We start from the raw sequence: 72,089 nt of genomic DNA, 5'->3' as shown, positions 1-72,089 counted from the left end.
TGAGATGATGAAATCAGTTGATCTGCCTTATAGAGATAATTATGGAGAGATGGTGCATGATCCTGACCACCAGTCTTAAATAGTTCGGCTGGTAGCCCTGCTGCTTTATTATATATGTTTCAGCTGATTGATTGTTATTCTGACCTCATCTTGACTAGGTGGTACACTACCGTAATCTCTTATTGGTTCTTCACCGGCACTATTTGATACCAGAAGCTTTTCAAAATGCTCCTTTCAGATCCCAAACACGCTGCCTGTATGTGCCACCAGGTTCCCTTCTTCATCTTTACAAGAGGATGTGCTTGCACCAAAGTCTTCGGTTTGGTGTTTTACTCGATTTGATTTCTCATTGTTGGATAGGGTGAAATCCAGGTGGCTTTGTGTATTCCGAGATGCTTAAATCTGGTTGTTGATCCAAGAGAAATCACGGACAGCCATTTATATTTATTTATCAAACCGAGTGGCAGTCTCAACTTTTAATCGCTACCACTAACATTCCATTTACGGGTCACTAGGTCACCACTAGCAATATAGGTCTGTACTATCTTAGACATATAACGTAGTTCACAGATATTAATTGGCGGTATATACACGTAAGATCCTCCGGAAGATCTGCGTCGATGGTGAATATCGCCGTCGAATGAACCATAAGCTATACCATCGATTGTCGGACAACGTCATAGTCAGATGTATCGAGCTGCAGCGACTACATTGGCTAGGCCATGTTGTGAGAATGGATGCAGATGCCCCAGCTCAAATAGTACGTAATAGCGAGCCAAGTGATGGTTTACGCATAAGGGGAAGACCACGAATCCGATGGAAAGATCAAGTAGAAGACAAAATCTCGGAACATGGTATTTCAAATTGGTCGAGATGAGCACAAGACCGACGCTCCTGGAAATCTTTTTTAAGCTAGTTCTGTCATAACCAGCTATGTAATCAGTAATATACACGTTAGTACAATACAATTTTCGTTGAGCCTGGTTTTCTGAGCTTCGGCGACTAAGATGCTCTTCCGATTCGTGAAGTCCACTATCTCATCAAATTTTTCTTGAAGTCAATTTCAATTTAACTGTAGAAATAGAGGAGTCGGAACAGCAACGTTTGACATAATAAAGACCTCAACCTCGGCAATACCACAGTCATACTGCTACCCCATACATTCAATGTACCAGTCGCTAGAATCATGCTCAAGCCTCTATTAGGTAACCTCTAGCATCCACTTATGTTGAAGGCTACACTTTTCTTCCGATTCATGAAGTCCACCATCTCATCAATTTATCCTCGAAGTCCATTGCAATTAAATTGTAAAAATAAAGCAGTAGCACGAGGCAACTGAATCCCTTGTCCTGTAGTCTAGCGAGTGGGTTCAGCCCGCGACAATAAAATTTTGCTATGGCAAACCGAATTGAACCCAGGGTCCGAATCATGAAGTGCACCATCTCATCAATTTATGCTCGAAGTCCGTTGCAATTTAATTGTAAATATAAAGCAGCAACACGAGGCAACGGAATCCCTTACCCTTTAGTCTAGTGAATGGGTTCAGCCCGCGCCAATAAAATTTTGTTATGGTAACCCGAACCAAGGTCCAGGGTTTTCTTCGATCCAAACTATGACTAAATCCGTTCGGGATGGTAGACTCCGGCCAAAAAATAGTTTCAGATCAATTCGGAATTGTAGAACCCACAAACATTGATTATTTGTTAGTCCCAATGCTATTTTAAGGGAGATTATCAGGTCTCTCTCACCAGCATCCCACTGTCCACAACATAAAAAACATAAATATGTGGTGCAAGCATTTGTCTACCATTATTATCATTATCATTACAAAAAAAAAACAACAGAAACTGAAGAAACACATTAAATAATAATCGAACATATTTGTGTCTTAGAGGTATTGATTCCAGCACATTTGGCGATCATGCCTTACAAACACAATCAAGAGATATATACAGCCTCGTAGAGGGGCGGAGATACTCTTGCATTGCGATTTCGATCTTAATTCACAAATAGCAGGTCACAACTTTGCAGCTCGTTTGACGGGAAATGCCTGCAAACATGTTAATACATGCCACAACTCTGCGAAGAAGGTGAAACAAAAATAACAGCAGACGGACAGACAAAAAGACTGCAACAAGAGATGAATGTTTAAGCGTTTGTTCGATCATTCGTTCGGTATAACAATGTGGACAGACATTGTACAAGAGTCTTGTGTGATTATCTCTTTTACACTAAGAAAATAAAGAAGAAGAAAAAACCGGAGCAAAACAACCATAAAAAAGCTGCTGCAAATATGGTGCAACTAAGTTTAGCCAGCCATTATTACTGACCATCACACCATTACATATGTAGATATATAGGTATGTACGTACATAGTCTCACAAGTGGGAAGGACGTTTCGAATGCAAATACTCAACCATTCTGAGTTCTGGTAATCCATCTACCATTTCAAAAATGATGCTGTTGTGGCAGCGATACGAATGTAAACAGCTTTTCGGGACTTACCAGTCAGTTAGCCAGCCTTATTGCCTGCCTGCTTGCTATTCATCAGCATCAAAAGGGTGTAACCAACAAATGTAGCCTTAAAGGTTGATCGACAAGAGCACAACAACAACAAAATGGTAGGTGTTTGAAATATCTAAAGAATTTTGATAAATCGAAATCTGTTTCAAATTTGCGGGGAAAAAACAAAACTGAAATAAGTCCATCGACCTTTGCGAAAGTGATAAGCTGTAGTCGATGATTTGAAATATAAAATCGAAGTTATGATGAATTTTCGCAATGTGCAGATGTTTTCTCTAAATAAACCAAAAACTTAATTTCCTGATTTAATTACTTTAATTAACTGGCTCGAGACAGGACATTTGTTCTGTAAGCCGAGCTTAAAAAGGATTTTCAGGCGCGTCGGTCTTGTGTGCAGCTTTTCCAATTTGAAAGACCACGTTTCGATATGTCATCCTCCACTTGATCTTTCCATCGAATTAGTTGTCTTCTCCTTCTGCGTGAACCATCGTTTGGCTTGCTTTTATATGCCTTTTGAGCTGGGACATCCTCACGTCTAAGCATTTCGATGTCCGATATTCACCGTCGACGCAGGTCGACACGTAGATCTCTCTCAGAAATGTTCTCTCAAACACTCCAAGAGCAGCCCAAGTACCCATGCTTCAGATCCATACACCAGCACGGGTAGTATCAGCGTCTTGTGGAGTGTGAGTTGGGTCTGGCGAGAATGGCCTTAGCATTTTGTTTCTAGCCCTATTACTCGGTGATTCCACTCTTATCCTTTGCATGTTTCGTCTTTGTTGTCACTGTAGCGTATTTCGCATACACTCTGTTATACGAATTTCGGAATTCTGTCGTATTTGAGAGTGAAATGATGTATCTCTAGTTTGTTCTTCTGACGATAAGTTGGATCCCGCCGGCTATGAGTATGCTCCGCAGTATTTCTTTCTTGCTCCTCATCACGATACAATACATCCTGGCGTCTAATAGCGTGTTCGCCTGTATTTCTTTGTTGTTTCTCCGCGCGAAACAGTGGATCCTGGCGTCTATGAGCATGCTCTTCAGCATCCCTGTGTTGCTCCTCCTCGCGATACAGTGGGTCCTGGCGTATACGAGCATGCTCTGCAGTGTTCCTTGCGCGTTGATACCATCAGCTTAGTCTTCTCGATATTGACTGCCTGACCCACTTTGGCAGACTCCTCAATTTCTTCAAAAGTGGATTTTACATCTCGCAATGTTCGACCCATTATGTCGATGTCCTCGGCGTAACATGTGTTTCTGTTCACCTTTGCATCTCGTACGACCTTTTCCAGCAGGATATTAAAAAGGTCACACGACAAACTGCCAACTTGTCCGAATCCTCGTTCGGAGGTTCTTTCCGACTTTAACTGCTGATCGTATGCCAATTAGAATTATCGTGCATAGCTGTTTTATTTTTGCAGGATTGCGGAACGCAGACATGGCTTTAAACACCTCTGAACGGATAGGGCTTTCGAATGCGGCTTTATAGTCGACGAATAGGTGGAATGTGTCGATGTGTTTTTCGTGGGGTTTCTTCAGCATTTGGAGAATCTCGTCTATGGTGGATTTGCCATGTCTGAAGCCGCATTAGTATGGTTCAATAATATCATTGACCCTTGGCTTGAGTCGTTCACACAGCACACGGGATAGCACTTTATATGATATGAGAAGGAGAGTAATTCCTCTACAGTTAACACATATCGTCTTGTCTCATTTTTTTTTTTTGCACGGATGCAGAGGTTATAATCATTGGACATGCATTCCTTTAACCGAATTGTACTAATCATTTGGTGCATGCTTCGATTCCACGACAGAGCGGTTTACAATCAGAGTCTTACTCGGCCAACGTCTGTTACCTCAGACCATTGTGTAAAATCAATGGGGTTGCTACAACAACAAAGTGCAGAATCCCACTTTGGACTCTTCTATGAAAAAGAGAAACATGAGAAAAAGAACTCCTTGAACTTTTCTAAAAATAAGACTTACTTGAGGAAGACCTACTAGAAACCCATATACATTTATCTATTTTTTTTTTTTTTTTTTTTTTTGATATTTTGTACGCAGTATTTTTTTTAGATAACTATCCTAGTAAATATTTTCACAGTAAGCATGTGGAAGACAGAATAACAAACAAACATTTTCAGTATTCAAATTGTCTAAATGATCAGAATTGTATCAAGTTATCAATCGGATTAAAAACATATATCTTCCAAACGAATACAAATTTTAATTTTGAAGAATTTCGATGCAGAACATGGCTTCATGAGGAGTTACACTACTTTGGATATATACAAGAGTAACTTTTGTGACTATTATTGAAACCCATATACATTTATAAAACAAAACACATCCCATTTCGTGTTGATGTAGGGTCTTTGGTATACCATTTCATACACCATTCAAGCATATCAACAATTTTCCATTACTGCTTTTGGTTTGTTCTTGAGGCAATTAAATGAGAAAGGCAAAACTAAATGTTAAAAGTTTAAACAAAAACAAATATTAAAAATTTAAACGGTTATTTTTATATACGCCCCATATACATTTATAAAACAACAGTTACGACACCTGCATATCAACAATTTTCCATTACTGCTTTTGGTTTGTTCTTGAAATGAGAAAGGCATTTTGTTTAAACAAAAACAAATATTAACAATTTAAACGTAGCAAAGCGACATCTGCTAACTTGTGTTGATATTAAAATAGCACATTGTTGGCAACGCATAGTGAAGGGTTCACTAAACAAGATATTCAACATGAATAATTTCCAATTAGAATTTTTAAAACTATTTTAACTAGATAAAAAGGAAATTAATACTTCTCCAAGAAATTGTGTTCGGTTCTCGATGCATTTTCCATAAATTTATACAAATTAATCAAGAAATAGAATTGAAAAAAACCAGAGCACTTACCAAATGTAATATAATTTCAATAAATATTGAAAAACCTTCAATGTAGACAATACTCGAAAATTCAACTCTTATTTCAATTCGAAAATTAATTACGTAGAAATCGCGCACGAAATGTTTTAAAGACGAAAATCGAACACACTGTTAAACCGCGAGTATAAACTATAGTTTTAACACTAAATTCACCGTTTTCGATGTTGATTGATATTGTTTGAATTGATCACATAATGTAGTTTCAATGGTTGATTCAATGATTCATTTGGGAATGTTTGAATTTAATGTTTGAATTTATGTCGGGCATGTCCTGGAATTAAAACGTATAAATTAATTTTAAACACTTTTAAAATTAGATTATAAATAAAAAATGTACTTACGTTTAATGCATAGTCCACAACTTCGGTCAGGATTTTTCTATTAGATGAAATCGCGTACGGAATGTTTTAAAGATGAAAATCGAACACACTACTAAAACGCGAGAATAAGTATCTTGTTTTAACACTAAATTCACCGTTTTCGTTGTTGATTGATATTGTTTGAATTGATCACATAATGTAGTTTCAATGGTTGATTCAATGATTCATTTGGGAATGTTTGAATTTATCACTCCAGAATATATGTCGGGCATGTCCTGGAATTAAAATGTATACGTTAATATTAAACACTTTCAAAATTAGATTATAAATAAAAAATGTACTTACGTTTAATGCATAGTCCTCAGCTTCGTTCAAGATTTTTCACTTAAATGTCAGTAGACATATGATAGATCCAATACGTTTAAGAAATATCTCACTCTTAGAAGCATACTGTTTCGAGCAATTATTGATGTTTTTGTGGCATATTCAATAGTTCTTTCAAGTTGGACCTGCAACTTCTTTTGGAGTTCTCGTTACATTATTCAAATGTTTGCCCATTAACGAATCAAAGCTTCCATGTAGTTCTGTTAATTGTAAATACTCCTTCAAATACCCATTTTAGTTTATTTTTTAAATACTCCTTACTCCATTTTTCACATATTTCCATTTTAACCAAGACAACGTCACACCGAATTTTTTCCTCTTATTATTCGCCAAGTATTGTGGTTATATTTTGTAGCCTGACAAGACATGTCATTTTAATCAATATTCTTATGTTTTATATGATATGAGACTTAAAATGCCACAGGAGAATTTACCTAAGATATTAAAAAAAAATATTAATCAGATATTTAAATATACAATTGGAAGTAGCACTTACACTTACCATTTAGTATATCCCCAACACCAACTTGGTTAAACGAGGATCCATCGTTAGGTACATTAAAACGACCCGGACCCTTTGTGACTAACAGTTGTGACAGTTGTTGGCCGAGTAAGACTCAGGTCGTTTCGGGTCGTAGACCCCACTAATTTATTTTGGACTCAAACACCTATACACATCGTTTGTCTGTGGTACGGTGGCGTACAATGGAGGGTCTAACCGTGCTATTATTGGGTATTCCGATGGTTCGACATGTTATGTTGGCCTCTGCTCCAATTGTCCTTTTTGGGGTCTGTCATGGCTAGGAGGCCAAACTTTCTTGGTCATGCTGGTAAGCGTTGGCTGGCGCTACTACTCAGTAAGACAATTTATTTATTCCTGTTTCCATTGATTTGTTCATGCTTTTTTTGCTACCGCTCTGTCATTCCTTGCAGATATTCTCGTACAAGATCATTCGTTTTTTTTTAAATCCACATTTTTTGCGTATGAGTAATTTGTTGTTGTTGTTATTTGGCTATGGATACCAATATAATGAGCTTTTCAAGTGTTCGTTGCTCAGGAAGCCACTTCATTAGTATTTTGGCGCCAAAAAGACATAAATGCCATTTACTTGTCATTATGGAATGCCTTTGCTACTGCTGATCTTGCTTCATTTTGTTTTCACAGCACAGCCAATTTAAGTTGTAATTAAAACACATTTTAAACACTAATCTCACGAAATATTCCATTGCTGCGCACTTTATTTAACTTCAATTTTATTATTTCTTGATATTTTCACTATTTGTTTGCAAAGAAATCACAAATTTGCTGCCAATTTTCAATTAATCAACTGCTTTAACGGACGCTCAATGTGAACTAAACCCCAAAAACAGCTGTTTTCTCATTTGGCTCTCTTTGTTTTGATTAGGCGGTTATGCTAACATCTCAATGTGAATGACGTTATTAATGAGAAATGTAGTTCTATGAAGAAAAAAACATAACAGAAAACTCGGGGTTAACACAAACTTTTTTAAATTTAAAATTTTAGTTTTTGTTAATTTTATTATTTTAATGCAAATAAATCACAAATTTTCTGCCAATTTTTTTAATAATTCTCTTTAACGGACACTGTCAAAACAGCTGTCTCTCTTTGCTTTTGCTAGACAATAGGCTATCACCTCAGCTTGCATGCCGTACTAATAAGAAGTGCCTTTTTGTGGAGAAAATAACTATAAAACACCATCACAGGACTTTACACAAACATTTTTTTTAACAGAAACTTTATATTTTTAGTTAATACCATTAATTAATTGCAAATCAATTAAAATCTACTTTAATTTTTTAAAAATTTAACCTTTTTAACGGACACTGTCAAAAAGAAAACAGCTGTTGCTCTCTTTCCTTTTGTTAGACTCATCTCACTGTGCATGCCGTTACTAATAAGAAATGTCTTTCTTTGGGAGAAAATCACAACAAAACAAAAACATCACTCAGAAAAAAACTCATATAGAAATGTCAAAACAGAGAGAAATTAGCAAAAGGAAAAGAAAAACATTTGACATTTAGAGCAGAGAATTTTTTTACGGAGGAAAATAGCAAGAGCAGAATTGTAAAGCTCCTGAAAATATTAAAAATTTGCATATTTAAATAAAGTATTTATAAACAAAAAGTTGTAAAACTTAAAGCAAAACCATAGGACATTATGGAGATGTAGAAATTTCATGGATTATTGTGAAAATCTACATGCAAATTAAAGGAAAAATCACACAATAGATGAGGACCTGACACACACACACATCCTACATTTTATGTGAAAGACCAGCAAGTATATACTACAAAAGAAGAATTACGTGAGTGCGCACCACCAACCATCAAACAAAAAAATTCAGAGGCAACGAACGACGAACTGTTGTAATTTTGTTGGTTGGCCAGAGGAGGAAGGAAGGAAGAAGAAGAAAATAGAAATAAAACTATCGTATAAAACCTTACACACAATTGCTTGGCATCCAAAGAATCCCAAAGATTTTCCCAGACCCTTAAAGGCAGGTTGAATGGGAATTTTCACAGAAGCGAAGTGAAAAAATCGTTATATTTCCCCCGACCTGAATAGACCACAAAGAATCTCATTGTAACTAACTGTGGCAGCTGTAATTCGATTTTGGGGGAGTTGTGTGTCTGTGGTGTAATGTTGTTGTTGCTGCTGCTGTTTTAAGTGTATATGTATGTGATAGTGTTAATTTATCATCTTCCCCATCAATGCAAAAGGTTTTGCTTCCCTACACACTGTCCACTCATTACATATAGGCCGACCGACCGAATTGAGGGATTAAGTACTACGACCGACAAGTAGTAACATCACTAATCGCCGCCGCAAAAAAAGCTTACACTACGAAGTGAAGTCCAAGAAGAAAAAAAAACCGCACCCTTTGCACTTGCTACTGCCACCATCAACGTAGCAGTGCGCCTTCCGTGTCGTGTTGTGCAGGATAGACAGTTATGACTTCGCCTTTATATCAATTGGATATATTTGAATTACGGCCTCTGATAACAAATTTCAATTGTAAATTATCGACCATATCGGAATATGATTGCCACAAACAGATGCTGTGTCTTGTCTCCGAGGACAATGACATTGTGTTACGCTACACCAGTGAAGGTGGCCAGGAGGTATTGAAATTGGTTTCATGGTTTCGACGTACCAATCGTGTCATACATGATATTTGTTTTGATCCCTCAGGAACCTGGCTGCTGGTGTTATGTAAGTTGTACACAATTTGTTCCATACTTATCTAAGATAATAACGCTTTCCCTTTCTAGGTTTCGACAATACTCTACACATTGTGCCCGCCTTGGCTGTGGTTGATAAAGCCACCTTGGAGGCAAATGCCAAAAATTCAGTATACCCCTCCCTGTACAGTACCACACAAGTGACATCATACATAATACCATTTGTTGGACCACATGAGTGCCCCAACTCCAAGAAATGTCCCAATAAGTTAACATCAAAAAGAAATTCTGGCCTTGGTGGAGCCGCAGCCTCATCCTCTAAGAATGAAGAAAAACCAAATGAACCAGATAATGAGGAACAACAAAATAAAAATGTCAATCTCCTAGCAGATCAAGTTGAGGGTTTACAATTGGAAGACAACGCCCCAGAAGATGAGGGGTTGGTTGTGGTCCCAATGGATGCTGGTAATATTGATGTCTTCAGTCAAGATGTACCTGCCGAAATGTTGGCATCAACGGCTCCACAAAATCTCCATGTGGATGATAAAACCGGTAATAGCCAGCTGCCGGCAATGAATATGTCCTTCATGGCCTCAAACACCTGTCCATATCCTTTATCGGTGGTATGGTGGCGTACCTTGGAGGGTGTTAATCGTGCGGTTATTGGATATTCCGATGGTTCGATATGTTTTGTCGGCCTCAGCCCTAATTGTCCTTTTGTGGCCAGTACCTCGGTGGAAAGTGGTTCGGTGGTGAAGTTGCTGATATGTCGGGATAATACTTTTGATAGTGTCATGTTATTGGTGAGTAGGGTGTTTCCTTTTTTAAAACTTTAAAGGTGGAAATCGAATCGATTCGAACTTCATGCAGAGGAGGCGTGGGAAGGACGCTTCTACAGACATAGGAAATAATTCATCAGGTCACTGAGGAGTCCCTGAGGAGTCTTTCCTATAGGAAAAAAATCATCAGGACCCTGAGGAGTCTTTTTCCTATAGGAAAAAAATCATCAGGACAATGAGGAGTCTTTTTCCTATAGGAAAAAATTCATCAGGACCCTGAGGAGTCTTTTTCCTATAGGAAAAAATTCATCAGGACCCTGAGGAGTCTTTTTCCTATAGGAAAAAATTCATCAGGACCCTGAGGAGTCTTTTTCCTATAGGGAAAATGCGTCAGGACCATGAGGAGTCTTTTTCCTATAGGGAAAATGCGTCAGGACCATGAGGAGTCTTTTTCCTATAGGGAAAATGCGTCAGGACCATGAGGAGTCTTTTTCCTATAGGGAAAATGCGTCAGGACCATGAGGAGTCTGTTTCCTACAGGAAAAACATTCATCAGGTCTCTGAGTCTTTTTCCTATAGGAAAAGATGTCCCTTATGAGTTTTTTTTTTATAGAAAAAAAATCATCAGGTCTCTGATGAGTCTTTTTCATATAGAAAAAATCATTAGGTCCCTGAAGGGTATTTTTCTGTTGTCCATGGAAATTCTTTAGAAGATCTTATGGCTATAAAAAAGTAAATCTGAACCCATGTTTTCAACTTCTCCATTTGCTTTCCTCATTTCAAAGATATTCAACCATTCTACCTATTTCAAAGATATTCAACTTATAAAACAACGTCTTCTTCTTTCCCTTCCAGATAACCTCATCACTGAAACAACAATTCAAATTACTATTGGAACAAAAAGCCATCGAATATACCTATCCGGGAGAATTATCGCCCACAACTGGGGCAGGAACAACAAGCGGAGCGCAAACCAAAGATAAAGATGATTGGCAAATTGTTTTGCCATTGAAAAGTAATAATAGCAATTCCAGCAGTAAAGAATCCTCATGTGAACGCAGCAATCCATCCGATGACGATGTATTTATGAAAGAAGAACCATCCGGAGCTGGAGTAATTACGACAACAAAAGACATTAACCCGCCGCCTCAAATCCAACAACATATAGCACAAATTAATAACGCACGTCCTGGTGGAGAACCGCCACCACCTCCAACACAAATCCAACCAAAAGTAGCAACATCTTCCATTGAAACAAATGGTAATACAACCCAACAGCCACCACCGCCACCATATTCTGTGGCCATTACCCGTCATTTGGATAATAATGATGGTGGTATAACCACCACAGCTTCTATGACAAATAGTAGTGGGGTATCCACTACCAGCTCAAGTGAACGTAATAATCCACAGCAGCAACAACTCGATAATGATGCAGATAACATTAGAGGTGGTTATATTCCAGCAGCCAGAGCCCGTTTGGCATCGCTGAAGTCATTGGGTTCAAAGAAGCTGAATGCCATTAAAATGCGTCTTTCTGATAAACGACAAAAGATTGAAGAATGTAAGTAAATATATCCCTTACAAATATCAACCTTCTCAGGTCAATAACAGGATCAGATTTTAAAGGAATGTAAAAGGGGAGTTGAATTCCAAATTTCAATAGTTTATATTATAAAATAGTTACAATGGATTCAAGAGAAATCAGAATATTAGGAGCTTCATGAATAATCGATGTTCGCTGCTAAAACATTCGTGATAAAATTTTACTCGATTCATTTGTTTGGTGAAATCGGTTCAGATTTAAATATCGCTTCCATGTAGAAGAACATTTTAAACAGGAGAAATTAGTGTCTTATTCCCTGCGGCGATTGGCGGGAGTCAATTCCAAGGACGATGTCCACTTTGTATTCATTTATTTTTGCTTGTAGGGCTTCTTTTTCCAGATGCTCTTTCCTCTTCCTCTCAGTCAAAGATTTAGGAAAAAATCGTCAGGTCCCTGAGGAGATTTTTTCCTATAGGAAAAAATTCGTCCGGTCCCTGAGGAGATAGGAAAAAATTCGTCAGGTCCCTGAGGAGTCTTTTTCCTATAGGAAAACAAATCGTCAGGTCCATGAGGATGCTTTTTTCCTATAGGAAAAAAGTCATCATTTCAAACATTCCAATTGGAAATTGTAGATGGCGACATTCTCTCCTCCAACTACTTCTCCACCTCGCCCAATAATCTTCGATATTACAATATAAGTTAGGTTATTGGAATCACTTCCTGCAAAGTATTGGATTTAGGAAAGTGTACGGAAATTAGTAAGGTGGTCCATTATGATTTGAAAATAATTCATTAGATCAGAGTTCCATAAATCACAGTTGTCAATATTCAACAAAATAATCCAAATCATTTATTTGTCGATTTATAAAAAAAATGTTTGACAATTTGTTTTCTGTTTATTTCTGTTTCATTGCTCTATCCTTTTAAATTATGTTTATATCTCGCGAATGATTAGATCTACGATGTATTGTGATATTAATATACAGATTCAATAACAAGAGTGGTGAGTTTTCATTGCATTCATACTACACTTCGTTTGAGCATTGAAACCTTCCACAAAACCAAAAAAAAAAAACCGAAATCAATACCAAGCGCCACATCACAACATCGCTAAATTGCTTTACCCCAAAAGAAGCAATATAGACTCTTACATTAGTTTTGAGGAGATAAACCAGTTAAAACCAAACAAACAACCACCACACTCAAGCATAATTTTAGATAGCGAGGCTTTAATTTTTATTTTTTGGTTCGCATTCCGCTATTCGGAAGATATATTCAATTTTAATTAATTAATTTATTTGTTCTACTTTACAGATATGCCCGACAATTCCCTGGGATCCTCTTTCGCAATTGTCGACTCTCCCTCGTTGACACCTGAGCTATTGGCAAATTCAGCTGGTTCCTTTTATACCATCCAAAATTTACGCAGTACATATTTACTAAGTGCTTTGCATAGCCAGTCGAATAGCTTTACCGTACACAATATCGATATACATTTGAAGCCATTGTTTCTTTATAAAATACCCCGAGATTGTGTCGATATATTGATAAGTTCGAATATTTTATATACCATACAATATGTGGATTATTATGGTGGTGGTGAGATACCATCACCTTTGGCAGCATTAGTTGGTAAACCAGCAAAACAATCCGAGCAAAAAAATCAAAATACCGAAAAAGAAAATCGTGATATGGATGTTGAAAAACATGAAAAATATGCCGAAGAAATTGCTGCTGTTATGGAGGATCTTAATGATGGTGATGAAGCCTCTGGGCAACACGCTGCTGCCGTTAAACGGGATACCAGTCAAGAGGATAGTGCCGCAGATACAAGTGCTGCTTCATCGACATCGGAACATTATAGTCAAGATAGTCTAACACCAAGTAATTCCATAAATGCTGTGGGGGTTATAAGCAGTGCTATGGCATCGCTGCGCAAGGGTGATGAAGATGTAAGTTTTTCACGCATCTTATAAAATACATTTTTATATTTCTTATTCTTATCTTTCTTTTTCTAGAAATTCAACACATTTTCCCAACTGGGTCTATTTCGTTTTGAACACGAAACTGTTCTAAGCCTCTATCAAATGGCCACCTTCCGTCCATCTACAACAACTGAAACCATATCAAAAGATGAAAAGACCAAAGTATTTGAATGTAGCGATATCCGTTCACCCATGGACTATGTCAAGTTTTATGAAACCGCCGATGTCAAGGAGGAGTTGTCGCTGCGTCAAATGGAAATAATGCAAAATGAATTTCCAAAAATCAATTTCGATCCATGTTATGTTGTCACGAACAAAAATGTCTACTATATACAATTGAAGTAAGTAAAAACAAGTTATTTCAATCAAAATTTTGAAATCTATAAAAGAAGATCGGATAAGATATTCAGATCGTAATGGTATACTACTAACAAACAATGATGAACAAATTTAAAGATGGAGAGAACATTTCGAAGATATTTAACATTCAAAAAATATTCCTTAAGTACACATATTTTTAATATTAATATTTAATTATTTAAAAATATTCTATACATCGAAGTCGAATTTTTTATATGCAAAAAGTTCCGCAGATTTCGGAGAACAATTTTGCTCTGAGGAGTCTTTCTTATAGAAAAAAATCATGAGAACTCTTGGCAGCCTTTTTTCTGTACGAATACATTCACTACGTTCCTGAGAAGTATTTTTTCATATAGGAAAAAACTCGTGAGGTCACTGAGGAGGATTTTTTAAATAGGAAAAAACTCATAAGGTCCCTGAGGATTCTTTTTTCTATAGGAGAAAACCCCTGAGGATTATTTTTTATAGGAAAAAACTCATCAGGTCCCTGAGGAGTCTTTTAAGTATAGGAAAAAAATCATCAGGTCCCTGAGGAATCTTTTTCCTACAGGAAAAAAATCATCAGATCCCTAAGGAGTCTTTTTCCTATATGAAAAAAAATTATCTGGTCCTTGAGAAGTCTTTTTTTACAGGAAAAAATCCATCAGGTCCCTGAGGATTATTTTTTTTTCTATTGGAAAAAACTAATCAGTCCTGAGGAGTCTTTTTGCTATAGGCAAAAGACTCATCAGGCCCCTGAGGAATATTTGTTCTATACAAAAAGATTCTATATGATTCTTATAGGAAAAGATTTAGCAGGTCTTTTACCTACTGCGGAGTCTTTTTCTTAACTTTTTACTCTCAGTTACCTTTTTCTGTAGGTCTTCAGCTCATCAAGAAAGGCTGCCTGAACCTTCAGCGCACGTATGAAAATCTGCCTTAAACTTTAACTCCCTTATACAGACTCCGTAAAGCTTCGACTCGTATGAAACATACACCCTGAACCTTCTCTTCGCCTATAGAGGCTTCAGCATGTCCATGCGGAGTCTTATAGAAGTCTGCGGAGATTTTTCTTACTCTCAGTTACCTTTTTTCTGCCCACACAGACCTGCGAATGATTCGACATCCTGAACTTTTCCCTCGCCCATAGAGGCTTCAACAGGTCCCTGCGGAGTCTTTTTCCTACATGTAAAAATTATTATGGCCTGCGGAGTCTTTTTCGAACCTTACTCTCGGTTACCTTTTTCTATAGGTCTTTAGCTCATCGAGAAAGTCTGCCTGAAACTTCAGTGCACGTATGCAAATCTCTGAAACTTTAGCTCCCCTATACAGACTCCCTAAAGCTTCGCCTGCGCCCTGCGGAGTCTTATCCTTACTCTCAGTTACCTTTTTCTGTATGTCTTCAGCTCACCAAGAAGGGCTGCCAGAACTTTAAGCGCGCATACGAAGATCTATCTAAAACTTTAGCTCTCTTATACAGACTCCCTAAAACTTCGACTCGTAAGAATTTTCTGTTCGCCCATATGGACTTGCTGAAATGCCAGGAAGTTTTTAAAATGGTGCCAGAGATTTCAGTCCGTCTAAAAAACACACTGAGTCTACATCTCGCCTATAGTGACTCTCTGAGCCTAATATAAGCATTTTCTGAAGCCTCAGATAGTTTATAAATACTTTTGGTTAATCTAAAGAAACTGAATGAACTCTCAACAAAAATGTATAAAGAGTTGATGTAGCTTCTCTTAGCCTATAGAGGCTCCAGCAGGTCCCTCCCTAAAGTTTCGCCTCGTAAGAATTTTCTTTTCGCGCATAGGGGCTTGTTGAAATTTCAGCAAGTTTATAAAATTGTGCCAGAGTTTTCAGTCCTTCTACGAAAGACACTGAGCCTACATCTCGTCTATAGAGATTCCCTGAGCCATCTATAAGTATTTTCTGAAGCCTCAGATCGTTAATAAACACTTTTAGCTTATCTATTAAACCTCCCTTTACTCCAACAAAAACCTATAAAGTGTTGATGTAGCTTCAGATTATCTAAATTTTCAACAATCCTATAAGCGGCACGCTGAACCTTCCTTTTGTCTTTAAAAGCTGCCATTAAACCATTAAATTCTCTAAAATCAAAATCAAAAATAGAAATCCTTGAACCTTCAACGGGTCTAAGAATACTCCCTGACATTTCCTTGTCTATTCAAGTCCTCTGTGCAATTATCGACAGGATGACTTCTTATGACATTAATGTTCTATTTAATTGAGGAGCCTAAAACCTATAGCTATGACTTATTACCAGACATCGATTAGAAAAATACCTTGATAAGAAATCAAGCCAGGATACTACAAGATACCTTAATAAGTACTCAATAGAAATGAATTATACGTCTATATACCTTAATAAGTATTGAAATAAATATAATCATGATTCCACTAAGGAGGTGGCCTATTCTGCGAAATAGAGACCTGGATAAGTACTCGGACGAGTTTCTAAAAATTCGTTTTACCACAAGATTTAACTACTTGATTTGGCATTGATCATCTAACTTATAATACGAATTTATATTATTTTAAAATATTTTTATTATTAAATTACGTACCTCATCTTTTTCACTTTCAGAAAAGAACCCTTTGCCATCTTCTTGGAATGTGCTCTGGCCGGAGAATGGACGCAATGTCGTGATTTTTGCAACACATTCGATTTAACATATGAGGCTTGCATTGAATTTGCCGGTGACTATTTGTTGCGTCGTAAAAAAGTCACGCAAGCATTGCTCACCTATAATACGGCACGCATTAAGCCCATTCGCACTGCCCTCAAACTGGCAATGTTTGGACAAACGAATGCTCTAATGCATTTGTGTGCCATGGCACTGAAGCTGACACATGTGCTCAAATCGAAATATTTTTGTCATCCCATCATCAAGACACTTATGCCCGATATAACATACCGTCATTCGGAAAATGTACAACCCATATTACCGCCAACACCAACACAATATGCCGCTGAGGGTGTACAGGTTAATGAAGGTCTGGCATGCAGTGATTATATCTATGGCGTAGATGAGCCTATGAGTCAATTACAAATGTCAGCCTCATCCCAGTTTCATTTGGCTAATTTGTTGCTCATCACATTGGCGGAGAAGGCTGTCAACGATAAAAATTATGTACCGTTGTGGTAAGTGCAGAAGAAGGAGGAGAGAACACACATGACATTATTATTCTATTCTCATTTTGTTTATTCATAATTGTTGTGTGTCGTCCATCCTTTTTTGTGGTATAGGAATTTCCTGGTAACAAATGGCAAATATCACACAAACATGACAAGTATTGTTCTTTGCCAAAGTGGCCTATTTTCGGCAGCTCTGCTATTGGCCAAAGTTCGTGGTGTTTGTATTGATACATTTTTGGCTTTGAACAGTGTTGTGGGCCAGGAATTTGGTAAGTGTGATGGAGGATTTGTTTAATTTAATAAATAAAATGTTTTTTTTTTAATTTCTATTGCAGGCTGGTATTCGGAGGTCAATGTTTGCTTGTACAATTTAAGTGAGATCATGTTCACGGAAACCATTACCTATTTACCAAATGTGGCTATCGATTATTTTTCATTCATACAAGACAAGCTGCACAACATTAGACCAAGTGTTTTAAGGGTAAGTAAAGAACAATGATTTTGGAACTAAAGAAGTACAAAAGTGTTAAGTGAAAATGAAAATATTTTTAATCTCAATGCAATCAAAATATGGGAACATGGGACATTTATGGATTGCAAGAAACACTAGACTATGGTTATGTCAAATCCGCATCAGACTCAGGTCACCTTTAAACACCGCACTTTTCTTATTACAGAATTTTACTTCAAGATACCTTAATAAGTACCCAAACCAAGTTACGATATTCAAGAGATCTGAATAAGTAATTAAGCAAGAATACGAAAGGATTCTACGACATGGCACCTTAATAAGAATATATACAAAAGAATTCAACGGCTAAATATCTTAAATATTAGTCAAGCAAGGATACTACATTAGACATTAATAAGTACCCAATCTACAATACGAAAGGATTCTATTTCTCGTGATCATCACAATCAATGGTTATAATGAGTTGATGAGAGAAAAAACTGTTTATCGGTTGATTTTGAGCTTTGAAAAATGACGTCATTTTACTTTAATTGTTTCCAACAGCAGGCCGCCTGATTTCATAACATCTGAACACCGCACTTCCCTTAACCATAGGAAAGCCAATTGGCAGGATTTACCAACCATCGTTTCTGAGAACTTTCCACGGGTAACAAAAATAAAATTCCGGGACATCAATGCATCTGCAGCCGCTAGATTTATTCCTACTGGTCTAATACCTGACTAGGAAATGAGCGCGATAAGTTCCGTCGATCTAACCCAGCCGACCCCACGGACGTTAGAGTTCAGCAGAGATTTGTCGCGGAGCATAAGTTAGAGCATCTGAAGTTTTGCAACATTGTAACCGATGTGAGTAAACTGTGGGTAATGGTTAAGTTTTTCCCTGGTAAGAAAGAAGGACAGTATTACGACCGATAGATGCAATCGGTCGCCTGCTAATTGAATACTCGAGATGAGATCTAATTTCCCAGCAGAGGCAGTTGGACTAGCAAATGGGCGAGTTCCCTGACTCTTTGATCTAACCCAGCAGATCAAAGAGTCAGGGAACTAACAATTGAGGTCAGCAGATTAGTCGCGGAGCATAAGCGGAATAAATGGTTAAATCATCTGAAGTGTTGCAACCGGTGTGAGGAAATTGTGGACAACAGTTTAGTCGGAATCGAACCCTGGTAAAAAGTCATGTCACATTTAACGATGAAACTGTGACTGGTCCGAAGAGATGTGCAAGTTATTTTAACCGACAGTTTGTCGAACATTCGGAGACCGACAGGGCGAAGCGAAAATTACTATGTCGTATAAGATTTTTTGCCTTTGAAGAGGTACCACCACAGTTTAAAATGGGTGATATAGCATGTGTCATACATAGCGCTACCCATACACAAAGTTCCCGAAGTCTTGACAATGGACAGGCATTTCACGATCATGAGACGGGCCGTATCGTTGACGACATATGTATATTATTTAGCAGCCTTCTTGCACCCACAATTCCATTTAATGTGCTGTCGAGTGGCATACAATTCCGATCACCAACTACCCTAAAAATCTCGGGATGATATTCGATAGCATGTTTAAGTTATCCGCGCAAAATACGGCTATCTGCGATACGTCGAAAAATAGGAATAAAGTCGTCAAATCGCTTGTTGGCAGCACTTGGAGCGCAAATAAAAAACTTTGTTGACCTCGTTGTTCTTGGGCAGCTATGAGGTATCTGGTATGAATTGAAAAGTATTGTGACCTTTCAGAACGCCGTATTAGAACACCTATGGACCATCTTCAAGATTAGTCAAAGATCCTTCTCTTACGTCAATCTAGCAATAGGCCTGGGTGCTTCAGAGAGGATCCTAGCCATCTTATGGTTGCTATCAGTATGTATCACGAAGAACCTGGATAGAATTCAGACTAATGCAGGGATAGCCGAACTGCGTCTCTCTTTTAATGTGCAGGTCCGTTCTTTCAAACACGATAGCATATATAAGTCGTCCGCGCATGCAACAACAATTGCCCAAGTCTATAGCCGGCATTACATTCGTATCTGATGAGGAAACCTTTTTGACAGCCTATACACCGATCGGCCGGTGTGCGGTAAACCTGTGTGGTCTGATAACGTATGTTTGACGTAATGGAAAAATGTTCAGTTCTGCCAGACTTCTCATGACTTCAATAGAAAACTCACATGAGGCGACAATGATCCTTCTTGTGCGTAAACACAACAATATGTTTCTGCTAGAGTGTTACAAAACGAAAATCCGAACCCTAACTTTATGGATAAACATCTACCGCCCAGGAATGTCAGGGAGGATCTGGGGGTAGAAGAACAGAGGTACAAAATATAGCCTCTAAATCAGCATACATATCAAACAGGATTAAATTTTCTCTACACTAATGCAGACTTCTAAAATGTCTTCCGAAAAGGCCTTCGTCCATAACAAGATTTCTGAAAATGTTTATGAAATACCTATATAAGTGCTCCATGTATCAAAGATCTCCAATCTACATAAGGCTTCAAAATAGAAGATCTTTAAGGATATACTCTTTAGGCATTCTAAAAGGCATTTAATTTTTAATTTAATCTCTAAACGACTTCAATCTATAAAATGCATTTTCAAGGGCTATAAAAGAAAAATTTGGATTTAGTCCTAAGACACGAGGGATCTAAAAGCGATATTTCGATTCCGCACAGATTGGATCATATCAATTTTCCAATTCAATAAACCTATTTCTAAATTTCCTCCTTTTTCTTATCTTTTTTACAGCGCTTGGAACAACAACTCAATCCATTTTCACCAACACTACGACCCATTGTATCGCACACCTCATCCATTTCGAATTCTAACGACAATAATACATATTTACTGGAATTTTGTAAAAATCTCATCGAAACCTATTTAGCTGTACTCATTCATTTGGAATCTCAACGTTCGAAAACGGATCGGGTGTTGAATGCCCTAAATACCTTCCGTTTAACATACGAAGACAATCAATTTGCCATCGAAGCTACACGTTTTAAACCAATATCGGCGGGATGTGCTCATTGTGCCTGCGTGGTGGATGGGGTGGCGTATTTTTGGGGAACTAATGGTGTGCCTTGCAACTATAGTGTAAGCAAGCCATCGGGTAAGATATATATTTTTTAAATTATTTTTTTTAGTTTTTAATGTATTCTTGATATTTGTTTCAGACTCTCCTGAACCTCCTTATGCTGTGAAAAGTATGGAATTACTTTCCCAGTTAAATCTGCATGTGCATGCGGTGAAATGTGGTCGCCAACATACCTTGATATTGACCAATAATGGGGTGGGTTTCGGATGTACTGTTTTTTGTTTTGTTTTATTAATTTTGAATTTTATTTCCAGTTGTATTCCCTGGGCAACAACAATCTGTGCCAATTGGGTATTGGAAAACACATGCAAATGACTCTGCAACCCATGCTGGTTAAGGCTTTCGATGGTAAAAATATAACTATTTTAGAAGCAGGACAATATCATAATGCAGTGGTAGCTGATGGTATGCTATATACCTGGGGGTAGGTATTTCCTCTTCCATTATTGAAATTATAGATTAATTTGCTTCTTTTTTAAACTCAAAAAAAAGGTGGGGTGTCTATGGCCAGCTGGGTCATGGTGATACTGAAAATGCAGCTGAACCCAAATTGGTTTCATTTTTCAAATATAAGGTATTACGAATTCGAATAGAATATAGTCTTGGATAATTTCTAATATATATGTTTATTCCTTAAGAAAATCCTGCAAGTCTCTTTGGGACATGCTCACACATTGGTGCTATGTGAAGGTCCAAAAGATCGTAACACAACCGAACTTTATGTTTTTGGTTCGAATAATTTCGGTCAATTGGGTTTGGCCGGCAGTTTGAAGACAGTAAGCAGCGAACCAAACGCTGCGGCAGCTTCTTCCAGCGATGATGGCATTAATTATAGTGGTCAGGTGAAATATGTACTGCCTCAGCGACTGGAGATAACGGGAGCAGCAAGAATAAGACTGATACATACGAAATTTTTCACTAATGTGAGTAGATGATTCAAAATCTCCTTTCTTCTTTTGGAAATAAAAATGTTTCTTTATCTCCTTCTTCCAGTTGGTTGTTGATGAAAATGAGAAAATGTATACCTGGGGCTCCTCGCCTCAGGCCTTGCGTCTTGCCAATCAAATTAAACGTAGAGCAAATGCCAAACAGAAAAACGAAGAGGCCCAGAGGCGAGAGATGAGCAAAAGGTTTGAGGCCACTCTCAGTGAAAATGTTGAAGTGACAACCGTAGAAGCGGATATAAATGTAGTGCCCACCGTTGTTGATGCGCCCTTGGTGGCAGCTACAGCTACAACGCCAAGTGTTACCTTAACCTCGCCGATTTTGGAAAAACCCCTAACTTCGAGTAGTGATGCAGATATTAGCATAGTTAAAGATCCAATTGCACTAATCTCGGAGGAGATCACTGCCCCCGTTGTAGCAGCACCGGCAACAGCAACAGTTGTAGATGCTCCTGTTGCCGATTTAAATATACAATTGATAGAAGATGAAATTGTTGCCGATATACCAGTGGTGAAAACGACAGCGACGGCGACCTCGGCCTCCACCACAAGTAATGCTCAGGAAAAAATTGAAACGCAAAGTGAGACAACTGCCGTACCACCAACTGCAGCCATTATTGATGTGGATCCCTGTGAGCATATGACACCACATTTGGTGGATACCTCAGAGGTGGCAGGGCAGATATTACAGGTAATTTGTCTTTTCCGAAAATATTTGTTTAGAATTCTCTTAATTTTCAAAAATCTCTTCCAGGTTTCAAGTGGCCTTTTCCACTTTGCTTTGATCTCATCATCATGTACCCTCTACACCTGGGGTAAGAATTTGGAACATCAGCTGGGTACGGAGGATAAGGAGAGGCGTGCCGTCAGTAAACCCTCACCCATTGATAGTATTGATCGTCCCATGTATGTGGATTGTGGAGCTGATTTTACTCTAGTCATGACAACAGATTTTGTTGTCAAAGCTTTTGGTGGAAATTCGAATGGACAGGTGGGTAGATTTTTTTATAACAGATTATTTTCTAAACGACTAGGGGAGTTGTCAATCTCCTACTAGGCGCGTCTTTCCGGGTGACTAATGGGAAGGGGGTCTCCATGATGTGCAGGGTGAAACTGACCTAGGTCAACTAAGCCAGCTTTTCTCTGCACTTCGTAGAAACCATGGGGATCTACAAATCCCCCGTGGACCAAAATGGATCGGGGTAGTGCCCTTAAATTCGTGGGGCGAGATGCGAATTTGCTTTCGGAGAGGGAGGTTCACCTCATCAAGGGCAAGATGAGATTCGTAAGGAAGTTCGAAAGAATCTATCCGCACGCTCTCCATCGTGAGCTCCAAATGGAGGGGATCTCCCTCCAGAATCTAACTGGAATCGGCCCACTGTCTCTGACAAGGGTGCGAAACCGACTTCTGATTCGAAGCCTAATCCGAGTCAAAAGGCAAAGGAAAAGGAGGCTAGGATATCCCGACACAAAATGTCATCCTCGTGAAAACTGTTGACGGCTTTGGTGCACTCTGGGAAGAAGCAAACCTTGCTGTGGTCTCCCCATCTAAGATTCCAACCAGACGGGTCATCTCAGCAAAGATATTTTCGAAGTTACCTTAGAAGTACAAGGCGTGGTCTTTAAGAGTTTAAGGCGTGGATTTTTTTAAAGATATTATCGAAGGGACCTTAGGAGAACAAGGCGTGGAATATTATCAAAGGGTCTTTAAGAGATTAAGGCGTGTTTTTTTAAAGATATTTTCGAAGGGACCTTAGGAGAACAAGGCATGGAGTATTTGCAAAGGGTCTTTAAGAGTTTAAGGCGTGGATTTTTTAAAGATATTTTAGAAGGGACCTTAGGAGAACAAGGCGTGGAATTTTTTCAAAGGGTCTTTAAGAGTTTAAGGCGTGGATTTTTTAAAGATATTTTCGAAGGGACCTTAGGAGAACAAGGCGTGGAATATTTTCAAAGGGTCTTTAAGAGTTTAAGGCGTGGATTTTTTAAAGATATTTTCGAAGGGACCTTAGGAGAACAAGGCTTGGAATATTTCCAAAGGGTCTTTAAGCGTGGATTTTTTAAAGACCTTAGGAGAACAAGGCGAGGAATATTTTCAAAGGGTCTTTAAGCGTGAATTTTTTAAAAGACCTTAGGATAACAAGGCGTGGAATATTTTCAAAGGGTCTTGAAGAGTTCAAGGCGTGGATTTTTTAAAGATATTTTCGAAATGGATTTTTAGGAATATTTTCAAAAGGACTTTATGTTAATTTGTTTTTCTTCTTTTCCCTTTCCAGTGTGGTCGTGATCTGGGTGCCTGTATAGACAATAAAATGAAACAGCGAGTCGTTTGCTTGCCCACCACCAAACGTCTGATGCGTTTCGAAAGCCAGTGTGTTGAAGTTCCCGTCGAAATTAATTTACCACGTCCTCGCATACGTTTGGACTATGAGCCAGTTCGTTATCTCAAGACAATACCACGCTATAAATGTTATTTCCTACAGGAGGCGGAAATCGATTTTGAACAATGCTATGATATGGCTTCAAGAAGTTCGGCGAATCAAATAACCGGCCAGGAATCAGATGATATGATCTCATCATTGGAAAATATAAGTCAAAATGAAATCTCCTCACTGCAGGCATCACCAAATATGCCGCTGTTGGCCAACGATCACCTGCTCGATCCAAATCAATTGACGGCAAATAGTTCGTATGAATGTTCGCCGGATGAACAGAGCTACTGTCGGCTACCGAATGCCTGTAATATGTCAACAAGTATTACGGATAATGGCAACAGTATGGGTGGTCTGATGAATATGAAATCTCAAAACCCAGGAGACCATCCAACAATGAAAAATAACAATTCTGAGGATAGCGAAGAATTGCAACAGCTATGTAATTATATCCACTATTGTCTATATATTTTCCATGGCCTTTATAATCCTGAAAAAGTGCGAGAATTCTCCAAAGACCGTCTGGAATATCGCATACGCACCCTTATGTTAAATTTCAAATATGTTGATGCCTTTGAGCTATGTTTGCGTAGCGTACACAATGCCAGTTGTGCCCTTAAAATTTTCGAATATTTCTCCAAGGATACCGGTTATGTGCCACTACGTAGGGCGGATCTAAGATTTCTCATTTACTATCTGATGCAACATTTTATGGAACGCAATTACGATTTGTCGCTGTGTGAGAATTTCTTTTTGGCAGATTTGGATTATTATCTGCTCGAATTGGCCTATGTATTGTACTTCAATAATAACAATACCGAACTGGAACAGAATCTTAATGAGAAATTTAAAAATCTCATAGCACGCAGTGAGGATAGTAATCAACAGCTGAATATCAACTTTCAGCAGCAGCAAACACTCGGAGGCGGAGCGCCCGCCGAAGCCGATGTACATCTTGCCACACATAAACTTCAGGATACCGATGTGATATTTGAATTATTAAGTGTGAAATTTAAGACAATTATTTGCCAGCGCCTTTTAAAGTTTTGCAATACATAATCTAGCAGCAGGATCAGCATCAAATCTAAATCTAAGCAAGCCAGCGAAGACGGTGTTACACTTATTGTCATTATTATTCTATTCGTTTTAAGTTAAACCAAAACAAAAATTATTTATGTTGGCAACCACCCATGGGACAAAATTAATTTTCTCGTATTTGTGTTTTTTTAATTTATTTGAAGTTTTTATAAAAAAGTGTTTTATTTTAATGGAATTGATTATTTTATATTTGTAGTTTTTTTTTTGTTTATTCGTGTACGTTATTATCATTTGTAGTTTTAGATTATAATTTTTTTGTGTATTTATTTTGTAAATCATCTTCCTCCTTAACCGTCACCCCATTACTATTATATCCACAAATCCACCACCACCACCTACATCCTTACATAAATACTATTAATTTATTATTGTTATTTTGTTGTAGTTTTATAAAAATTTATGTATTTTTATCCAAAAACAATTATTTTTTTGTGTGTGAAATTAAGAGTGTTTAATTAATTTGAAATTCTAAAGTTATTTTTTTTTTTAATTTCTATTGCAGTAGAGAGGTTATGTACTTTTACAAAATTTGTTAAGTTTCATAGAAATTTTCAAAACAAATTATGAAAATTGACCGCCAATATATGGACCAGGGGTCAGGGTCGTTGGGGTCGTCACTAGAAGGACTTCGGGGTACAGAATTTAGACAGGCCTCAATTCGGGTCAAAATTTTTGCAAACTTCTCGAATGTGAAATTTATTTTGGCATACATTTGCACAAGTGAATTTTGAAAGATTTGACTCCGACCTCCCACCAACCGCAGATATAAGGAGCGCCAGGAGGAATAAACTTCCAATTGAGATTTTGGTGGCAATTGCTTGCAATCGTGTTGTTTTGTAAATTTTTCATAAAAGCCAGTCGATTCCGCTTTATTAGATCAACTGCTCCAACAAAATTGGTTCCATTGTCAGAGTAGTAGTAGTGGATGCCCGTCGACTACAAATCTGGAGAAAGCAGCAGAAATGCGTAGGATGATAAGTAGCTTGCTGTGGTTGTCGTAGCGAAGCACACAAAAACAAGTTCGACCAGTAAAATTTTTAATGTTGAAGGGTCCCTAAAATCTACTCCAGTATTGGCAAAGGGCCTAGATACGTTCGGGCAGAAGGAAAACAATTATTTGCTCCTGCTCTTATGAATTATGCACGAAATTTATTCTTTTTGACCAATGACTGGAGACCGAATATTCAGAATTCCGCCATTAAAACTCGGGTCATTAATTGATTACCTCCATGTAGGGTGACATCGTGAGTAAAGTCTACTAATAATTGGCTAAGTGTTGCTCCGTGAGGTAATATCATAGGGTGTCGTTCACCGGACGTGAGCGCGGGTGATTTTACCAAACTGCCATTTGAACGCATAACTTCTTTTGAGTCCAGAAATGGGTTAAGTGCCAAAAGAGAACTGGATAAAGAAAATCGGGTTTTCCATCCTGAATTTTTGGTGTCGAACGACCTTAATGATAATATTTAAAACCCCAGAAGGAAAATTTCGGCATTGGTCAATGTTATGGTTGTATTATTTGTTTGCAACCTGGTGCCCCTATATACATAAAGAGATAGCTTCGTCCGAATTATTTACTAAAAGTCTGTCAAATACCCCAAACATTTCGAGGAAGAAGCGTTTTTATAAAATATTGAATATTCAGATAATAAAATCTATAGTAGACCTGTTTAGTTATAGCCTCCACAATTACAAAAGTTTCTAGCCCAATTTTTCATCTTTCAATTTTCAACTTTTCTATCTTTTTTTATAGAGGATAATAATCTTCCGGTATACATGTTTTGACACAAACCCCATACAAGAGTCTCAATCGATTTTAGGTTATTGAATGTCAGCCTGTACGCCTTGATAGTCGTTGGAAAAAATATTCTTTAAAAAATCTACGCCTTGATAGTCGTTGGAGAAAATATTATTTTAAAAATCTATGACGATATTATTATTTTTTGGTAGGAAGATTTGACATCCCATGAGAACATGAAAAATTAAATTAAAGCCGATTCGGATTATAAAGGTTCCAAAAATTCACAAAACCCGGAAATTTGGGATGTAGCGTTATATGGGTGTTACCCTAAAAAAGATCCAATATTAATAAGTTTTAGTAGGGAGATGTTCAACCCCGGTAAGAATTCATAACACCAATTTACGAATATTGGGGGGAACGTAATATGGGAGCTACCCTAATAAATGGACCAATAATGATAATGTCTGGTAGGAAGATTTTCTCCCCAGTGACAACCCAAAATATTAAATTACAGCTGGTTAGGTTGAAAACGTGCCCAAACTCCCCACTAATATTGAAAAATTTTAGTAGGAAGATGTTCAACCCGGTAAGAACACAAAATACCAAAGTACAATCGATTAGGTAGAAAAGCCTGCCCAAAAGCTTCACAAAACCGAATAATGGGGGTGCCGTTATACGAGAGCTACCCTAAAAAATGGCCCAGTTTCTAACCAGTGATAAAACAAAATAGCAAATTACAGTTGATTTGTTCAAAAAAAGTTCCTTGTTTCCTGATTCGTTAAGCTCTACAGCTCTACCTTACTTATGGTGTTGGGCCAGAATATTCTGCTTATGATCCTAAGGTATTTGTTTATGAATATCTGCGACTTTCTATTGAGCTTCCTAGATAACAAAAACCATGGGCGTATTCAATTGCTTGGTATTGTAGCATGATGTATTCCGTACTGGTGTTAATATTCATGGCCTTGATGTAGAACTCAAGTCCAACATTGCGAATCAGTCTCTCCAGGTCTTCTAATTTTGACTGTGTGATATCATCCCCATAATCTAAGTCTCTGAGTTGTCTTGAGAGACTTCATGTTATGCCTTCAGACTTCATTCATTATTTCATCCAGTACAATTGTGAACAGCAGGGGTGACAAAGGCCATTATTGTTTCACTCCTTCGTTAGTGCGAAACGGATGGCTATGTTCCCCTTGTAAAGAACTGAGAGTTATGCATCTTTATATATCGCTCTTATTATTCCGATTATTTTCTGGCATATTCCCATCGAAAGCTTTCTTCAAATCGATGAACAGTAGATACAGGATGTGCGACTTTTTTTAGATTGTTCTATTATGACTCGTTAGATGTTGTGCTGGTTCAACAGCTTTGGTCTAAAGCCAGCCAGGTTCATCTCTCAGAATATATTTTACTTGCTTTTAAATTATTTTTTGTATTATGGTTGCGAGAATTTTTTATATGATGTTGATCAGGATTAGTCCTCTCCAGTTGTTGCAATCTTTCAACTCGCCATTTTTTTTTTTTTTTTTTTTTGTAATTCTCGCCTCGTTTTAGATATTTTTAATTTGCCATTCAGAGTTCTGGTTGCAGAAAAGTGGCAAATTTTCGGTATTTTGAAAGTCCTAGTCGAAGGTTCGAGCCCCTAAGTAACAGTAATTTGTTACTTTCTCACAGATTATTTGAAATTTAAGTCCATGCTTCACATATGCTCCCTACCTATTTCAGGCATTTTTAAAGACTAACTTTTGGAGGAGAATTTAAAATCAGACCCTTTTTTAATTACCGGTATATCCATTTTTTATGGCAAAGTGATGTTTAAAAAATTAATATGTAATTGTTTTCTAGTATGAAAACCGTTAGAACTTTCAAGAAAAAAAAATAAATTCTGGAAGCATGGAATAAATTGAGCTTATTGAATTAGGAATGCACTCAAATTACAGTGAAAAAATTTCGACATTATCAAGCTTAAAATTTTGAATTACTTTTCACAATTCATTTAAGACTTATTTCGAAAATAATAAATAAAGTATTATATATGTAGTTGAATATGGACTATAAGAGTCCATACACAACTACATATAGAATACTTTATTTATATCCGATTATTTCAAATCATCTAAACATATAAACATATGCTCATCCCAAACACTTAACAAATAAATAGATAATATTAGCCAAGTTCATTTTGTAGCTTTTTAAAAGAAACCAATTTTCTAAACTAATTATTGCAAAATAGAATTAATTATTATTTTTTATATAAATTCTTGGCACCCTTGTTCAATAAAAAAAACTAATAGGCTCCGTTAAAAACAATTTACACCAAAGTTATAACAAAAATTGAATAAAAAAAAAAATAAAAACCAATTTTTTTCGTCACACGTGGCATGTGATGAACTAAATTTGAATTAAATAGTTTTCTTTTTTAATAAAATAAAAAATAAAAAGAAATGCCTCAAAAAGCTTGCCCTTATAAATTATTTATTTTTTTTCTAATATATATCTTGCATATCTAAGAAGAAGGCATTGTAACCAAATAATATAAAAATAAACAAAATAATTAAAAAAAAACAAATTGCTTTAAATGTTAACACACTACTGTTTATAAATACTAACACAAAAGAAAACAAAAAAAAATACTTAACTACACACAATAAAGAAAATAATAAGAAAAGGAAAACAAATAATATAATACTAAATAAATATAATTATTATTTTTTATTTATTGTATGTATTAAAACAAAAAATATTAAGTTATTTGTCTTCGCATAATTAAAAAAAGAAACAAACAACCAACAATATTAAAACTAATTCAAAAAAGGTAAATAAAAGAAAAAATTCAATTTTATATTCTAAACTAAAAATATAAAGAATTTTTTATTCAAAAGACGGGAGGATATTGGTAAGAAAATATAATATAAACATAACCTAACAAAAAGCCGAATGAATCACAAATTGCAAGTTTTGTAATATTTATACCCTACAAAACTATTTTGTCAGGGTATTATAGCTTTGTGCAGACCCAAGAGTTTGTAACGCCGCGAAATATTGGACCTTGACCCACCTTTAAGTATACCGATCGTCATATCTCGACTAGCTAAGTCGATCTACACATATGTGTCCGTCCATCTGTTCATTGTAATTTGTAAACACTAATCTTCACGAAATTTCGCATATAGGATGGGTTCTGCCCAACGAAGACCCCTATTGCTTTTGATAAAAATCGGTTAATATTTAGTGCATGGAATGGACCAAAGACTTAATTTTTGACTGTTTTTCTGGCAGACTAATTTTCAATTTGTTCAAAGGTGGCTGTTACCGTTCGCAATGTTCGACCCATTATATCGATGTCATCGGCGTAGGCGAGTAACATGTGTTGTTTGGTGTACACAATGCCATTTCTGTTCACCTTTGCGTATGATTTTTCCAGCAGGATGTTAAAAAGATCACACTACAAACTGTCACCTTGTCTGAATCCTCGTTCGGTATTGGAGGGCTCCGATAGGTCCTTTCCGACTTTAACTGCTGACCTTGTGCCATATCCTGAATAGCCGTATTAATTTTGCAAGAATTCCGAACGTAGACATGGCTTTAAACACCTTTGAACGAAAAGGGCTGTCGAATGCGGCTTTATAGTCGACGAGTAGATGGTATGTGTCCATGTGTTTTTCGTGTGTCTTTTCCAGGATTTGGCGCAAAGTGAAAATCTGGTCAATGATGGATTTGCCAGGTCTGAAGCCGCATTGGTATGGTCCAATAATGTCATTTACCATTGGTAAACCATTACCACACTAGAGGGCGGACATATAGCGCTCATCGCTTTGAACGCTTATAATTTTCGGTGATGATCAGATAATAATTTTGGGATGACGTGGGTCGAAAATGTAATTTGTTGTGTTTTTTCGAGTCGATCTATAGGCCACAATTGAAAGGGGAATTGGGACAAGTAATTAGAATTAGATTTTCGTGGATGTTGTGTGGGGTATCATATGGTTGGCCACATCCGACTATACCCCTCCGCTGTCTGATTTTTTATTACAAGCGTGGCTCAAAATAATTATTTTTAAATTTAAGCGTAAACTTGATTAAAACCTTATTTTTAAATACACGAGATAACTTTTTACACTAACATAAAGTGGACCGTATGTACAATTTGTCATTCTTTGACACAACACCTTGAAATGTTTACCAGAGACCCTACAAAGTGCACATACATTTTTCATGCGAATAAAATTGTACGTGGGTTTAAACATGTCCCGTGCATATAATCATGACAGCACTATGATTTTTATACCTGAGCCATCTAATGTTTGTCACCTTCAAGTTGATGCCGTATGAATAACTGATAAACAGTAGGCTCTTCGAAGGCAGATATTGATTGTAACGCGTCGACTTCAGACGACAAGTCGGTGCTTCTGAGACAGTCGACCACTGGGGAAAGGAGTCCTAAGTGGATATTTCAAAGACATTATGGAATCCTTGCTGTCAACTACAACAACCAAATTGATAAAGAAGCCATGAATAGGAAAGGGTATAGGATGACAATTTGCTACTGCTAACGATATGCAGATAAGAGCCCCATCGTGACAAGCAAAAAGGAATTCACCAGGATCACGAAGCACCTTATGACCGTGATCGTCAAATTGCGCGTGGTTGATCATGAACGGCAACAATAACTCCATTAACCTTTTTAAATACACAACGAAAATCAACTGTGGGGAACTGGCAAAGAAACCTTGTTTACGACATACACAGCAATAGGCCGGTCTGTGGTCAACTATGCGGCGCCAGTGTGGTCCGCTAATGTCAGTGCAACGCAGTGGAAGGGTCTTCAATCCTGCCAGAATGCTGCCCTGAGGACTGCAACACGGTGTCTCCTCATGACACCAATAGACCACTTACATGAGGAGACGAAGATCCATCCTGTGCGTCAACACAACAAGATGTTGTCGATGCAAAACCTGTTTGGGTGTTATAGGAAAAGCCATCCAAAACGTTACCTAATGGATAGGCACGCACCACCTGGGAATGTCAGGAAGGATCTCCCTGATCTGGAGAGAGAGGTCCAAAGGTACAAAATGGAGCATCTATATCAACAGGCATATCAAGCAGGAATGAATTGTGTTCACACGGATGCGGTTGAGGAAGCAATTCGATAATATCGTGTGAATACCATCCTCGGAGATCACCCTCCTCCTACGATAGCTGCAGAAGAGCAGAAGTTACCTCGACAAACCAGAGTGGTATTGGCACAACTAAGATGGTGTAGCCGCCTCAATTCATATTAGGCAGGAATTGATGGAGAGGTACTTGAAAAAATATTCTTTAAAAAATCCACGCCTATTTTGGAACTCGAAAATAATATTGTTAAAAAAATGTTGGTCTTTTTTGGTACTCGAAAAAAAAAATTCTTTGTTGGTCCTAGAATTTTTTTCTTTAAAAAAATGCACTCCTGTGCACTGATCTAGGAAGTTTTCGCTGGGGGTTCAAGGGGCTGCAGGTTCTTCCTCTTTGAACCTAACGATTCCGTAAGATCTGTTATACGAAGTGGAGGTTCAGTTCACGAAGTTAATATATTTCAGTTGAATGCCCACGGACTTCTTGTAGACGAGCTGAAGGATCAGAAAGTCATGCATAGACAATCAGAAAGTTCAAGGAGTCTTCGATGAGGTATCTAAGAGTTTTAAAGATCAGCTGCAGATTGATAAGAATCTCTGTAGACGAGCTGCCGGTAGCGTAGCTATATCTATGAAATTTATGAAGTTACAGAAAATCTTTATAGACGAGTTAATAGTTCACCGTGGGTCTTTATACTTTCTAAAAGTTTCGAGAGACATTATAGACGAGGCTGAAGGTCCGCGCAGACTTTATATGTGAACCAGAAAGTCTTTAAAGATGAGCTAAAAAATCATAGAGTTTTTATACCCTTGATGAAGGTTTATGGAGGCTCACATAGACTTCCTGAAGCTTCAATGAGTCTTTATAGGCAAGGGTAATTTGAGGGAGTTTCAAAAAACCTTGGCGCTTCAGCTTCATCGGCGAGTTGGAATTCAGCATAGGCTTGAGATTTTGTCCGCTCATTAAGGAACGTCCAATTAAATTGTTCCGCCGCGCTTAATGAAATATTTCATGGATGAAATACTTCGCTGAGTTGGCAATCCCTGGCCGAGTTGAACTACGGCAGTTCCGGTGCGTCATCAGATTGTTTTGTGTTTTCCCTTCCACCTATGGACAGATGTCATTTCCGGCAAACTCAAAGGAATTATATCATAATAAACATTGTGTCTTTATATTAATAAATTTCTTTGCCCTTAAAATACCCATACGGTCTTGAGATCAACATGAAAGGTACTTGTTTTGGAGACCCATATCTCAGAAGGTGTGGACCTTATTAATAATTGAATTACATTTTTGCAATCCGCACTTCAGTCGCTCTTAATTGATACCCCATATTGCTTTGATGAATTTTAAAGGGTTTTCGCGGAATTTCGGAGTTACATACCTCAAAAAAATTGTCTTCTTCTAAGAGAAAATTTAATTTTTGTAATCAGAACTTCAACCGCTTTAAATTGATACTCATAATAAATTGAATTATTGAAAAGCTTTATAAAATACAAGGAGGCTCCCTGCGGAACTTTGGAGGCTCATATCATATAAGGAAGGAAGTTCGAATTTGTCTGATAAGATATGTACATTATTGAAATCCACACCTTAATTGAAACCCACATTGCTTTAGATGATTTAAAAAGAATCCCCACGGGTCAAATATCTCAGGAAATATGGAGTTTTTCGCTATTCGAAAAACGTTTTTGAAATCAGAACTTCAACCGCTTTTGCAGAACTTTGGAGGCATATAACTCGGATTTTGCACATGTGGTAAACATTTAAAAATGATCCGCGAGCGGGCCGTAGGCTAAACTAAAGCCCAACTTTTTTCTTAATGTTAGATTTACTGTTCAGTATATTATAAATTATTCTAGCACACTACTGAGTAAGTTCTACAGTATTCAATATTTTTTATTGTATAAACATAATACTACAATTTCAATACAAAAAGAGAATAACTATCTTCTACGACTAAAAACTACAAAATCGCAAAAAGAAAATCTTACTTTTCAACATCAGGCTTTTTTGTTCTTTGAGTTATTTGACCATTACAACCTCTCCATTTCTTTCCCATTACAATTTCAATTTAATGCTATCGGTAGTCCAACGTTTAGTTTGAACATTTTTGATGGCATTATCACAATAGAATTGTTCCTCTGAACGTTCGGGCAGAGATTCACGTATTTGCAGAAGTTGTGGAACATCTTTGAGGGTGGTGAGTGCATCAATTATGGCCTTGGTACATTTAACACGTTTAGCCAATTCTAATTTATCACTGGCCGTACTCATATTCGAGAGGAACATATAGATAACGGAGGGAGGTGCACCCAGTTCATGTAACCTCATTATAGCCAATTCCAAGGAGATATTAATGTGAAATTGTTTTTGCTTAATGGGATGCCATGTGGGTACTTGTTCGAAAATGTGCTGGAGGTCAGCATATGCCTGAGATCTTGCCCGCTCATTAAGGGCTGTCCAATCAAATTGTCCTGCGGAAATATGTTGATCATTGCACAGACGATAGGGTGAGATGATTTGTGTGATATCAGGATCTTTCCAATTGGTGTTTTTGGCACAACAGGCATATAGAACCTCTACTGGACTGGAATTAACATCAACCATATTGTGTAGAGTATTCCGTTCGGCCTCGACCAAGGCGAATAGTTTCAGAGAGGCATGCAATATTTGTTGGTAAAGACCGCAAACACGATTATTGGCACAATGGCTCATCATGGCTTGCAGTTTGGCCTTGCGTTCGGTCATCGATTGCAAACAGAGAACTGTTTGAAATTCCAGCAGCATAGCTTCATTATATCTACCCAAATCTTTGAGTAAATCAATGGCCTCTTCCACATGACGTTGTGACAAATATTGCAAATAATGTTGTAGGGCCTTTGGGCGAGTCTTTAAAATCTCCAGGAAGTCTTTACGATTTAAAGTTTTATCCAGAAAGAGAATAACGTTGAGTAGGGAATCTCCAGGGCACCCAATTTCAATGACCGCATCTAAAAGTTGTTGTTTATCCTGCAAAGATTTAAATACCTCAAAGCCAACAATTTTCCCTTGCAGTAATTTTCGGGCCGTGGCCATTGGCGAGGGTGTGTACAGGGTGTTTTGAATTTGTCTTCGTAGCAGTTTTAATTCCTCCTCAGGTTTCATTCCCTTCGGTATCATGTTATCATCCATTGATTGTTCATCCAAGAGGAGTTTTAATTCCTCATCGGAAATTAGCGATTTAATTGAGAGATTATAGGAACTGGCTGTATTGTCAAAGCTTGCCTCGGAAATTGTATCATCATTGAGTATGCCGCCAGATGCGATTGCGATGCCTCCTCCACCGCCACCACTGCTAATATCCACACTTATTTCGAGCGACTTCAAATCGATATCCTCGTTATCATCATCGAAGTTGAATGCCCGACCAGAACGATTCCAATAGCCATCATCTTCCAGATTGGAACCCATTTCACGGCTATGCTTGCGTCCAAAGACTAGAGTTGGGTAGTTCCGGAACGAACTAGTTCATTGGAACTATTCCGAGAAAGGAACGAACGGAACTAGTTCCAGTTCTTTAATTAATATAATTCCTTTCTCTGATCCAGTTCCTTTTTTTGAACTATTTGAAGCAAAAGAACTGTATGGAGCAAAGGAACTATATGGAGCAAAGGAACTATTTGGAGCATAGGAACTATTGGAAATATGAGCAAAGGAACTATATATGGAAAAACGAAAAAAAAATAATAAAAGAGAGAGAGAGAGATTCAAAAGAACAGTGGGAAGCCTCCAAGACTCCAGCCTTCATAAAATTCGCTTGTTAATCGTCGTTCTGCCAAGACTCAAGCGACGTCGTACGCAAACCTTCGCCAACAAATGGTCTGTTCCAGTACTTTTTATACCCTCCACCATAGTATGGAGGGTATATTAATTTTGTCATTCCGTTTGTAACTCATCGAAATATTCATTTCCGACCCTATAAAGTATATATATTCTTGATCAGGGTAAAATTCTAAGACGATCTAGCCATGTCCGTCCGTCTGTTGTAATCACGCTATCTTCTGAAGGAATTGAGATAAGGTGCTGAAATTTTGCATAGGGTTGTCTTTTGTCTGCAGGCAGGTCAAGTTCGAAGATGGGATATATCGGTCCACGTTTAGGCATAGCTCCCATATAAGGGTACCCCCCAATTTTCGGTATTTTGGGGTTCTTGAGCGCGTTTTTCAAGCGAATTTGTAGTAAATGTATCCACAAAAAATTATAAATATAGGTCCACTTTTTCTTGTAGCCCCCATATAACGGTACCTCCTAATTTTCAGTATTTTTTTAGTTTTTATCGTATTTTTCACCGAATTGGCTGTAATTTAGTATTTTGAGTTCTTAGCAGGTACCAAATCTCTCCACAAAAAAATTTAAATATAGGTCAATTTTTTCGGATATCCCCCATATAAGGGTACCCCCAATTTCGGTATTTTGGGGTTCTTGAGCGCGCTTTTCAACCGAATTCGCTGCAATTTTGTACATTGGGTTCATATTGCGTACCAAATATCGGCCCACTTTTTCTGGTAGCCCCCATATAAGGGCCCCCAAATTTTCGGTATTTTGAGGTTCTTAAGCGCGATTTTCAACCGAATTCGCTGAAATTTGTTACAGTGGGTTCATATTGGGTACCAAATATCTCTATTTAAAATTATAAATATCGGTCCACTTTTTCATTTCAAATACCTGTCAGTATACCTGTGGTGGAGGGTATCCAAAGTTCGGCCCGGCCGAACTTAACGCTTTTTCACTTGTTTAATAGTAAAGCTAGTAAAAGGGAAACATTTTAAGTCTCAAAGTACAAAATAATTTGAAAAGTTCGGGAACGCAAATCTAGTAAATATGCCAAAATTAGATGGCAATACTTCAAAATCAACATAACAAAAAGTTTACAAAGAGAAAGCCATTTTGTTTTGTGCTCTCTTAAATTTGATTCAATGCTTTACCAGTTTTATGGGTTCAGGAACGGTTTTCGAGTAAAAAGTTGCAAAACTTGTAAAATTAGTAGATTCTTTTAGGTTTTGGAACGGAGCTAAAATAAAAACGACGACTGAAAAAATTGAAAAACGTTCCACCTGCTAACGAATGGGAGGAGAAGACAAAATGGCCGATAAAGATGAACTCTAAATGGTATAACCGAAAGTTTACGAATGAGGTGGGATAGAGACTAAATGGAAACCGTGTTGTTTACGAATGAGGTTTAGGCAAATTATGATTAGGGATAAGTAAATCGACTTTCGATTAATCGACTTTTTGTATTGAAAAGTCTAATGCCATGTACAGACGAGCGTTGTTCCCTCTCTCATTCGTGGTTCGACTCTTAATTATGAAGTAATTACATAGTTCAAAGGAACTACATTAAGGAACTAGTTCCTTTTTAAAAAAGAAACGAGAATGATCGATCCGCTACGTGAACTAGATTGCCCAACTCTACCAAAGACAGGAATTTGTTTGCTGTCGTCTCTAAAGTAGTGTTGTGAAGTTCCCCGAGTTCAATTGAGCGATTCACTGAGAAGAACTACTGTAAAATACGATTAAACACAATCAAACCAACACGCCTAGACATGTTTTGATATGTGAATAACGTAACGTGAACGGATGGTGTACGTATTGACAACACTAACTAGTCAAATTCTCTACAGACTGCATAACGGTCACACAGATATGTTAATTAAGGACTACTAATTTACTCTATTACAATGATGAGTAACTGACAGTTCGCTCTTTGAGAGTTTGATGGGGCATGTAACAGCCAGACATCTTTTGTCAGTCAGACGCCATCAAATTGGCGCGTTAACAGCATTAAATTATTCATCAGTTCTTTTTGTTATTAATTTGTGAATAAAATAAATCTAAAATGGAAAAAAATATAGCAAACCGTGGCAGAGTAATTGGAAAGATCCCGATATCCAATCAAGTTCATCTGCGGAAAGGGTTTCCGGTAATAAATTCATTGTTAAAAAAGTGTGTGTGGCAGTGGCAGCAGCAGACCAATAATTGTGGTTTTTTGGAATGGTGTTTGCCTGAGCTATGCAATATTGGAATACAGCGGTGTAGGAAAAATTGAATCAGTCTTCGGTGGAACGTATTCGGTGATACAATAATGTGAATTTTCTATGCGGTTGTGTGCGCAAAGTGTGTCCCCTAAAATGTAGGGGAACAAGTCTAGTTTAGGGGCTCCACTCGGATCGCTTTGAAATTTTTACCGTAAGTAGTCCGGGTGGAGATCCTAAACTAGACTTAAGCCCACCTCTCAAATCATTTTGAAATTTTTAAATTCTGATTCTAATTATAACAACATACATTTTATAGGGCGAAATCTGTACTTCCCAAGGTATGGGGTTCCAAAGTTCCTAAAATACCCTTACTTTTTGTTAAATAACTAAAACTAAAATAACTAGGCTTGTTCGTCAACGTGGAACATAGACCAAGTAAGTAACAGATTTATCTATATTTTTATAATATTCATAGATATTTACATTTTAGGTTAAATCAAATTGAGATCCAACTATGAATGTATTAGAATCGGAAAATATATTTCTTAAATTGAACAGCGCCCAAGAAATGTATACGTAAATATGTCAAAAAGCCGGGAGGCTGTAAATTTACCACTTGTTCGAAATACTACAAACACTTTCAAAATGTACATCGAAGTGAGTGCGGACATAAATTTCGATTATTTCTCCGAACTGAAAAAATATTAAAAATATGGATTAACGTCCAAAATTCTTTGGAAATTTCAAAACAAATTTTACAAAAATTGTTCTCGTCCTTGTGTAATATTTCGAGTGTTTTACTTCGATATTTGATAATACACGAATCTTGAATGTTGAAGGGAACCCAGTTTGCGATATCATAGAATCAAATACATATGTAAGTAAGTCGCACAATGAGTAATTTCTATTAATTCAAAAAATATTTAATTGTTTTTTATTTATAGATAATGGTGAACAACTTGGAGATTTAATGTGCCAGCAAATACTACAGATACATGATAACATTTTATTCAAGAAATTTTTGACCGGTTAATCGTATTGGTAAGTGGATAATATATTTCATTTTAGGAGTATAACGTAAGTCTCTGATCAGAAAAAATCTACATTTGTAAAATTGGGAAGAACACGGTTTCAAATTTAACGACATTCAGACATCAATACTATGTGGTGTTTGAGATAGTGGTTTATTCGTTCCAAACTCCTTCTATATTTAAACTCCGTCCATTCCTCAACTAACAAATCAATATAAATATATATATATATATATATATATTTCTATATATATTCCTCTCAATGTAACTTACCACCTCGTGCAGTGCAGATTCTACAGACTTGTCCTTTATGTATGCGTGTGTGAATTGCAAAGAGAGGTGGTGTCTATACGACTCCTAATCTCCAGGTCGATCAGTCCTTCGAGAGTCTTGAGGAGAAAGGATGATAGGCTAATGGGTCTTTAGTCCTTTGGTGCAGAGTGGCTTGGTTTCCCCACTTTAGGAATGTAAGTAATCTTTACATTTTTCCATAGACCCGGAACGCACGAGAGTCAAAGACGGGGGGTAAATTTATCCGCTATGGATGATCAAATTATCCACCCAGAGTTTAAATTTATCCTTTATGGCGTTTACAATTATCTGCTATGGTGGACGCAATTATCCATATTTAGTGGTTATCCTCTCTCTCTACTCACTAGTTCTTTTAATTTCATTGTTCAGTTTGAGAGGTTTCAGTGCGGACCTCACTAAGCTGGTTGTTGCGATGTTGGAATAAATTCCCTTTTCTCTAGAAAATAAAACACAATTTTCAATTGTTTTTCTTGTTAAATTTTATTTTGTTTTTTTTCGGATTTTGTTTTCGAAGTTTTATTTTGAATTATAACTTAAATATTGAATTTGTCTTAAAATTTAATTAGTGTAAAAAAATATCATTATTAATTGTTTTTGTGAGAAAAAAAGAAGAAGGCGACAAAAATATTAATATAAATATTCTCAAAGATCTATCACTACAACAACGTATGGTCTTTTGTCTTTTTAAATGAAATGAACAGCGGATGTAAATGGAAATTTGTAATTTCCAAATAGATTAATACTTAAGAACAAAAAAAAAAAAAAAAATTATATATTCAAATAAAATAATATTTCTATTTTGTTTCCTAAAGACCATCCTTGATCCTCATGTTGAGACGTTGACTCTGTGTGTTTTAGAATATAAAAGAAAATTACTAAGTATATATTTTCTATATAGTAAGGCTATATTTTTTTGAAGTGAGCATATTTTGAAAAATATTGATCAATTTTGTCTTTTTTGTTGTAGAGGCTTTAAGCTAAGTTTTTGTTAATTATTTTTTTTCAATTATTATGAAAAATTGAATTTGATTTGTTGTCTGTCTTTTTTTTTGTTTTGATATTTTGTTATCGAGACTATAAGCTGTAATTTTAGGCGTTTATAAATAATTGTTTATATACAAAAAATAACACTAACATACCCGTACATGTTTTTTCATTAAGTACGTATTAATACATACGTAACCATTATCGAATTTTTGAAATGAAATAATTTACAATACATAGAACTACAAGCAAAAATAAAAAGAATACTAGGAATGTGACCCAGTGAATGCCCTCAGATATGGGATATAAAATATTGAAAGGCAGTTTTATCCGAAAAAAAAAGATTTTATACCTAACATGGGATTTGAAGATTACGAAATTTTATACATTGAATTATTAAAAAAATCTGAATTATAGATCTCAACCTCATTTATCAAAAGGGTCACTTATGCAAATGTTATAATTTTTCAAATTTATTTTAATGTAGCACAAAACACGTCACTTGTATCACACGGCATGCAAATACTCTTCCTCCAAAACCACACCCTGTCCTCCCTCCATTAACTCCTCCTTAAACAAACGTATGTCATTCATTATTGTCATCATTATTTTTCGTCGTTGAATTTGTCACAGGCTCTGATATCGATAGCAAATCCATAATTGAGCTAGCCGGTGGCAATGTATTTACCGGTGTAACATCTGAACTATTATTTGTTGTTGGCTGCGAGGACGATGTGGCTGTGTTGGCAGTTGTTGCCGCTGTCGCAGCTGGTATAATCGCGGCTGCCACTACTGGCACTATCTCAGCACCCGGTGCTGTACTCATTGATCGAGCAAATTTTTGCTTTTGTCTTTCCAGCCGTTCCTTTTCACGTTCAGCTTTGAGCTTTTCAAAATCATCCGCTTCACCATCAGCATCGGCGGCAGCGAGTAAATCGGCAGTGGATTTCATTTCCATATCTTCAACTGAGGTGTTTTGGTAGGGGGGAGAAAAAAGTAAGATATTATTAAGGGAAATTAAGGGATTTAAAAAAATTTTCGCTAAAGGAGTTTTAGTACAAAGTAAATTTTTGAACGACTTACAACAATGGTTATATATTTAAGGGGACCCCCCCCATTCTCAGGGTCAATTTTTTTTTTTTGATTTAATTCGATTCTACACTAATTCAAGAATGTCTCTACAAAATTTCAAGTGATAATCTCAAGAACTCTTGAAGATATAGCCGATTTATTGTGTCAGCATCAAGTGACGGCTAAAGGGTTTCTCAAACTTTAAACGCGTTTTTCTCTTTTGCGAATGGCGGGCACGATAACTCAAAAACTAATAACCCAATCGATTCCAAATTTTTACACGTTTCTCTGTGAGTGTATAGCTATCGTATGAACTAGGATAAAGCCAATCGGTGAAGATCTTCCTTATTTTTTAACTTGGTTTTTGGTCAAAAATCGGCGATTTTCCAAAAATATTTTTTCAAAGGTCCGCCATTTTGTTAATTTTAGAGCGAAGTCAATAATCCTAGTTCATACGAGAGCCAGACATGTACTCTTTCTAACACCGTTGAAATTTTCGGATTCCGATGTTCCAGTGAGGAGTTATCATGCCCGCCATCAAAAATAAGGACTTTTCTTTAATTACAAAAAACAACAACAAAGCAATAACAAAATTTTTTTGTAAATTATTTTTCTTCTTTTTTAAATCTTCAAATATATATGTGCAAAGTTACAAACCTTAACAAGCATTGGTATTGATTTACCAGCCCATTGAAAATCTTGAAAAATTAAAATCGAGAATGGGTGGGGTTCCCTTAATAGGAGTAACAACTAGAGATTTTCCAAAAAATGTTTAACTAAATATATATTGTATTGTGTGCAGTTAATATCTAGTTTGATATTTATACTTCTGATGTTTAGCTAGCAGAAAGGGGATTTTATGTTCTAAGAGATTTCTTCAGGAATCGTTGCAATTATAAACATTTTGTTAAATGATTTCAGTAGAATTGTTAGACCAAACTAAAGTTGAGCCGAAGTATATAAATTTCGATACGACCGCCACATTGAGCTTGTTTTGCTCTAGAATGCCATAACTAGTGACGAATGAAGGCTTATGCGCCAACAAATTTTTATTTATTTTTTAGACCCTGTCGTATGACCCGTGACCAAAAAACGACTACAAGGAAGGTCTTGCTCCCAGTTTTTATTGATTGCGGTTAAAAAAAAAAAGAAAAAGAAAACATAATTTAACACTCCGATCCGTCGTGTTGGACTCGAGTGACGTAGTTTTTCAAAATATAGAATCCTTTCCGATTTCCTGATATATTACAATGTGCAATTTTTCGGACGAAGTTGCGAATTTGCGATGGATGTAATAAAAGCAGTGGTCCTTTAAATTTTGCACATAGGTTGCTATTACTTCCACCATATGTGTCTATGCACATTTTCCATTCGAACTGTCTGTAATTTAGTATTCGGGGATTTTGGAGGATGAAATCATCTTTGCAGAAAATGTTCAATATGGGTCAATGTTTTGACATCTCCGGAGCTATACGTTAAATATTATCTATCGCAAGGACGGCGGAGATATGATTGCCACTGCATGTACATGCAGGTCGATGGTCATTTCATTCCGACTATACAATAACTTCTAATTTTAAGTCGACCAATACTCAGTTATCGACCAAGAATATCTCAGTTATCTACAATAACTTAAAAAAGTAAGAACAATATGAGCAAATCTTTATGTTTAGCGACATAAACCTTGTGTGGTCTTTGAAAAATAGGCAAAAATCCGACCACCTCAACAGCTAGCAAAAAGTTAATTCAGAAGAAACAGCTGACGTCGCTTGACCGCTAGAACTTTATCGATCGATAGGTCTGCCTGTGCAATACCTTGCTATTGAGGATCTGATATCCATCTATAAAGCGTCTTGTTAAAACTTTGTCCTGATGACCGATAGGTTAGGGCACCGATTTCATTGCAGTATAATATCATCACCATAGGAAAAAATATATAAGAACGAGTCCCTATGTATATTTATTTTCCTGAAATATATTGCATCCCTTGTCTTTTTCATACGCTCCACCACAAGGTAGAGTGAATATTGTATTTGTCATTCGAAATCTTGATCATAATGAAATTCTGTCTGTCAGTCTGTTTAAATCACGACAGAGATCGCACTATTTATGATAGGGCTGTAAAATTTTGCACAAATATTGCTCCTCGGATGGTTGGTATTGCCAATGGAATATATCGGACCATTTTTCTGTATATTGAACACGTCTTTCAACCGAATTGACAGTCATTTGGTATTTTAGGTTCTTATTCGAAATGTTACCCCAAATATTCGGTATTTTTGTCAATTTAGGCTTGTTTCTCAGCCGATTTGGCTGTAATTTCGTATTTTGTGTCCTCATTGGCTATCAAATCTTACTAGCAAAAAATAATCGCTATCGATCCCTGTTTTGGTATAGCCCCATATAAGGTTAGCCCCACTATTAGGTATTTTCGAAATATAAATCATATTTTCCCATGTCTTTTTCGGTATGTCCAAGGTCATACCATAACATGAAATTTCTCTTAGGACCTTCCATTAATTTTATATATTTTGAATGTCATCCTCAGGGTGGAGGACATAAAAAGTTCGGCCGGGCCGAACTAATATCATTTTTACTCGTTTCTCAAAATCAAATAAAATATTACAATTCGAACTTGGTACTTGCTATGCGGAGTGTGCGTGGATTATTATAAAGCCAAGCCATGTGTAGCTTTTTAGCATTTGTACATTAGTAGCTCTGTTGGTGGAACTTAGTGTATTCGCATTTTTCATATACAACCAACAAGTTTTGATATTCTACAGTACATTTGTGTAGGATTTATAAAAACGTACTTATGAATAATTGATAGTTGGGCTAAGTGAAAGTGTCAATACAAAAGTAAGGTTAGGTTAGGAAATAGTTTTTTTTTACATCTAAAGATGATAGAATATTTTCTATGATAAAATTTTCTAAGTGTACATCAAATGGAACGACATGCCAAAAACAAAACAACAACATAACAAATACACTTCAGACTTCAAAACGATAGAGAGAACACAACATAATTTTATTGTTAACGGATATAAGAAACAAAATTCGCTTATATAGAAAATAGGAACTTAGAAAATAATTAAAACTGTATTTTTTCACATTGGAATTTTGTTGCTTATATCCATTTACTACAGTTTTAATTAAAAAATACATTACAACGAAACTTTGTTAAATTTTTCTTGAGAGTGTTGTTAGAAAAATCAACGTTACCGGTTGATAAAAACCACCTGAACTGGGGCGTTGTGATTTCATGACGTCCTAATAATTGTGCTTTAAGAAAATTTTCAATTGTGAGTGAGCATCATAATTGTAAACAAAATGAAAAATGATTTTTATATGAAATGTACAAAAAATGACAAAAAAACATTGCCACCTTTTTTCTTAAAATATCTTTTATTTTTTTTTCCAAAATTGTAAAAAATTGTGGCAATATTTTTAGTATCTTTGTTATATGTATTTTATATTCACCTGTTTCACGACTACCCCTCTCCCGTTGATCACGATTTATTTGATCGAACAGCGATTTGGTACTCTCACCCACTGGTGAACTTGGCACTGTCCTCGCCATACTGGGACTCTCTGCAGCCGGTGCTGAGGTACTTAACAATGCCTCCACACCACCTGGCGGAAATAGATGTGGATCTCCTGATGATTGTGTGCGCATATAAATTTTATTATTACTTGGTATATCCATAGGTTCTGTTGGATTCGATGTCGGTTGTTGTCCTTGATAGAAAATATCTCGTACATTTGGACGATTATGATCGATGCCACGATGTGATGTTATTGTTGTCTGTTCATCGACTTCTTCAATAACTTGATCTGTGATACGCATGCTGCCCACAGGCTTGGTGTTAGCTGTTGCTGCTAAACTAGCTGCACTGGCACTGCCAGGGAATTTATATTTTTGTGTTTCATCATTTGGTGTAATCGATCCAGGGCGGCTATCGTCGCGACTGAGGAAACGTTTAAGGGCCGAGGCGACGGTATTGACTCGGGACAATGTACCGCTCAGACTAACCAAACTGGGTGAAGAACCGGGGCGAGTTTTACCATTACCAGCGGTAAAGTGTATGCCACTGGCATCGTCAGCCTGAGTTTTTTCGGTGGGAAAGAAAGAGGGATAAAATGGGGATTTATTAATATTAAAAAAATAATGCATTTTAAGTAAAACTTGTTAGGTTCTTTTTTAACTTTTCATAGAGACAGAAGAAAGTTTTTTTAGGGAAAATAAAATTATGTCAACTTAGTGTATAAATTATTATGTGAAGATGTTCGGCATGAAATAATTATAAAAACAAAATATTGTGTGAAAATGGTAACTAAACTTGTAAAATATTTACAGTGTTAGAAAGGATTTACTGGAATATAATGAATCTTCAATATAATGAATACTTGAAGACTATAATGAATCTTGATATTGTTAACATTAGTCAATTGAGTTCTTGAAATTATATTTTCAATAAATTGACAGGACCAAAAACTAATATCTTATAAAGCGGTACAATTACCCTCCAAATAGCTTACTTTCGTAAAATTATTGAATATAGGTCCATCTTGTAACATAGGTCCTGACCCGCTTTGGTACTATTTATGATATAGAGTGCATTTCACAATTGAGGACAAAAACTCAGACATATAATAATGATGGTCTATTTTCCGCATAAAGACCATTTCCCCCTATATAAATATCCAGCCCATTTTTAAGTATTTGATCTTTCTAGTCGCATTTTTCAATCTAAATTTCTGCAATTTGCTAGTTTGGTTTCTCAAAGGTTAATAAGACTCATGGCAGAACATTTTCATTATTAATGGTCTCGACCGATTTTTTCAGGATTTAAATTCCCTATCCTCTTTTTCCACCCGAAGTGGTAATAATTTGACATTTCAGACTCGCAGATTATGTATGACCCGATTTTCAATACATGTCAATGTAGGTCCATTTCTGTACGTATTCCCCATATAAAGGGCCCTCCCGTTTTTATGTATTTGAAGGGAAATTCGACTTTTCCAACTTTTAACATTTTGTAAAACTTCAAACCAGACATTTTCATTGTTGGGTCATGTTTTGAAATAGTTTTTTTTTTATGATCTTGATAAATTTTTGAGGTTTAAAAAGCCTGGAGTAGGGCTTTATAGTTCAGACCTAAATGTCTGAAAGTTAGCATTTCAACCTCTTAGAGAATACAATTCATTTCTATGGTATATGTTTTGACATAACCCTCATTCAAGAGTCCGTTACATTTTCGGTTGCCGTCATTTCGGTTTCTGAGTGGGTAAAATCTCTTGAAAAAATATTTCGGATGCAAGCTTAAATTTGGACATAAATCTGTACCGACCGAACGGGTTATTGAAGGCCCTACCTTCCTACAGAAGAGGCTATAATTAAACATATCGGATTTTCAGAGGATAAAATACCTTCATAGGTAAGGAATCTTTCCCATTCACAGTATTTTAAAGATCCTTGTCGTATTTTCAAACTCATTTTCAGTCATTTAAAATTTCGGTTTCGTAACAGATAAGAAACCTCCTGAAAAAAATAAAAAAAAAACGGAGGTCCTTGTTAAGGCACGCAATCACATAAGGATCCCGATTGGAGTTAGGTTTTTTGAAGGGTCTATCTTTATGTTCCAACCAATTGTGATCGGTGAAAATAAGGTGAATGTTTTTTCAATCTTTAATTCAACGGTCTCGTTCCATTTTCGATATTTTGATGGTCCTAGTCGTATTTATTTGGAAAATAAGATTCTGTAATTTGGCATATTTATTTTATGGTGGATAAATAAAACTATAGTTTTTGCTTAGCCTCCATATAAGGGTCCCGACCGACATTAGTTTTTTGGGGTCGTAGTTTCATTTCCTAACTGAAGTGGCTGGAATTTAAACGGGTATTACAAGTTGGACCATAAATGGTCTATCTATACAGCGGCAATGGCTGCTTGAGGAGTGCATGAGGAACGACATAATCGATTGCAAATCTGTCTATCGTATTATAGAGGTTTCATTTTCTCCACAAACTTGTTAACTAGAAATCTATCTATTGTTCGAAGATCAAATGCTACCACGCGGATCTTCAGGTAACCGGATTTGACCGGATTTGTTCGGCTGTCAATCAGAAAATTCTGTGTCATTTTCATCTTCTAGTTCCCTTCAGGTAAAAGCGAATAGCTATACACTCACAGAGAAACGTCTCAAAATTGAAATCGATTGGGTTATTAGTTTTTGAGTTATCTTGCCCGCCAATCACAAAAACACTGTTTGGAGAAAAACGAGTTTAAAGTTTGAGTCGCCCTCTTGCCGTCACTTGATGCTAACACAATAAATCGGCTATATCTTCAAAAATTGTTGAGATTTTCACTTGAAAATTTATAGGGACATTCCCTTAAATTGAGAGACCAAAGTACCTTTCGTCATCAAAAATAAAAAAAGGTTTGAAGTGATAATGACGGTTAACCGCTGGTATACGAGGTTTAAGGGAACCACACCCATTCTCGATTTGAAATTTTTGGAGATTTTCAAACGGCTGGCAAATGTTATTAAAGATTTGTAACATTGTAACAGAACATTAATTGACATAACGTTGTTGTTTTGTAATAGTTTCTTTTTGTAATTTAAGAAAAGACCTTGTTTTCGATGGCGGGAATAATTTGCGAATCCAAAAATTCCCACTGCATTCGAAAGAGTGCATATGAAATAGGGGGTTTAAAATCACACAAAAATTAACAAAATGGAAGACATATGAAAAAATCACATATTTTCGATCATAATGGAATATCTTGATATAGTTCGTGCGATAGGTAGATAGATATTAAATTATATTATTTTTTATGACTTGTAAAATTATGATTAAAATTATAATATAAGTGGAATGTTATCTAGCTTAAATGAGGATTTTTATATGATTTTTTGATTGATGTTAAGTGAGTTATGAAATAAATGGAGCGTTTAGTTAATTACAAGAAGTTTGAAACTTTCTTCTGCCCTACAAAAAAGAAATAATATTAACCAAAACCGAAATATAATAAAATAAACCAATTTTCACCATTTTCTGTTTCTTTTTTTTGTAATCGAAATATATAAAATGAGAATTTAAAAACACACTCATCATCAAAGACTCATTAGTCTTTCCAAATATATTTTAAAGTATACCGGTCTGCAGTACAGCAGGTATATAATAAACAGTTTAATGAATTTCCAAAGGTCTTTCGTAGTTCTTTCAAAATAATATTTAAAAATCATCAACATAGGTTTTTGTAGAGTTTGAAATTTATTCTATAATGAGATTTATAACGTGGCTCCGAGATCGGTAGTATTTTTTGTAACATAATTTCTAATTCTTAAAAGTTCCATTGATTCTTATTGATCTTTAACAGCCCTTTAAAATATATTATTAATAATTTCGAAAATATTCGCTAATAGCTCTTATACATCTTCCAAATTTATATTCTAAAAAAAATCCGCTCTAATGGGCCTAGCAGATCTGGCCATATATTATCCCAAAAAATCCTCGCTATTAACTCTGATAGTCCTTACAAAAAATATATATTTTTAAATCTTCAAATACTGGTAGGTCATTTGATATATTTTTTAAAAATACTACTCCTACAAAAAATATTCATAAAAATCTTCAGCCAAAAAATATTTGTGAACCAAAAATATTCACAAAAATCTTGAAATTTGGATTGAAGTGTTTTTTTTTGTAAAAAAATGTCCTCCTAAGACTCCAATAGTCTATGAAAATTTTATTAAAATTTCTGGTAATTACCTCACCAGGTAATATTACTTAAAAAAATATTCAGCACTAGTAATGCTTGAAAAAGGTTCACTATGCCTAAAATATATTCCTAAAAACCCACAAAAGGGGTCTAATAGTCCTTGAAATGTGTTTCCTTTAAAATGTGTTTCGTTTTTAGATGAGGAAATTTGGACCTGGTTTTAAGGTCTAACCGAATGATGAAAATTGGTTTACATACAAAAAATAAATACAGAAAATTTACAATCGTGCAGTAGTGTCTTGGATGTGTATAGAATTGTTTTTGGTGCAAGTGAGGTTAGATACAGCGTGTCTGTGAAAGTAATCTGAAAAAAGAGGTGGGGGCTAGAGCAGGAAGGATATAAAAGCGTGCATAGCATTAAAGCATTCTGATTTTTGTTCTGGGTGCATATGTAAAGAGGTAATAATTAGAATCAAATGTTAGTTTTTTGTTTCAAAAATTTGGGGGAAATTTTTAAAAATACAACAATTTCACCAAAATAAACCCATTTTTTTTTAAATCCCATAAACTATTTTGTGTTAGTAACAAAATGGGGAAATTAGAGATTTTTGTACCCACCAGCCAATTTTCCTAATTTTTTTTTTATAAAATTTCGAAAGCTTTAGGAAAGATTGTTATACTTAAACAAAATATATGTGTACAAATACCAGTTAGAGGGCTTGTTTGTTTTTTGTTTGTATATGGTGGAAGGAGGGTACAAAAAGTTTGTTTGAGTTTGTTTTTGTTTTTGGGAAAGCACATAAATATGTCTTTAATATGTAAGAATTTTTTGCTATTGGCCAATTCCAGTTTTATATTGAAATTTCCAATGGACATTGCCAATTTGATTCTAACCTCCTCATCTTGATTTGGAAATTTATAGTGAACTGCCTGCACAGTTGTTGGGGAACCGGGATTTGATTCTTGATTTTGATTACCAACCATGTCATCAATGCGAACACTGGACATAACCGTGGGCATTGCTGCCGTTTTGGAGACTTCAATTTTGGCCGTTGATGGCTCGGGATGTTCTTCGCGGAAACGTTCCGAGGCAATGGTATAGGGTAGCTCATTGGGAAAGACTTCATCCCAATATTGATCCTTCAATAGCTCAGGATGTTCATGATGCATTTCGTCAACAATTAAATAGGAGACTTGCAAATTGCGATCAACCATCCAATTGACCTGCAACAGAGAAACACGTTAGTAATTTATTAGAGTAAGAGCAGTCAGGTAACTTACCTCAAAATCATCATCATCTTCACCAAAGGGATTTATCAACGACTCGGCCACTTTCAACCATCCCATATAGAAGAAAAATTGCAGGGTGGTAAAGACCGGAAAATACAAATCAACCTTATTCAAATAATTACTATTGGCCACAACCTTATTCTCAGTCCACTGCTGGCCCATGACCGAGCACAAAAAGAACGAATACACTGCCAATGTTACCACCTGGGTATAGACCAATGGCACACTTATTGTATCGTACGATATCAACAGACCACACTGTCCCCGGAATTTATTCAGCTCATCGATTATCGTCTTTACCGCAAAATCATCACGTATGCGACCTTCTTTACGGGCCCGTGTTACAATACTGGCGGCCCATACAATTGGTAACCAATGCTTTGAATGACGGGGAAAGCCTTTATTCATACTCTCAATAATGTTCTTTTCGTTCTCGATCAATAGACCAGCTTCGACAAAATTCGACAAATTGGGAAAACGTTTTTTGACGCGTGGCGATATGTTCGTCATAACCATTGTCAAACAGAGGCAAACATAGCGCATAATGGTACGACGAACCATACGGCCACGTTCATCCTGTCCATGTATGTTAGCACTAACAAACACCGCAATGGGATCAGGCCAGGGTATACTGGTGTATTGATTCCACCATCGGGTCATCACAATCGATACATAGAAGCCCAATACAAAGGACAGGGGTATGAGATCACTGTAGTTGTAGCAATACTGTGCTATCGCTTCGAACATTCTGCAAAAAAGAGAGAGAGGGAGAGAGGGGGAAAAGAGAGCAATTATTAAAAAGGGTCACAGATGTTTTTTCTCATTGACTTACACTTTTTGTTCGGCATTTAGGACGAATCGATATATTATATTTAATAAATAATAGAGAAATAGAAAGGCCACCAAGTCCAGCCATACTAGTTTGTAAATACTGCCTCGCCACCTGGAATTGGAAAACAATTTAAACAAATTAATTCAATTTAAAAAAATTCAAATATTAATGAAATGTATTTTTTTTCAATTCAAATTCAAAATATCGATTCGGACCACTAGTTTGTGGCAGACAAGATTCGCACACGTCTTAATGCAGCAGCAAAGGTGTGATCTAATGTAACACGGAAACTCGACGTCGAAAAGCTGCAAACACAGCAGATAGCAGAAGCATACTCCGCTTAACTTACACACCTGCTTGACGAAAGCACTTCTTGTCCCGATAATAATATAGAAACACAATGGCAGAGAATTGCCCTCTCCCTACAAACTGCAGCAAAAGCAACACTTGGATACCAAAAGCCACCATCAAGAAATCCATGGTACGATCGTACGATCGTCGTAATGCTACTGATATGAAAAACGCAGCGTATAGGGCAACCCTGTAGACAGTAGCAACACGTAATGTGATGGAGAATTATCGGGAGAAAAGGGGAGAGGAGAAACGTTTTTTCAGAAAAAAGAACAAGAAAAACGTGATCGTGAGCAAATCGAGATGTACAGGAGTCAGAATAAAGTCCGAAAATTTTACCAACGCGTTAAACACCAAACCGAATGTTTTGGTGCAGGCACATCCTCCTGTAGAGATGAAGAAGGAAACCTGGTGACAGATACAGACAGCGTGCTGAGGTTCTGAAAGGAGAATTTTGAAAAACTTCTGGTATCAAATAGTAGCGGTGAAGAGGATACCCCAGAACCAATAATAGATGACGGTATAGAGTGTATGCCACCTAGCCAAGATGAAGTCAGAATAGCAATCAATCGGCTGAAGAATAATAAAGCAGCAGGAACCGATGGGTTACCAGCCGAACTATTTAAGATTGGTGGTCAGATGCTGGTCAGGAGCATGCATCACCTGATTATTACAACTTGGCTAGAGGAAAGCATGCCCAATGATTGGAACCTCAGCATCCTGTGTCCCGTGCACAAAAAAGGAGACAAGACTATATGTGCCAACTATAGAGGAATATGTTTCCTTACCATCGCATATAAAGTGATATCCAGCGTGCTGTGTGAACGACTGAAGCCAGTGGTCAACGACATTATTGGACTATACCAATGCGGCTTCAGACCTGGCAAATCCACCATTGACCAGATTTTCACTCTGCGCTAAGTCTTGGAAAAAACTCACGAAAAACATATCGACACATACCACCTATTCGTCTACTATAAAGTCGCATTCGACAGCCCTATCCGTTCAGAGGTGTCTAAAACCATGTCTACGTTCGGCATTCCTGGAAAATTAATACGGCTATGCAGGATAACTTTATGTGGCACAAGCAGTTAAAGTCGGAAAGGACCTATCGGAGCCCTTGAATACTGAACGAGGATTCAGACAAAGTGAGAGTTTGTCGTTTGACCTTTTTAACATTCTGCTGGATAAGGTCATACGAGAGGCAAAAGTGAACAGAAATGGCACTCTGTACACCAAACAACACATGTAACTCGCCTACGCCGATAATATCGACATAATGGGTCGAACATTGAGAGCGGTAACAGCCACCTTTGAACAAATTGAGAAGGAGTCTGCCAAAGTGGGTCTGGCAGTAAACGGCGAGAAAACCAAGCTGATGGTATCAACGCAAAACGTCCAGTAGACTCGGACCAACTGTGGAACTTGAGAACTACAGCTTCGAGGTAGTTAAAGATTATATATACCTTGGTACCGCCATAAATAAAACGAATGAAATCAGTTTTGAAATTAGTAGAAGGATAGTGATGGCCAACCGGTGCTACTATGGTCTGAGTAAGCAAGTCATAAGCAAAGCTACCCCACGCCAGACCAAACTCACACTCTACAAGACGCTGATACACAAGCAGATGAGGTAGCTCTTGGAGTGTTTGAGAGAAAAAATTCGATTTGCATTGACGGCGAATATCGCCGTCGAATGAACCATGAGCTGCACCAGGTATTCTCGGACATCGGCGTTGTTAGATGTATTGAGCTGCAGCTACCACGTTGGCTAGGTCATGTTGTGAGAATGGATGGAGATGCCCCAGCTTCAAAGGCATATAAAAGCGGATCGGCTGATGGTTCACGCAGAAATAAAATAAAAATAAAAATAATTAGCTTAGGTCTAATTTAAGGCGTGGAATCTCTGCCCTTCAACTTGCCTATAGAGACTCCCAGTTCATCAACTTGCCAGACTCCCTGGCCTTCAGCTCGTCTATATAGACTCCTTGGCCTTCAGCTCGTCTATATAGACACCCTGGCCTTCAGCTCGTCTATATAGACTCCCTGGCTTTCAGCTTGTCTATATAGACTCCCTGACCTTCAGCTCGTCTTTATAGACTCCTTGGCCTTCAGCTCGTCCATATAGACTCCCAGCCCTTCAGCTCGTCTATATAGACTCCCAGTCCTTCAGCTCGTCTATATAGAATCCCTGCCCTTCTGTTCGTCTATATAGACTCCCTGCGCCTCAACTCGTCTATATAGACTCCCTGCCCCTCAACTCGTCTATATAGACTCCCTGTACCTCAGCTCGTGTATATAGACTCCCTGCCCTTCAGCTCGTCTATATAGACTCCCTGCCCTTCAGTTCGTCTATATAGACTCTCTGCCCTTCAGCTCGTCTATATAGACTTCCAGACCTTCAGCTCGACTATATAGACTCCTTGGCCTTCAGATCGTCCATATATAGACTCCCTGCCCTTCAGCTCGTCTATATAGACTCCCTGCCCCTCAACTCGTGTATATAGACTCCCTGCCCTTCAGCTCGTCTATATAGACTCCCTGCCCTTCAGCTCGTCTATATAGACTCCCTGCCCTTCAGCTCGTCTATATAGACTCCCTGCCCTTCAGCTCGTCTATATAGACTCCCTGCCCTTCAGCTCGTCTATATAGACTCCCTGCCCTTCAGCTCGTCTATATAGACTTCCAGACCTTCAGCTCGACTATATAGACTCCTTGGCCTTCAGATCGTCCATATATAGACTCCCTGCCCTTCAGCTCGTCTATATAGACTCCCTGCCCTTCAGCTCGTCTATATAGACTCCCTGCATTTCGGCTCGTCTATATAGACTCCCTGCATTTCGGCTCGTCTGTATAGACTCCCTGGCCTTCAGCTCGTCTATAAAGACTCCCTGCCCTTTAGCTCGTCTATAAAGACTCCCTGGCCTTCAGCTCGTCTATAAAGACTCACTGCCCTTCAGCTCGTCTATATAGACTCCCTGACCTTCAGCTCGTCTATATAGACTCCTTGGCCTTCAGCTCGTCTATATAGACACCCTGGCCTTCAGGTCGTCTATATAGACTCCCTGCCCTTCAACTCGTCGATATAGACCCCCTGTACTTCAGCTCGTCTATTTAGACTGCCTGTCTTTCAGCTCGTCTATATAGATTCCCTGTCCTTCAGCTCGTCTATATAGACTGCCTTCCCTTCAGCCCGTCTATATAGATTCCCTGTCCTTCAGCTCGTCTCTAGAGACTCCCTGTACTTCAGCTCGTCTATTTAGACTGCCTTTCTTTCAGCTCGTCTATATAGACTCCCTGTCCTTCAGCTCGTCTATATAGACTGCCTTCCCTTCAGCCCGTCTATATAGACTCCCTGTCCTTCAGCTCGTCTATAGAGACTCCCTGTCAATCCGCTTGTCTATAGAGTGTTCTTGCCCCTCAGCTCTTCTATGGAGACTCCCTGCCTTCAGCTCTTCTATAGAGACTCACTGCCCTTCAGTTCGTCTATATAGACTCTCTGCCCTTAAACTCGTCTATATAGACTCCCTGGCCTTCAGCTCGTCTATTTAGACTTTCTGCCCTTCATCTCGTATATATAGACTTTTTGACCTTCAGCTCGTCTAGAGAGACACATTGCCCCTCACCTGGTCTATTTTGACTCCCTGCCCTCTCAGCTCGTCTTTAGGGACTCCCCTCCCCTTTCGACTTGTGGCCGTTAGTCGGAGTGCATTTCAATTTTCTTGATTTATATTTTCATATAATGATGTTATTGTTCTCGCATGCTAATTATTCTGATCCGCCATATAATGTTTACTTTTTGAATTATTACATACATTGTTACACAGATATTAATGTATGTGTGTAATTCGAAAGTTTGTAATTTTACAGCTTGCAATTTTGTTTGTTGTAAAGTGTGTCATTAATGGCTGAAACTTTGGAAATGACAAATGAATGTCTCGCTGATGTAAATGACGAGGATGATATCAACAACCATATCTATGGGCAAAAAATGCTATTATTAAATAAAATTACCCTATGCATGTAAGTGTGTGTGTGCTGTGCTGTGAGAGATGTTTTCGTCTCAAGGGCAATTTGTGTTTTTTGCAAAACTTTGTAGTCCCTTTGGCAGAGAAAGTTTTCCTTATTTTTTTATTACTATCATCACCTACAATGTAGGAGAACTTGACATTGTAGTTGGATGTGGTTAAGGATTTTTTAGTGGAAGGACTTTTCTAATATAATTTTATATAATTTGGACAATATGTAAATTAAAACTAGCACTATTTAAATTCATTTTAAGATGAGGTTAGTTTATCTCCCCTTAAACCTCTCTTAAATTTAAAAGTTATCTCCTCTAAAAATTGATGATTAACCCCAATTGAATTTTCGCACAATTGAAAAATTAGTGCCATCAGGTGATGTCATTAGCTTTTTTTGCTTTGTAAAAAACTTGTTGTTATTTTTTTGAACTTATGTTTTTTAGCGGCGATGATCTGATCACTTTATCAAAGGTTATAATTGCGTTAAATATTTGACATATTCATACAATATACATATATGTATATACATACGGATGTGTTAATTACAAAATCATACACGTAAAAATAAAATGCATATATATATATATATACATATGCATATATATGCATATATATATATACATACATTAATGTATGGAAGTAATGACCGGCTTAACAAACACGAGGCGATTTCAATTAGATATATTATTTTGTTGTCATTAAGATCGGTTTGAAAATAAAATTTTTCCAAAATATTTTATAGAAGGAACTCCTTATAAACAATCTGAAGGGGTCATTGTCGATGAGCTAAAGGTAGTTTTTTTATTAACGGGATGTTTTGAAGATGATATAGTTTTATATAAGAAGAGACGATAAGATATAGACGATCTAAACTGTATAGATGAGCTGAATAAAAGCAAAGAGTCTTTATAGACGAGCTCAGGGTGTCTTTATAAAATAGTTGAAGCAGAGAGTGTTATAGACTGAGATAATGTTTGTGATGGAAACTACTATAAGAAATATTTATAGATGACCACCAAAAAATGAATTCTTCAATTTATATTTAAGTTCACAAAGTCTCTGCAGAGGCTCCAAAATTTTGTAGAACAAAGCTAATCCTGTTGCTTTCGTGACAATAGTCATTCATAGGAATAATATTTTTCATTGTCTTCAGTCTGTACATAACTTATTTAAGATCTGAGAACTGTAAGTAGTCGCCGGGTGCCAGATTTGGTGAGTAAGGGAAATATGCCCTTAAGGTGACAACGTCCTGCAATGTGTTCAAACTAATTTTGCGAGTCGTATTTAATTATACCTAGGCCATTGTCAGCTTCTCAGAATATTTTTTTATCATCTGAAGAGTGTAGACCTCGAAACATGTTCGGAGCACTTTCCGAAAATGTAAAGGAACCATCGTCTTACGGTGTAATTCGCCAAATTTGGATCAAATCGAATACCCAAATTTTAGATTATGGTGTGCGGTAGAGGCCAGACAAACATGATCTCTGTACTAGGAATTGGAACTTTATAACAAATATCAGAGCTCCATGTAAAAATATGTCAGTCGGCGTTGCCGACAGATATATATGCTCTCACATACATATCTGTCGGCAACATATCTGGTAAGCTATATGTTTTTATCAAAGATGTTTCAGATTTAATGTTGATCAATTCGGTTATTCAAATAAAAATTGCAAGAAGAGGAGGTACCAGAGGAGAGGGCAGACGGGTCTCAACTTCGGACTTGATCTAAAGATAATATGTTGTGCAAAGTTTGGACATTTTATACATTCATTCGCCTGATATTAGATTTATAAATATTGAAAATGTTGACCCTTTGTGGCGGAGGTACCAGAAGGAGTGGACCAATTGATCCCATCTTCAGACTTCATCTAGGCTTGGTTAAGATAATAGGCTCTGCATAGTTTGGTTCAAATAGGATAATCCGTTCGCATGATATTATAAAACTATTTTTATTGCATAATTTTGACAATTTTTTGTGGGATGTACTAGAAGAAGTGGACCGATATTCCCAATCATCGAACTAGAACTATGTTTGGAAGAAATAATAAGATGTCCAATGTTTGGATGAAATCGAATATTCCTTTCGAGAGTTATCTTGCGCACCAGACAGACAGGCGATAGACAACGGACATTTAAATCGACTACAAATTTTCTGAATATTTCGATGAGACACTTTTCACCGTAAATAATCTTGGTCAAAACTAAGCAACTTTTCGATTTTTTCTGATAAATAAGCAAATTTTGCCAGTAATCGACAGCGTAACCATAATTTTTTATTACGGCAGCACACCTACGAGAAATTGAATCTGTATGACGCTCAATTTGACCCTTGGATATACTAGTTCTCGCATCCTGAACCTGTTTGTTTCTGAATCTGTTTTGCTATCTATGATACTCCAACGATTTTTCCATAGGGTGAAGTTCTGATAATTGTGTTAGCCGTTACAAAACCCTGATTTTTGACATATGTTTGAGGTTATTGTCAAGCTGAAACACCCAAACAAGAGGTATATTTTCTTCAGCGAAGGGAACCATACCTTTTTCAACACATTTGAATAAACAATCCGGTCCTTTACTTCATAAATCTCGTAAATTTATCGACTTCTTAAAAAGAAAACCAGTATGAAAAGCAGTAAAGTCGGACGGGGTCGACTATATGATACCCTTCACCACTTTGGGTATATTCAACAGATTAATCATAACAGACGTCGCATTTTTAAAGGACCAGTAAAATGAAATTGATCCATAAACATTTGGATCATTTGGTCAGATATAGAAGCTATATCTAAATCTGAAGTGATTTTCACGAAACTTAACACACATCATTCTAGACCAAATTCATTACGCTGCGCCAAATTTCGTGCAAACCGGAAGCTATTAAGGGACTTTGGTACACCATTTACCTTAAATCGGACGAAAATGTATATGAGATAGATATCTAAATCTGAACCGATTTTCACGAAACTTAACACACATCATTCTAGACCAAATTCATTACGCTGTGCCAAATTTCGTGCAAATCGAAATATATTAAGGGACTTTGGTGTACCATTTTCATTAAATCGGACGAATATATATATATACATATATATATATTTATATATATATGAGAGCTATATCTAAATCTGAACCGATTTTCAGGAAACTTAACACACCTCATTCTAGACCTAATTAATATTAAGGGATTTTTGTGCACCTTTTTTATTTAATCGGACGAATATATATATGAGAGCTATATCCAAATCTGAACCGATTTTCAGGAAACTTAACACACATCATTCTAGGCCTAATTCATTACGCTGCGCCAAATTTCGTGCAAATCGATAGATATATAGGCACCATTTACTTAAAATCGGACGAAAATATATATGGGAACTATATTTAAATCTGAACCGATTTTTCCTAATTTCAATAGGGTTCGTCCTTTGGCCAAATAAGTGACCTATGCCAAATTCCATCCATATCGGATCATAAATGCGACCCGTACTTTGTTCACAAAAATACATGGACGGACATGCGTAAATCGACTCAGAAAGTGATTCTATGCATATTCTCAAAAAGTTTTGGATGTTGTTGGGGTGTAGGCTTGAGATACGGCTGGGATTTTGGAAATTCGAACCAGAAGGTTACGAAAAGTACTAAATATGGTACCCTTTGTATTTGGCAAACGGGAAGAGCTAGAATTACGGGGATTGAACTATGTATAGAGAATTTCCAAAGTCGTATTTATGTGTACGAAAACTACTAAACGGCACTAGATTTGGAATTGAGAGAACGGAGAGAGCAGGAAACCTAAAACCTGGAATAATGGTTGTTGTTGGATTGTAGAATTGAGATATGGATTATAGTACTTATTTGTACTAAATGGTGCTATATGTGGTACAACGTGATTATGTGTGAACCGTCAGAGTTGGACTCCAGAATTTTGGAATTAAAATTACTAATGGAGTGTAGAATAGGAAATGAAGAAATTCGTGATTATGGAAGCAAAAATGTACTTAATGTGGTACCAAATATGTTACAATTTGTTTTTAAGTGAACGGATTGGATTGGACTGGAATTCTGAAATTTAGTACCAAATGGTACTAAACTTGGTACAATTTAGATTTGGTTGAACGAATTGAAATGGAAGCCTGAAATTTGTACTTATTGGTACGAACAGTACTAAATTAAGTACAATTTGCATTTTGGGTAACTTGGGTTATAGGATAAAGTTGGTATCCTGAAATTTCGAATTAAGATTCCTGTTAGAGTGTACCAATAAGGTAATTTTGGAAATTTGAATTTATGGGTGCCAAATTGTACTAAACTAGATTTCGGCAATTAGTGCTTATGAAGAGTACTAATTGTAATAAAGTTGATAGTAGATGTAGGAATAGATGTGAAATTCGGATTTATAATACAACAAATTGTACAGTATTATTCACCATTTCCATATAGAATATTATTTTTATTGTTTCGGATTCCCTTTCCGTATACGAAGTAGCGGGCACTTCGTAAGGATCTATATACAAAATGATAATCGTATCAGATATAAAAATATTCTTTTGAAGAACATAAAAAAAGTTTTCGATCCACCCTTATGTTTCTTCTATAATATAATTACAGTAGAAAATCGAAAGTATTTAATTTTCAAAATAAATCACTCTTATCTTCTTCTTCCTTCCTCAACATTTGAACGGAACACGATCAAGGTTATCAATATAATTATTTTGTATTATTACATCATAAAACATCAATAAAAATGTGATACGCTTCTCTTATATAAATAAAATAAAAAAACCGCAACAACAACAACATGAAATAAAATACAATAAATTACACAAAGAAAATTAACCCACATAATGTGTGTGGCCCGGGATATGAGTGTGTGGCCCAAATCAATATCATTTTTTTGACATATTCAAGTGGCAATTTATTTTTAATTGGGTATCATTATCAGCGAAAAAAAAAATTCTCCCAACTCCCTCCCCTCTCAATCAGGCAGTCAGATAGTCAGTCGATGACCAAAAATTCAACGAAAAAAAATGCACTCGATATGTCAGAGCCATCAGATGATTACAGTCAATTGACATCAAGTTGAGTGTAGGGTGGGGTGACACTATCGAAAAAAAACATGTGTATAAATAGTGATTTAACCATATCGCCCCTACTTCCTTTCTCCCTTCCCTGCAATTTGTAGACAATCAGACCACCAACAGTTTGTTTGTCAGTATATCTCTCTCATATGATAATAAACCGAATTTTTTGCCATGTCGGACAAATCTCAATAATTATATTTGGATTTCTGATACAAATCCACGCAGGGGAAGGAGAGGAAGGGGTGGAGGTCTTAGAGGATAGACAAAGAGATGGAATTTTTGTTGGCCATTCATACATATGTTTCGAAGCATGGAGACTATTTACTTTTGAGGGTGTTAATTTGTTTTGTAATGCCAAATTTTTTGCCATTCCCAGACTGTCCCAGCCCGTCAGTCCGTCTGTCGAACTGTCTGATTAGTAACTCAAATATTAGATTTATTATTTGTCAACTCTCAACAATGTCAACAATTTGATTTTAATTTCATATCATAATCATATTGTCATAAAGTTTGTATGTGTGTGTGTGCGGTTGAGTGCCAATAAATGTCACGAGTTCTCCTTTATGTAGCAGAATTGGGACGCTATTCCGTTGGACCCAATAAAAATCCATATCATAATAAAAATATCCAACAACAACAACAGTAATTGTTCCAGCAAATCTCACGCCAATTTTCCCCAAACATATTTAACACATATCCATAGCTTTGTACACAATTGAACCACACTGTAGTAGTTTTGTTTACAGCCCTTGTGACGACATGACGACGACAACGATGGCGATTGTGATGATGATGACAACATTCATTGATACCCACAACTCTAGCCATATCATGCGGGTGGTGGGGAAACTTCTACGCGTTTTGTGTAGTTAAAAAAAGCAACAGCGTTCGTTCAATGTTGTTATCGCTGATAAGTGTGTCTGACTGAGATTATGTGAGGGCATGAATGGAGAGGAGGAGGAGGAGGAGGGGAGAAGTACGCAGGGTCATGATTTCAACTAACATAACAATAAATATAGTGGATAGTTTGTTCGAATTTTGACAAATGGTAGATTATTTTCTTTTTCCATTAATGTTTATATAACAATGGACCTATTGTTGTAAATCTTCAACGTTCCAGATTCAGAATATCACAATGAACATAATTGTAAACAATTGAAGACTTGTAGCTTTGCATATATATATTTCACCGATTGGCGATAAAGCGAAAAGACATAGGCTCCTTCATTTGCACCACTTGCATAAAATCGGATAAAAATATATGTGGGAGCTATATTAAAATCTGAACCTGTTTCAACAAATCTTTACGAATGTCAACCTGAAGTAACTTCAATTATAAATGCAAAATATGTTCTCAATATTGGCAGTCTGGTCCTCCATTTACATAAAACCGGACGCAACTATATATGGGAGCTATATCTAAATCCGAAACTTTTTTTCCAATTTCAATAGGGTTCGTTCTAGCGCCAAATAAATAAGACCTGTGCCAAATTTCATGCAAGTCGGATCATAAATGCGACCTGTACATGAATGGATGGGCAGGCGGACATACATAAACCAACTCAGAAAGTGATTCTATGCATATTCTCAAAAAGAACCATGGGTCTATCTCGATTCCTTTTGCCTGTTACAAACATCTGCACAATACCCTTTACCACAGTGTGGAAGTGTGAAGGGTATAAAAACGTGTTTAAAGTTTCAGAAGCACCCTTGCCGTCGCTTGATGCTGATACTACTACCCAAAGGGTAAATACCCGGTAAATTGGGTAAATATCCATTTGTGGGTATTTGCTATATTGAATCGGTAATACAAAATCTCACACCCTATTTCCGGGTTTCTGTTATCAAATCGATTTCGTAAAACTGATACTTTAAAGACGTGGGTAAATACCCGAACCACTTGACATAGGCGGCCAAAATTTTGCTTATATTTTTAATGTCAAAATTGAATGGAATATGGGGTCCCTAGGTCCAAGTTTTAATATAACCCCCATATAACCATATCTTCCGATTTAAGGTATTTTTGCCAATTAGACACATTTTACAACCAAATTGGCTGTAATTTGGCACAGAGAGTTCTCTTTGGGTACCAAATGCCCATGCAAAACCACGTTTACTGGTAGCTCCAATACAAAGGTCCCCTATTTTTAGTATTCACCCAAAAATCTCCCGAATTAAGGCATTCTTTGTCTATTAGACACATTTTACAACTAAATTGGCTGTAATTTGGCACAAAGAGTTCTCTTTGGGTACCAAATGCCCATGCAAAAAGTCATGTATGTAGGTCCACGTTTACTGGTAGCCCCCATACAAAGGCAGACTATTTTGAGTATATTTTTAATGTCAAAGAAAATATTGAAATGGAATATGGAGTCCCTGGGTTCATGTTTTGATATAGCCCCCATATAACCGTATCTCTCGATTTAAGGTATTTTTGCCAATTAGACACATTTTACAACCAAATTGGCTGTAATTTGGCACCGAGAGTTCTCTTTGGCTATCAAATGTCCATGCAAAAATTCATGTATGTGGGTTCACCTTTATTGATAGCCCCCATACAAAGGCACCCCATTTTGAGTATTTACCCAAAAATTGGGTATAAACTCATTAACTGCCGAACCACTTGACATAGGCGGCCAAAGTGTTACTTACATATTTTTAATGTCAAAGCAAATATTGAAATGGAATATGGGGTCCCTGGGTCCAAGTTTTGATATAGCCGCCATATAACCGTATCTCTCGATTTAAGGTATTTTTGCCAATTAGACACATTTTACAACCAAATTGACTGAAATTTGGCACAGAGAGTTCTTCTTGGGTACCAAATGCCCATGCAAGAATTCATGTATGTAGGAGCACTTTTACTGGTAGCCCCCAAACAAAGGCAACCTATTTTGAGTATTTACCCAAAAATTGGGTATAAACTCATTAACTGCCGAACCACTTGACATAGGCGGCCAAAATTTTACTTACATATTTTTAATGTCAAAGCAAATATTGAAATGAAATATGGAGTCCCTGGGTCCATGTTTTGATATAGCCCCCATATAGGCGTATCTCTCGATCTAAGGGAACCCCCCACCATTCTCGATTTTAATTTTTCAAGATTTTCAATGGGCTGGTAAATCAATACCAATGCTTGTTAAGGTTTGTAACTTTGCACATATATATTTGAAGATTTAAAATAGAAGAAAAATAATTTACAAAAAATTTTTGTTGTTGTTTTTTGTAATTAAAGAAAAGTCCTTATTTTTTATGGCGGGCATGATAACTCCTCACTGGAACATCGGAATCCGAAAATTCCAACGGTGTTAGAAAGAGTACATGTCTGGCTCTCGTATGAACTAGGATTATTGACTTCGCTCTAATATTAACAAAATGGCGGACCTTTGAACAAATATTTTTGGAAAATCGCAAATTTTTTACCAAAACCAAAGTTAAAAAGTTCAAAGTTCATACGATAGCTATACATTCCCAGAGAAACGTTGCAAAATTTGGAACCGATTGGATTATTAGTTTTTGAGTTATCGTGCCCGCCATTCGCAAAAAAAATGTTTAGAGAAAAACGCGTTTAAAGTTTGAGAAGCCCTTCAGCCGTCACTTGATGCTGACACAATAAATCGGCTATATCTTCAAGAGTTCTTGAGGGTTTTTATTTGAAAATTTGTAGGGACATTCTTTAATTAGTGTAGATTCGAATTATATCAAGAAAATTTTTGACCCCGAGAATGGGGGGGTTCCCTTAAGGTATGTTTGGAAAGAATACTGGATAAAATGTGTTACATGCCTGAAATATTACTCAAATATGTTATGTAAATATAAATAAGTTCTAGATTTGTCTGGGTGTCTGGAGATATTTATGATATACTATTTTTTTGTATCGATTTTTTAAAAGATATACTCAAACCCTAAACCTTTTCACAAATGTCTAAGCTTAAACTAACCATGACTGCCATATACACGTTTGTACATATAAGGAATCTAATGATTCATCACAAACAAGAAATAGTCCCACAAAACAAACAATGGACAAAGACATATATATATATACATATACATATATTAAAACCTTCAATGGCTACAATCAGAAACAAAGAAATAATTTTCAGTAGATGAAAAAATACAATAATCAACCATTTAGTCACAACAACAAAAGCAACGTCTCTTCCCTACACTCTTTGAGATGTCAATGACGTCATAGTGGTTTCTTAAGATAAATTGGGATGTATACAAGAGAAGGAGATAATATTTCATTAAGAGATTAACAAGGAAATTCAATTTCAACGATTTTTAAAATATTCTGATTCTTATTTCACAAAATAATTAAATTTTGTAAGCCTTCACATAATAGTACTGAATGATTTCAAAATACCCTTTCCTATTTCCCTTTCCCTTATTATTTTCCTATAAAAAATAATTTAATTTATTTTCCCACTGTCATTCGATCCTTTACATATGCTATATAAGCTAATAATTTTAAAAAATATGGGTGTTGTCTGATGTGCGAAAAACTTCATAAATTCCCTGTAAAACCGTGTCAATAAATCAATAATTCCGAACGCAGCTACAAAAACACACAGACAAACAAACGACAACTACAATACCAATAGTTAAACACGAAGAGGGGTTTTTAAAAAATGACACGAACTTTAAATAAAAAAAATAGAAATAAATGTAGTATTAATATGTAATTAATTATACTTGGCATTTTAGAACTTATCACGAATCATGTAATGTGTACATGTGTAAGTTTGGAATTTTAGTTATCAGAACAAAAAAAAAAAATTGTTTAAATTCTATCCAACCTTCCATTTCACTCAATGTGAGGAAAAACGACTTTCCTGAGAACCGCAGTAGCATATGGTTCATATCAAAACATTTCAAAATTTTCAACTACAACAAAATCAAAAATTTTATTTACATTTCAAATACGTAAGTCAAATAAAGGGTGTGTGTCTATAACTATCGCAAGCAACAAGTGTTCAAAAAGTAATTTTCGGCTAATATCCGGATAAAGGTGGGTAAAATACTCTACAGTCAAACAAGTAAGCAGCTTCAAGGCTAAAAAAATATTTCATAAAAACGCAGATTTTTGAAAAAAAATATTCCTTTAAAAATCCACGCCTCTTGGGCTTTGCAAAAAAATATTCCTTTAAAAATCTACGCCTCTTGGGCTTTGGAAAAAATGATTCCTTTAAAAATCTACGCCTCTTGGGCTTTGGAAAAAAATATTCCTTTAAAAATCTACGCCTCTTGGGCTTTGGAAAAAATATTCTTTTAAAAATCCACGCCTATTGATGTTCGAAAAATGTATTCCTTTAAAAATCCACGCCTATTGATGTTCGAAAAATGTATTCCTTTAAAAATCCACGCCTATTGATGTTCGAAAAATGTATTCCTTTAAAAATCCACGCCTCTTATGCTTTGGCAAAAAATCCTTTAAAAATCCACGCCTCTTATGCTTTGGCAAAAAATCCTTTAAAAATCCACGCCTCTTATGCTTTGGCAAAAAATCCTTTAAAAATCCACGCCTACTGAAGCGGATGATGGTAGCTTCTTTAAAAAATCCACGCATATGGTAGCTTCTTTAAAAATCCACGCCTATGGTAGCTTCTTTAAAAAAAACACGCCTATGTTAGCTTCTTTAAAAATCCACGCCTATTATAGCTTCATTAGAAAATCCACGTATATGGTAGCTTCATTAGAAAATCCATGCATATGGTAGCTTCTTTAAAAATCCACGCCTATGGTAGCTTCTTTAAAAATCCACGCCTATGGTAGCTTCTTTAAAAATCCACGCCTATGGTAGCTTTTTTAAAAATCCACACCTATGGTAGCTTGGTCATACCCACGCCACGGGTATTTGACTTGGTCATCTATCGTATGAAGTTCGTACTGCATTTTATCTGATTTCTAACAAAAACTCAATGCAATAATAATTATTTGGACTAAAATGTTTACGTCAGCATTGATCGTGTTTCACGCTATATTTTCCATATCACACCCTGCTCCCCACCCACTATAGCATAACCATAAAAGTTCTATAACTTTCCCATATACATTGTACAAAAGTTATTGGCGGGCAATTTAATGTTAACAATTTCGATTGCATTGCCATTTTGATTTGAATAAAAATAACAAAAACAGCGATAACATGACCACGGGTTTCAAATTTTCAATTGTTTTGATGCCCGATATGATTTCATATTTTTGAGTATCATATTTTTAGAGTCCGCAATCACTGTCATTTATTTGTCCAAAAATTGGTATTTGTATTCATTGGCAAGATAAGTTAACACCAGAAATATTTTGGTTAATTGTTTTAGTTTCAAAAATTAAACTTTATTGGTCAAATTTTCGATCGAAAAAAAATAACTGCTTATCAATCCGTCGAATTGAAAAATAATCGTAAAAAGACTTTCAGACGCCTAAAAACAAAACTCAGGAGCGCGAAGGAAAAATAAAACGCACTTATGACCTGGTTAGGTGATTGACGTCCCAAAATATTGAAATAAATAAATATGACTAAGATTGACAGGGCCAGAATTTTGGAAATAAAACGAATTAAGATTACCTCATTCTTTATTAGTCCATATTTTTGAAGGTTAAGATACCTTATCTTTACTATTCTTCCAAAATACTACTCATCTGTTTTTTACATTTTTTCCAGAAATGTCAGACAAATAAGGAATTTTTATCAGAATGGAATGTTTATTATTGGCAGGAAAAATTGATTCGTCATTTTATTTTTACATGGAATTTCAATGGGTATTTTTAAATGACCAATAAGTAAAAAAATATATTTTCGAACATAAGGCATTGATTTTCAAACGCAATATTTTTTCGAACTTCAATTGGTGTGGATTTTTAAAGGAATAATTTTTTCGAACATCAGTAGGCGTGGATTTCTAAAGGAACCATTTTTTTCGAACATCAATTTGTGAATTTTTTAAAGGAATATTTTTTCGAACATCAATAGGGGTGGATTTTTAAAGGAACCAGTTTTTCGAACATCAATAGGCTTGGATTTTTAAAGGAATCACTTTTTCGAACATCAAGAGGCGTGGATTTTTAAAAGAATCAGATTTTCGAATATCAATAGGCTTGGATTTTTAAAGGAATCACTTTTTCGAACATCAAGAGGCGTGGATTTTTAAAAGAATCAGATTTTCGAATATCAATAGGCGTGGATTTTTAAAGGAATCAGATTTTCGAACATCAATAGGTGTGGATTTTTAAAGGAATCAGATTTTCGAACATCAATAGGCGTGGATTTTTAAAGGAATCAGATTTTCGAACATCAGTAGGCGAGGATTTTTAAAGGAATCAGATTTTCGAACATCAGTAGGCGTGGATTTTTAAAGGAAACTGATTTTCGAACATCAGTAGGCGTGGATTTTTAAAGGAATCAGATTTTCGAACATCAAGAGGCGTGGATTTTTAAAGAAATCAGATTTTCGAATATCAATAGGCGTGGATTTTTAAAGGAATCAGATTTTCAAACATCAATAGGCGTGGGTTTTTAAATGAATCAGATTTTCGAACATCAATAGGCGTGGATTTTTAAAGGAATAATTTTTACGAAGTTCCAAGAAGCGCGATTTTTTTTAAAGGAATCATTTTTTCGAAATTCCAAGAGGCTTAAATGAATCATTTTTTCGAAAGAGGCGTGGTTTTTTAAAAAGCAATAATTTTTTCCAAAGCCCAAGAGGCATAGATTTTTAAAGGAATATTTTTTCCAAAGCCCAAGAGGCGTAGATTTTTAAAGGAATAATTTTTTCCAAAGCCCAAGAGGCGTGGTTTTTTAAAGGAATCATTTTTTCCAAAGCCCAAGAGGCGTGGTTTTTTAAAGCAATAATTTTTTCCAAAGCCCAAGAGGCGTGGTTTTTTAAAGCAATAATTTTTTCCAAAGCCCAGGAGGTGTGGTTTTTTAAAGCAATAATTTTTTCCAAAGCCCAAGAGGCGTGGTTTTTTAAAGCAATAATTTTTTCCAAAGCCCAGGAGGTGTGGTTTTTTAAAGCAATAATTTTTTTCCAAAGCCAAATAAGGGTTGTGTCCTGGGTCACATGTAGAACAAATATGGACACTTTTTTATACAAAAAGAGTACTGGTCTCTCACTTCGACCTGTATCTTCCGTAGAATGAATATGGCCTTTTTTAGAATGAAGATTGGGTTTTTCTATAGACAGGGTACCGGAAAGACCCAGTCTTAAAAATTTATCGAGAGTATTTATCCAAAAATCCAACTCACCTGAGTAGCAATTTGAGAAAACAGCCAAATCCGCGGCATGTGGCAACCTCACCGGTATAGGTAACTGTCATTGTTGTGGATGTTTATATTATTTGTAATAATTTAAATTAATAGCTTCTATATTGTATAAAAATTGTTTAGATATTCTATATAAATTATTTATTATATATCTATGTATGTACATATAACAACTATGTATGTATGTATTTAGGTAACACTATTTGTAGCTTTTAATTATTGTAAATTTTGTTTGTATCACATAGCCGAACAGCAGATACTACATCGATAGGTATCTAAACTTTTTAATTTTTTTTGTTTGTTTCACTTTTTGGGTTATTCACTTTGTTGTTGTAACTGTATTTATTTTGTAAATAGAGGTACTAATTATAATGCCTGGAAATAATTGCGAGTATTTCTGTAGCAGCGGGGTAACTTTTTTATATTTTCTTAAATATTTTTGTTAAATCATTTTGTTGTTCTCATGTATCACGTCGTCGTCGTTATCAAGTCACTGTCATAGCTGTTGATCGTTGTTCCTCTTATCTAGTTGGAAATAATTTCATCAGTTAGTTGGCATTTGGACGTAGAATGTGAACTATTTTTGTTTTATTGTAGAGGCTGTAACGAGAAGAAGAGAAGAGAGAGAGAGAAATATAAACGTGGAATCAATAACAATTTATGTGGAATATTCTTTTTCAGTAAAATAGGAATAAATTAGTAATCATCATAAATCTTTTTTAAAAATACTAAAAGAAAAACAGAAACAATAATAATAGTAATAACAATGAGAGCGTTTTTCTGACCTTGGTTTGCCAAATAGCTGAGTGTTGTGGAATGTTAAAAAAATACGGAAGGGAGTTCTATTGTTGTTATATATTTTAAAGTTTAATGTAAATTTTTAGCTTGGGTTAGGATCCAAAATATATTTAAACAGTTGTATATACGATAAATTGGATTTTTTTTGGGACAAAGATGTAATACGATAATAGAAATCTGTAGTATCATAAGAGGTCAGTTTGTTTCCACGTGACCAGTGCCCGCTTATGATACGGTCTTCTTAATATTTATGGGGACAATAAGAACCAAAAATGTCTAAATAGAGCCAATTAAGTTGAAATCGTATCTGTGCTTCTATCGACCGTCGACCAATATTTTTTTTGCACCAAATCTCTTTTAGATAATTTGAAGTCGATTTACATTGGCACGGTAACTTTCGAAGGGATTGACCGATTTTATTCAAACTTTGCACATCTCCGCTCAACTTACCCACCTGCTTGACGAAAGCACTTGTTGTCCCGATAATATTATAGAAGCATAATGGCAATGAATTCTCCAGCAAAAGCAATACTTGGGTACCAAAACCACCATAAAGAAACCCGTGGTACGATCAAGGGTGTCGTAATGCTACTGAGGCGAAGGGCAACCCTGCAGAGAGTAGCAACTCGTAATGTGATGGAGAATTATCGGGAGAAAGGGAGAGAGGAGAAACGTATTTTCAGAAAAAGAAGAAAGAACAAGAAAAACGTGAGCGTGAGCAAAACGGGATGTACAGGAGTCAGAGTGAAGTCCGAAAATTTTACCAACGAGTAAAACACCAAACCGAAGGCTAGCCGATATGAGGTCAGAGTAGCAATCAAGCGGCTGAAGAATAATAAAGTAGCAGGTAACTATGGGTTACCAGCCGAACTATTCAAGACTGGTGCATCAGCTGGTGCATGCTCCTGACCGGTCAAATGCTGATTATTGGCTAGAGGAATGCATGACCAATGATTGGAACCTCAGCATCCTGTGTCCCGTGCATAAAAAAGGAGGCGAGACGATATGTGCCAAGTATAGAGGAATAAGTCTCCTTCCCATCGCATATAAAGTTCTATCCAGTGTGCTGTGTGAACGACTGAAGCCAATGGTTATTGGACCATACCAATGCGGTTTCAGACCTGGCAAATCCACCATAGCGCAAAATCCTGGTAAAGACCCTCGAAAAACACATCGACACATATCACCTATTCGTCGACTATAAAGCCACATTCAACAGCCCTATCCGTTCAGAGGTATTTAAAGCCATGTCTGCGTTCCGCATTCCTGCAAAATTAACACGGCTATGCAGAATAACTTTAAGTGGCACAAGGTCAGCAGTTAAAGTCGGAAAGCACCTATCGGAGCCCTTCAATACCGAACGAGGATTCAGACAAGGTGACAGTTTGTCGTGTGTTCTTTTTAACATCCTGCTGGAAAAGGTCATACGAGACGCAAAGGTGAACAGAAATGGCACTCTGTACACAAAACAACACATGTTAGTGGTCTACGGCGATGACATCGACATAATGGGTCGAACATTGGGAGCGTTAACAGCCACCTTTGATCGAATTGAGAAGGAGTCTGCCAAAGTGGGTCTGGCAGTAAATGGCGAGAAGAACAAGCTGATGGTATCAACGCGCAAGACGACCAACTGTGGAACTTGAGAACTACAGCTTCGAGGAAGTCAAAGATTTTATGTACCTTGGTACCGCCATTCATCAAACTAATGACATCAGTTTGGAAATTCGGAGGAGGAAAGTGTTGCCCAAAAGATGCTACTATGGTCTGAGCAAACAACTCGAAAGCAAGGCCACCTCCCGCCAGACCAAACTCACATTTTACAAGACGCTGCTACCACCCGTGCTGTTGAATGGATCTGAAGCATTAGTACTTACACAAACAGAAGAGACAGCTCTTGGGGTGTTTGAGAGAAAAATTATCCGAAAGATCTATGGGTCATTCTGCGTTGACGGTAAATGTCGTCGTCGAATGAACCATGAGTTGCCCCATCTATTCTCGGACATCGAAATAGTCAGGCGTATCGAGCTGCAGTGTCTACGTTGGCTAGGTCATGTTTTGAGAATGGATGAAGATGCCCCAGGTTAAAAGCCATATAAAAGCGAACCAGCTGATGGTTCACGCAGAAGGGGAAGGCCACGAATTCGATGGAAAGATCAAGTGGAAGAGAACATTTCGGAACACCCCCAGACCATGACCCAGATTATGTGACACAGTGTAATC

At 36.5% G+C, this 72,089-nt stretch overlaps 3 protein-coding genes across 3 annotated transcripts; 1 reads left to right on the top strand and 2 right to left on the bottom strand.

Annotated features, from left to right (window-relative positions):
• The first annotated feature begins 9,132 nt into the window (after positions 1–9,132).
• On the top strand, positions 9,133–25,187 carry LOC133323050 (uncharacterized). The gene is made up of 16 exons (XM_061532008.1): positions 9,133–9,405; positions 9,465–10,177; positions 11,009–11,717; positions 13,014–13,651; positions 13,718–14,025; positions 16,629–17,186; positions 17,292–17,449; positions 17,516–17,661; positions 20,403–20,763; positions 20,828–20,943; positions 21,003–21,172; positions 21,241–21,322; positions 21,387–21,671; positions 21,742–22,383; positions 22,447–22,683; positions 23,966–25,187. Exons 1-16 carry the CDS (start codon positions 9,144–9,146, stop codon positions 25,178–25,180), a joined length of 6,600 nt encoding a protein of 2,199 aa, XP_061387992.1. The 5' UTR covers positions 9,133–9,143; the 3' UTR covers positions 25,181–25,187.
• Positions 25,188–34,139: 8,952 nt separating this feature from the next.
• On the bottom strand, positions 34,140–35,531 carry LOC133323049 (vacuolar protein sorting-associated protein 16B). The gene has a single exon (XM_061532007.1). The coding sequence runs from the start codon at positions 35,529–35,531 to the stop codon at positions 34,140–34,142; it is 1,392 nt and encodes a 463-aa protein (XP_061387991.1).
• A 5,477-nt stretch (positions 35,532–41,008) lies between these two features.
• On the bottom strand, positions 41,009–69,144 carry LOC133323048 (uncharacterized). Its single transcript, XM_061532006.1, has 7 exons — positions 69,051–69,144; positions 51,343–51,453; positions 50,502–51,258; positions 50,115–50,444; positions 44,974–45,598; positions 44,716–44,775; positions 41,009–41,388 (listed from the first exon to the last, which is right to left on the bottom strand). Exons 1-7 carry the CDS (start codon positions 69,119–69,121, stop codon positions 41,009–41,011), a joined length of 2,334 nt encoding a protein of 777 aa, XP_061387990.1. The 5' UTR covers positions 69,122–69,144.
• Positions 69,145–72,089: the final 2,945 nt, after the last annotated feature.

Source organism: Musca vetustissima, unplaced genomic scaffold (assembly GCF_032173495.1).
Source record: "Musca vetustissima isolate MV318-11 ecotype Yass unplaced genomic scaffold, APGP_CSIRO_Mvet_v1 utg18991, whole genome shotgun sequence".
NCBI classification, from domain to species: Eukaryota; Metazoa; Arthropoda; class Insecta; order Diptera; family Muscidae; genus Musca; species Musca vetustissima.
Note: the sequence above shows the minus strand (reverse complement) of the source record. Positions and strands in the feature narration are given on the sequence as shown.

What these genes read in the sequence shown, in the direction of transcription:
- LOC133323050 (XM_061532008.1), top strand. Translation starts at nt 9,144, where the DNA reads ATGACTTCGCCTTTATATCAATTGGATATATTTGAATTACGGCCTCTG. An exon ending in TGCGCAAGGGTGATGAAGAT is followed by an intron (nt 13,652 to 13,717) that starts GTAAGTTTTTCA and finishes TTCTTTTTCTAG; the next exon opens with AAATTCAACACATTTTCCCA. An exon ending in TTAGACCAAGTGTTTTAAGG is followed by an intron (nt 17,662 to 20,402) that starts GTAAGTAAAGAA and finishes TCTTTTTTACAG; the next exon opens with CGCTTGGAACAACAACTCAA.
- LOC133323049 (XM_061532007.1), bottom strand. Translation starts at nt 35,531, where the DNA reads ATGGGTTCCAATCTGGAAGATGATGGCTATTGGAATCGTTCTGGTCGG.
- LOC133323048 (XM_061532006.1), bottom strand. Translation starts at nt 69,121, where the DNA reads ATGACAGTTACCTATACCGGTGAGGTTGCCACATGCCGCGGATTTGGC. An exon ending in CTAAATGCCGAACAAAAAGT is followed by an intron (nt 51,259 to 51,342) that starts GTAAGTCAATGA and finishes TCTTTTTTGCAG; the next exon opens with AATGTTCGAAGCGATAGCAC. An exon ending in TTCCAAATCAAGATGAGGAG is followed by an intron (nt 45,599 to 50,114) that starts GTTAGAATCAAA and finishes GAAAAAACTCAG; the next exon opens with GCTGACGATGCCAGTGGCAT.